The sequence below is a fragment of the Cannabis sativa genome, chromosome 4 (genome assembly GCF_029168945.1).
Source record: "Cannabis sativa cultivar Pink pepper isolate KNU-18-1 chromosome 4, ASM2916894v1, whole genome shotgun sequence".
Lineage (NCBI taxonomy): Eukaryota > Viridiplantae > Streptophyta > Magnoliopsida > Rosales > Cannabaceae > Cannabis > Cannabis sativa.
In genome coordinates this window covers 49,745,466-49,817,554 of record NC_083604.1, presented here as the reverse complement: position 1 = coordinate 49,817,554, position 72,089 = coordinate 49,745,466, and the positions used below count along the sequence as shown (strand labels likewise).

The following is a 72,089-nucleotide window of genomic DNA, read 5'->3' as shown; positions in this document are numbered from 1 at the left end:
TATTTGCTGCTACCTTAGAACAATTTACATATAGGCGGCAGCTTTCATTTGAAGGGGAGACAATTATATTTTAAGGCCTATCCCCGGGCCATTTGTATGTATATGACCTGCCCTTTGGGCCAGGATATTTTTTATGCGATCTTTATTCGTCACACTTATATATTTTAACCTGTCCTTTGGCTCGTGGTTTTTATACTTATGCTTTTTATTTTTGTGCATACTTTTTGACCCTCGCCCTTCGGGGTCGATATTTTACTTAGTTTGTTTTTTTTTTGTCCGTGCGTATACCCTAGTACCCCCCCGAGTGGCATAGAAACTTTGTTTTTAAGGCACTCAGCTTTATTTAATATAGAGGAGGTATATATTTGGACTCGTACATAAACCCTTTGAACAAAATCTAAGTTTAATTCGCCATCGGTAATATTTTCTCGAGGTGATCGGCGTTCGGTGCTCTCGGGACGCGTGGTTCCGTCCATTCTTTTTAGTTTGTAAGTGCCGAACCGATTTCGTCCTCGATCTCATATGGTCCTTCCCAATTTGGTCCAAGTACTCCCACTCCGGTTCTTGGGTGGCCGGGAAAACCCTTCTTAGACCATATCCCCAATAGCGAATTTTCTCGTTTTTAACCTTGGAGTTAAAATACTTGGTCACCTTCTTTTGATAAGCACCATCCGTATTTCGAGACTCATCCCGGAAGTTCTTCGACTTGATCCAAAGCCTCTTGGAGCAAAGGCTCGATTGGTGGCCGATCATAAGTCGTTCTCCCGTGGGATGGGAATAATGTTTCCACCGAGACCATTGCTTCACAACCGTACGCCATCGAGAACGGCGAATGACCTCGTGGTTCCTGGGGTCGTCCGTAGGCCCACAATACTCCTTGGCAATTCTTCAGCGCTATTTTTACAGCCGTAGCCTTCTTTTTCAAGGTGACCTTTAGGATTTTATCGATCGTCTTCCGCCCGGCCGTTTGTTCGAGGCCGGCTACCGCGAGAAGCTTTTACCACTCCGTGTTGTCAAGGTCAAAAGTCGCAAATTCCTCGCAATCGAATTGCTTTCCATTGTCCGAGACTATTTTGTGAGGCAAGCCGTATCGACACACTATGTTTTTCGATAACAAAGTCCAATGCCTTCTCGGGCAGCTATTGTCTTCATAGGCTCGGCCTCCGTCCACTTGGTGAAGTAGTCCACTGCTACTATCGCATACTTTACCCCTCCTTTTCCCGTAGGCAGAGACCCGATGAGATCTATTCCCCGTACCGCGAAGTGGCCGTGGGCCGGTCATCAAAGTGATCTCATTTTGGAGGAGCTCTCGCATGTTCGCGTACCTTCTGGCACGAGTCACACTTTTGGACATAGTCTATACAATCTTTTTTCATTGTTGGCCGAAGTACCCTTGCCTCAATATTTTCTTTCGAGTAGGCCGGGTCCTCCCGTATGATCTCCACGAACCCTTCATGGACCTCCATCATGATTTGTCTAGCTTCAGTGGTCCGATACACACCTTAAATAAGGCATGCCGAGTCCTCTCCGTAGAGAATTTGGTCCATCATTACATAACGATGAGCTTGATATCGAATCTTTCGAGACAAGGCTCCCTCTTGGGCAACTCACTCCGTGGTTATGTACTTTATGATGGGGACCATCCAACCGGGTTCTTGCCCAACCGTTAGTGTGGTCTCTTTTATTTTCGATGCTTGGCTCGCCAAGCGTTCCACTAGTACTACCCCCAAGCTTCTTCGATTTCACCGTCCGAGGCTAACTTAGCCGACAAATTCGCATGAGCATTCTTCTCTCGGGGATTCTTTCTACTTTGTAGTCCGTGAACTCGTGGAGCAGCTTCTCGACTATTGCTACATACGCGCCATCCGTTCGACGCGAGTTCGTATTCTCCGAAACTTGGTTTACGACCACTCGAGAATCACCGTAGACTTCCACTCTCTCTGGCTCCTACAAATTTTTAGCCAATTTTAGCCCCCGCTATCGTGGCCTCATATTCGCTTCATTATTCGAAGCCGTGAAGTTGAATCGGAAAGTGCCGCCCGGAGCCGCAATCCGCAGAGTGATATCATAGCCACTCCGCTCCCGAACCGTTCTCATTAGAAGCTCCGTCTACAAATACTCTCCAAGTGGGGATTGGTGGTTCGGCAGTATTGGCCGTTGCCTCGCTTCATTGCATTCGTGATGAAGTCTCGCCAAGGCTTGGCCTTTTATGGAAATCCAGTGGCACGTAATGTAAGTCGAACTCGACTCGGGCTCCATCGCCCACTCGAGGAGTCTTCCGATGCTTCAGTGCTTCGAGGACTTGCCGAGCGATGATTGGTCAAGATTCCCGATCGTGATGGGCTTGGAAGTATGGTCTCAACTTCCCTTGATGCCATCAGAGGCGTAATACTAATTTTTCAATGACCGGTACCTTGTCTCAGCCCCTACCATGCGCTTACTAACATAGTACACGGTGCTGAAGTTGAATTTTTTCTTCCTCCCGACTCGCGCGCCGATCGCATGCTCGGAGACTCGCCAAGTAAAGGAACAAGTCTTCTCCAAGGACGGTTTTGATAGGATAGGAGGTTTGGCCATGTGGTCTTTTAACCTTTTGAATGCCTCCTCGCATTCATCCGACCATTCGAACTTTTGGCATTTCTTCGCATGTTGAAGGAGGGTATGCACTTGTCCGTGGATCGTGAGATAAAGCGCTGCGCTACCTTTCCGGTCAAGCTCGCACGTCCTTATGTTTCTTGGGGGATGGCATGTCCGTGAGAGCTTGATTTTCTCCGGTTCGCTTCGATCCCCCTTTCGTCGACTATGAAGCCCAGAATTTTCCCGACTGACCCCGAAGGTGCATTTTTTCGATTGAGCTTCATGCCGTATCTCCGACGACTTCGAAACATTCTTCTAAGTCGCTTGCATGGCTGTTGCATGCTTTGGATTTGACGAGCATGTCGTCTACATATACCTCCATGTTTCGTCCCGCAGGCTTTTAAACATCCGGCTAACCATTCTTTCGATAGGTTGTTCCGCGTTTTTCATCCGAAAGGCATGACTAGGTAACAAGATACCCCTTATCTGGCCCCGAAGCTAGTGCACTCCTCGGTCCGCCGTATGCATTTTTATTTGGTTGTACCCAAGATAGGCATCCATGAAAGACAGCTAGCCTAAATCCGACGTGGCGTCTACCATCCGGTCGATCCCGGCAATGGAAAGCGCTCCTTTGGGCGGTGCTTTGTTTAGATCCGTGAAATCTATACAAACCCGCCAAGTCCCGTCTCGGCTTGGGGTACTGTGACCGATTGGCCAGCCATTCCGATAATACACATCGCGGATCATGCCATTGGACAAGAGTTTGTCCACCTCTTTCTCTAAGGCTCCCGCCTTTCACCGAGTCGAGCGGGCGTCTCTTTGCCGTATGTGGGCATGTCCGGCCATGACATTCGAGTACATGGGTGATGACATGAGGGCTGATGCCGGCCATAGCCTCTTGGCGCCATGCAAAGATGTCGATGGCGCCCTTCGCATGTTTTTATTATTTTATCTTTTTCCTCCGGATCCAGGCTCTTCCCTATCCGGAGTACTTTGGTGGAGTCGTCGTCGCACACTGGTATTTCTTCGACGTCCTCCATTGGTTCCACGACCCTCTCGGACCCTATGCGAGGATCCAACTCATCCTCTTCAGCCTTTTCTATCTCAGGGGGCCCCCGGACCATGAGTACTGGTAAGCGGGTGGCAACATTGTAACATTGCCTGGCCTCTCCCTGATTTCCCCTCACCGTTCCGACTCCGGCTTCCTGGGTAGGGAATTTTAGGCATGTGCTCTGATTGAAGTAATCGCACCAAAGTCGACGAGGGCCGGTCGGGCTTAGGATCGCGTTGTAGGCCGTTGGCCGCCACCACCGCGAAGGTGCAATACTTAAATGTGCTCTCGGGGGTATCCGGACACAGGGTAACTGGGAGCCTGACTTTTCCCATCGGGATTAGCATCGTCCCGTTAAACCCTGTGAGCTGTGATCCACTAGGCGAGAGGTCCCGGTCGGTCAACCCTATCGCGGTGAATGCTTCTTTGAAGAGCAAGTTCACGGAACTCCCATTGTCAATCAGGACCCTAGCCACTACTTTATTTGCGATGGGGGTCTCTATGACCAGCTGGTCGTGGTGAGGAAAACGCACCGTCTTGGCGTCTTCTTCCGTGAACGTTATGGGCTGGTCCATTAGCCGAGGCCTTTGAGCCGGGAGTTGAGTAACCTCCCACACCTCACTGTGTCTTGCGCCTAAGATATCTTTTTCGCTCCTCGCGAGTGTTTCCTCCGATATGGGACCTCCGAGATCATGGCTACCCGTCCATTAGGCCGGCGCGTAGTCCCGGGATATGCGTCGGGTGTCACTCGGCGGAGCACCGCGGAGGCAATACTCCCCGTCGTACCCCCCGGCGTTCCCGTGAGGCATACCCCCGCCACCGCCCCGGATTAAGGTGGGGCAACCTATTTTTGATCCACTCATAGGTGGCCCAAACGGATCAAATTTTCAATCTCGTCTTTGAGATTTTTACACTCATTGGTGCTATGACAAATGTCGTTGTGGTACTCGCATCTTTTACTCGATCTCTCCGGAGCTATCTTTGTACAACGGTCGGGCCTCCGTAGTGCGTATTTTGCCTAGTGGCAAAATATACACATTCCCGAGAGTCCGTGAGCTCATCGTGTACCGAGTATATCGGGGTGTGTACCCCTTCTTTTGGCGCTTCTCTCCCGTTCGTGCCGCCCTTGGAGGACCTTTTGCTCCTCGACCCCCGGGTAGGCCCGTTGCAAGCTAGGGCCGGGCAGCCTCGTGAAGGAGTTCGTCCATTCACCTCGACGGTTGCCGTAATGGGAAGATGCCGTGCCAAAGCTTGACCCCGTCGTATCCGGGAGTAGCGAGAACCGTATGCCACTTACCTGCTGGAGTTACTGCCGGACAAGCACCCGAAGGCGACACTCCCGGCATGTATCCCGCTATCCCAAAGGATAAGTAGCCTCCGTAAGCCACGATCTCGGGCTTCTTCGAGGTTAATATATTTTTGGACTCGCTCTCGGAAGTCCCGAAGGCTGCCAGCGCCGCCTTCGCCGCAACTCGTTCCTGCAGGAGTCCCAAAGGCGGGATTCCTCGCTCGGAGAAGCGCAAGCCGTTGTCCGTCGTCGACCTTCTTGGTCTTCGAGGCTTCCTCTCGAACCTCTTGATGTAATTCTTCAAGGTCTCGGCGTGCGCTGCTTGATGTTGGTCAAGGCACTAACCTCCAAGTTGACCTTCCCGGCAGCCGACAAATTGTCTCCGAAGTTGGTTTGAGTTTGTTCCAAAGAACTCCACCGATCCCGGTTCCAGCTTTCGAACCATTCCTCCGCCGATCCGCTCGCAGGAGGGGGAAGCACAAACATTTGGCGTCATTGCCGACCCGCATGATCGTCATGACACGGCTGAACCGTGACAAGTGATCACCGGGCTCCGAGTTCCCAAAGATATGCCGCCATTTCGGCATCTTGTTTTTAGGAGCTCCGCCTCCAGATATGTTTGGCACAAGGCTCCCGATCCTCACCGTCCGAGTCGAGTCGTCTCCCCTTCCGCCTCCCGGAGACTCGAGCAATATCTTTTCGAAGTATGGCAAGTTCCGCCATAATCCCTTCGTTTACGCACCCGAGGAGACCACGGCTCCGTATCTTTTTCGTCAAGGTGATCCCGTGAGGTCACCTTGATTCCCATTGATTTGATTTCTCGCATCAATGGGAGGACATCTCTCGTCCTCTTCTTCCTCTACCCCCCGGTTCCCGGTGCACGCAAACTCTTTTCTGGCCCCTCGGTCCCGAGGGCCAAGACTCCCTCTTCGGGGCTTGCCCCTCTCGCGTAACCTTTCCCTTGTGTGGAAATCCGAGCGACCCTTCGCGATCCCGCACCTTTTTCTTTCGCCCAGTGGGTAGAAGTAGGGTTTTTTGTTTGGTTTTCCTCGCCAGGTGCCTTATAGGCTAGGTTCCTTAGGTCTTTGCCGCCGGGAGTTAGGCGAAGACGTCGCCGGCTCCCCGTCGAGCCCGCCGCCATCGCTTCGGGATGCACGTGAATACCACCGCCTCCATGGCTTTCTCGCATGGCTAGCATCACTTCCCGCATTTTTTGATTTTGCACTTTCGAGCTTCGATCTCGCCATGATCGATAGCTTTTTGTCTAAGGAGCACCAACTCTCCGAGTAGCTTCCCTCCGTCATAGGCATACTCGTCGAGGTGTTCCTCGTAGTTCTCGTCTCTGAACTATCTCTTCTTCTTCTTCCTCGACTCCTCTCGCCGCCTTCGAGGCTACATCTTCCTCATTGGGATCTTCGAGCGTCTTCGCAGGGCGAGGATGACGTGTAGCTCTTGTCTCCACCATTGTTGTGAAGTCAAATGCTCGTTATGTAGCAGCCTTCCTCTCGCCTCTCAATGAAAGCACCAAAATGTCGACCGAGATTTTCGCAACTATTAAAATATGATTGTAATGAAGAGTCAGTTAAAGTGAGATGAAGATTTTTTACGTGGTCAGGCGTTAATGAGCCTTAGTCCACGAGCCTCTCGTTATTAATGGATGTATTTAATACGTATTCTACACTTCGAGAGAATGTCTTTCTCTTAAATACAGAGAATGTTCCCGTATATTTTCTCTTCGCTTCTTTTTGCAAACCAAGATTCTCTACCCCATTAAATGAGTTTTCGAGGGGGTATTTATAGTGTTTTGGTGGGGTAATCCCGAGAATTGTTCTTACACATGTATCTCGTAAGTATCCATAAAGTCAGCATTTCCAATGAATATACCATGGGTGATGCATGGTCAAATCCCTAGTGTGCCGTAGGCTTTTATGAAGAATGTCCTTTTTGTCTTAGGATTGACGTGACTCTTCGCAGAGTAGCCGTCGCTAGACTTAAATGATCATTACCGTAGCGCCGCCGTTCTGGGGTTCGTGCCGTCGTATCTTTATTGCGTGTCATAGTCTCAACACGCTTCCTCCCATGCAGCATTAAATGCGACTTGATTGCTCGGGAGAGACTTGACATATCCCGGAGAGCCTTCACGCTATACTAGCTTCCTGGAGTACCTTGTACTCCGGGTGCCTCTTCCGGGACCCATGCTAACAGCGCTTCCTTGTGGCGCACAAAGACTTAGTAAATGTTTACAAGTTATCTGATCCACGTGTCCCCTCTCGACTGGTCCACGTATTTTGGGCGAATTCTGGAGCAACACACACATATTAAAAAATTAAGAAAATAATATTAAAATATATTTAGTTCAATCAATAATTATCTCTACAAGAATTAGGTAAAAAAATATGTAAGATAACTCAGACTTACCTCATTTGTTGAAGGTTTAATTTTATAATTTTTTCTCAATAATTTAAAGATTAAACTCATTTAGTGCTCTTTAAAAGAATGTTACATTAGCTCTCTAGTGCCGATGTAAGAGAGGAAGCAGTCATAATTTGTTGGGCCATTTGGAATGCCCGTAATGCGTTCACATGGAAAGGCAAGAGCACTTCAGCTTCGGATGTAATTTTGTCTGCTAGAGTCAACCTTAATCAATGGAAGAATGCTTAATTGAAAAAGAAGGGTCCTTTATTTTTGGCTTCGGGTGAAAGTGAAGGAAGTGAGCATCGGTCTAAACCGGTTACTGATAAGATTAAGGTCAACGTAGACGAAGCTATCTTTGAGGTAGAAGGTTGGTATGTGACTGGTTTGGTGGCTCGGAATTGTCATGGCCACCTTCTTGAAGCTCGTTCTTGTAGTAAACCGGGCTATTTAGAGGCTGCAGTGGTGGAGGCGATTGGCATCAAGGAGGCTCTTAGCTGGATCAAAGACAAGCAGTGGCATGATGTACAGCTGGAAACCGATTGTCTTGTGGCTGTTCAAGCTGTACATTCTTCGGTTCTTCTGCGTTCTCCCTTTGGCGTGGCGATTCAAGAGTGCAAAGAGTTGCTTGATTCTTTAAAATCTGTTCAGATTCATTTTGTTAAAGGTTCTGCTAACAAGGCTGCCCATTATATGGCTCGCAGTTCTTGTTTTCACTCAGTTCGTATGTTCACCGAGAGTACTGCTCCGGATGATCTTTTAAACATTGTAATGGTTGATTCAGTTTGCTAATAAAATATCACCATTTTATCTCAAAAAAAAAAAAAAAAAAGAAAAAAAAAGAAAGAAAGAATGTTACATTAGATATGCTTTTATTTATGCATTATCTGTTTTGTTTTTTTTTTCTCTCAGTCCCAATCTCTATTTTAACCAAGGGTTTTAAAGAATGTTACAATTGGTGATGCTTTTCTCCATGAAATGAAAAATCGGATCAGAGGTAAAGAGATAACCAAAAAAATAAAAATAAAAAATAAAAAATAAAAGACGAAGTGCAATACGCTTGTATGAGAGTAGTCGTTGACCCTGCTCCGTTCCAGAGGTGGTTAAAGGCATTGAGAATGCTTGGGATGAACCTCTGATGTTACGGACAAAGCTTTTCTGCTAGCTGGAAAGGTTCGGACTTAATTAGTTTTGTGCTCTCTATTTCTACTGAAATAAGTTGTAAGAATTTCATTAATCTTGTGTTGTGTATTAACATTACTAATCAAAGTTGAGCTTTCAAAGTCGTACTATGAGGAATTTTGATGTTTTTCTCAACTTTAGAGGTGAAGATACTGCGAGTAATAATAACCATTTCCACTTCACTAGCCATCTTTACACAGCTTTAGATCAAAAGAAGATCAAGCCTAGTCTTTCCATAGATCACCAAAAAAGATTCGAGGGAATTATAGATGATGTATCAGCTACAGTGATTGATGCAATCCAAAACGCAAAAGTTTCGATAATCATTTTCTCAAAAAACTATGCTTCTTCCTCCTGGTGCTTAAATGAGCTTGTGCATATAATGAAATGTCACAAAGAATTAAATCAGATTGTTCTGCCCATTTTTTATGAAGTGGATCCATCTCATATACGAAAACAAGGAGGAGACTTTACAGAGGCGTTTCGAAAATACGAGCAAGAGTTCAACGACAGACTGGATATGGTGGCCAAATGGAGAACTGCTTTGACAATGGCGGCTAATCTATCTGGGTGGAGTTCTCAAGGAACCAGGTTTTCAATATTCTAAGGAAGTTTTTTTTTTTTTTCATTCTGCAATGCTTAAATTATAGTTGACATTTTTCATTTTTATCATCAATTTGAAATATACAAATTTATTTTCAATCTTAAAACTTTGACAGAAGCCACGAAAATAAATAAATATATAAATAAAATAATGAAACTTTCAATTGGCGATTCATTTAGTTTCTGGTGAATGTATACTTTTAAATATATTCGTAGTAAATAATTGATTTTTTTTTTATTTTCTGTTCTGTTATGCTATTTATTTGACTTGTGGTTGTAACCCAGAGGGGTTTTTGGAAGTTTATATGTTCCATTATGAATGCAATCTATCTATTTTAGTAAAAAAACAGCACCAATTTAGAAGAAATAATGAAAATGTTCTTACAAATTTCCTACATTCTAATTTGTATGTTAATTTTATTTTTGTGACTGTCTCCTTCATGTGCTGTAGGCATGAGGCCAAACTAATAAAGCAAATTGTGGAAGATGTTATAAGTAAATTGGGACGTTTATCGTCGAGCAATGGTTTCAAGTGGTTAATAGGAATTGAAAAACACATTGAGGAAATCATGCTGCTGTTAAATGACACAAAAGGCTCATCAAATGTTGGTATATTGGGCATTTGGGGAATTGGTGGCATTGGAAAAACAACTCTTGCGGATGCAGTATTCAATCGTTTCTTTCACCAATTCGAAAGTTATTACTTTCTCAAAAATGTTAGGGAAGCATCCCAAAGATACGGATTAGAGAAACTAAGAAGAGTGCTTATTTCAAAACTATTGAGAGAAGAAGAAGAAAGCCTGGATTTAGGAGCACCATCTCTACCGGACTACATTATAGATAGACTTCGTTCTACCAAGGTCCTCATTGTTCTTGATGATCTAAGTAATTCAAAGCAACTGGAATACTTAATTGGTGATCATTGTAGTGAGAATGACAGGTTCGGTAGTGGGAGTAGAATCATAGTAACAACTAGAGATGCAAAAGTTTTGAGAGCTATTGAAGCTAATGAAACCTACGAGCTTAAGCATTTAGAAGATGACGAAGCTCTCAGGCTTTTCAATTTGGTAACTTTTAGAGGAAATGGTCCTCCGAAAGATTATATAGAGCTATCAAAAAAGGCTGTGAGATATGCTGGAAACATACCATTAGCTATTAAGGTCTTAGGCTCTCATCTTCGCACACTTCGTTCTCCTACCAAAAGGGAATGGGAGATGACATTGAATCAGTTTAAAGAAGTTCCCCTAGATGACATTCAACATGTGTTAAGAACAAGTTTTGATGGTCTAGATAGAATAGAACAAGATATCTTTCTTGATATTGCATGCTTTTTCAAGGGGAAATGTAGAGATTTTGTGGAGGATATACTAAACAAATGTGGTTTCTATGCAAGTATAGGAATAGATAATCTTATAGATAGATGTCTTGTAACTGTTGATTGTTTCAATGAAGAGCTTTGTATGCATGATTTGGTGCAAGAAATGGGTTGGAGAATTGTTCGCCAACAGTCACAAGATCAACTTGGAAAGCGGAGTAGGTTATGGATTCCTCAAGATAGCTATAATGTCCTGAAAAGTAATGAAGTAAGTGCTACTGAGTGAGATGTTTACATTTTCTTTCTATGCTCATGTTATATCCATGCTTTTAATTTCAATGGCAGGGAACTGCAAATATTCAAGGAATCTTTCTTGACTCATCTAAAGTGTATGAAGAGGCAGACTTGGCACCTACAGTTTTCAAAGAGATGAGTGACCTGAGATTACTCAAAATTTTCAACTCTTATGACATCAAGAAACGCAAAGTTCATCTTCCTCATGGTCTTGAATATTTTCCTCATTCACTTAGATATCTCAAGTGGGACAAATATCCTTTACAATCTCTACCATCAACTTTTAAGCTTCAGAATCTTGTTGAACTCGATATGCCTTATAGTAAGCTGAAGCAACTTTGCAACGATGTTCAGGTATGAATGTGCAATTAAATATATTAATTGCAAAAGGCATGTACTAATATGCTCTTACTGTTTTATTAACCTGTTGTTACAGTATCTTGGAAACTTGAAAAGTATTGATCTTAGTTGCTCCGAGCAACTAACTCAATTTCCAGATCTCTCTGGTGCACCGAATCTTGAGAGAATAAACCTTGAATCCTGTACAAGTTTGATCCACGTTCCTTCGCAGAGTTTGCGGAACCTTAACAAGCTTACGGATCTCAATCTGAGCTACTGTGAAAATCTCTGTAGTCTTCCAGACACAATTGATGCAAAAACACTCAGAACTCTTAATCTTGAAGGTTGCTGTAAAATTAAAAGTTTTCCGGAGATAATTGGAAATCTTGTGTCTTTAGGCTTAGGCTCTCTTGAAGTGAATGAATTACCCTCATCAATTTGTTATCTCAAAAATCTTTCTTCTTTGATTATCAAAGATTGTAATCACCTTAGAAATCTTCCAACCAGTTTTCATGAGCTTGAATCCTTGGAATATTTCGAGCTTCGTCACTGCTCATCTTTTGATAAGTTTCCAAATCTTCCAAGAAACATAAAAATACTAGACTTTTGCGGGACAATGATTGAAGATGTTCCTGCCTCTTCAATTAACTGTCTTCCTGATCTCCAAAGTATCAATCTTTCTGACAATAAAAGGTTAGAGTATCTCCCAACGAACATTTTCCAATTGAAGTGTCTTAGCAATCTTTATCTTTGTAATTGCTCAAGTTTGAAGAACATCCCAGAAATCATGTGGCCTGTGGAAAGCTTAACAGAACTTTACTTAAGGGGAACTGGGATTGAAAAGTTACCATCATCTATTGGAAATTTGATTAGTCTTGTGACATTGGACCTGGATTCATGTGACAATTTCAAGTCCATTCCGGACAACATTTTTCAATTGTGTTCTCTTAATCAACTCATTCTCACTAATTGTCCAAAACTTGAAAGTTTGCCTCACTCTATCAGTTCCCTCTCTTTGACTTCACTAGACCTTAGTGAGTCTAACATAATAGAAATCCCTTCAAGCATCAAACAGCTTTCTACATTGGATTCTCTTCACATAAAAAATTGTCAGAATCTTCAATATTTACCAGAGCTTCCCTTGGCTTTGGAATTTCTTGATGCAAGAGGATGCACATCACTGGAAATGGTGTCAAATTCACTAATGAAACTCACAGGAGGCCATTGGAGTGACTATCATATAAGTGACCAAACTACAGAATGTTTGTTATTTTTGGAGTGTCTAAAATTGGATCAGAATGCACATGAGAATATTGTAGCCGAATTCCAGCTTAGAGTTTTACGCATGGCTATAGGATTCGAACCTCAGGAAGAAGTTGAGGTATGTCTTTTTTGTTATCCACTTTAAAAGTAATATTGCCTATATTTATTCTCTTAAACTTGGAAAAAAAATGCATAATACTTTTCTCTGTTTTTGCACACTAGGATTGGGACTCTGCAGTTAACATGTGTTGTCCAGGAAGTGAAATTCCAAACTGGTTCAACTATCAATTCGAGGGGCCTTCATTTAGTATGAGGCTTTCTCTAGAATGTGATACGTCTGACTTCGTGGGCTTTGTAGTATGTGCTGTTGTTGCGGAGGACTCTTATCCTGACATAAAAAATATGGACTTTCTTTGTGAACTCCGTTTGAAAACCAGTGATGACGAAAACCAAAAATTTCTTTGGAACTTCAATGAATTTGAGTCTGGATTTGAGGCAGTACCAAGTTTCAGTTCGGATCACCTTTTCATGTGGTATCAGCATAAGGATTACAATCATTGTCTTAATGCCATGGAGGCATCATTTGACTTCTATTTTGGGAAGTTTGATTATTGGGAACAAGATCATGTAAAGTCCTGCAAGGGCAATGTGAAAAGGTGTGGTGTCCACTTGTTATATCGCCAAGATGCTGAGAAATTTGGTTTCATCAATCATCAACATGTAGTTGAGCCTAAGCCAAGTAGATGTAGAACTATTGACTCTGTCACTGAAGCAACTAATCCTAAAAGAACTAAGTTTTCCAAAACTATTGATTGATTGGCATAACATTTCTCTAATTTGGAAAACATGGTTGTTTAAAATTTTGTAATATTCTAAAGCTACAGTAACCTAGATTCATCGCAGATATTAGTGAGTCAGAAAAATACAGAGTTAATATCAGTCATAGAATTAGTTAATGTTGCTAAGAGAAAACACTTTAGTTACCACGAAGGTAACTTCTTATCTCTTGCCAGTCTAGACAAGGTTTGACTCTATTCTTTGGAAACATACAACTCAGTTCCATAAAGTTCAAATCTACTTTATTCTCCTTTTGTTCTATGTGTTCTTACTGAACTAATGGTGAAAATTGCATAAAAGAATCTTGTGCAAATTATTGCAAGTTCAATTGAATTGGCTTCTATCATAGTTAATTATGGACCAGTGCTTCAATATTGAATGTGAATTGCATCGTTTATCAAGAATTATTTGCCTTTTGTGTAATTATCATGAGGGAACTTGTCATAGTTGATAGACATGACTTTCAGCATCAGTGAAAGATTGGATCAGTAGTTAATAGCTAACTTGGCAAGTGTGTCGCCTTGAATTGCTAAGTGTATTCAGAGTTCTTTTGCCGGTTGTAACATGATAAAGTATCTGGGTGCACTATGACTAGAAACTATTAAGAAATTTCTGGTTCCAAACGAAAAAGTGCAGGAATATCCATGGTTTTAGGGTGAGAAGCAGAGTGTGGAGTAATTTTGGAAGGAGTTTGTTAAAGAACTTGAAAATGATTGGGTTAGAGCTCCTTTGGTTGAAGCCTTTAATTGCATAACTTTATTGTTGTTTATGGAGTCAACCCTGTTAGACTTTTATTTGGGCTTACATTAAATTTTATTGGTTTTATTAAAACTTGGGTTGATTGGATAGTTATTTGCTGTGTTAGCCCATGTTGTTGGTGATTAATTGTTAATGGGCTTAGCATCTGTATGTAAAGTCTGTGTTAGGAAGCAGGTTTGCTTTTCTAGTTGATCACTTTGATGAAAGCGTGCCCACCAACTAGGGTTTTGTAGCTAAGTCCCCTCCCTAACTCTATAAATACATATTGTCTCATCACAATTGTATACCTTTTGATAATCAGATAAAATAAAACTGCTTCTGATTTAGAGATCTAGGGAGGAAGACTTAGTTGATAGTATTGCACTATCAAATTGGAGTAACTGCTGTGGATCAAACAGAGATAATTGCTATGGATCAATCAAGTACACATACCTAATTATTATATCTTATTATTGCGTTCTATGTTATATACAAATAGATCTTGGGTTTATTATTAATTTTCCAACATGTGGTATCAGATTGCCTATTGTATATGATTTAGAACCTATAATTAGTATAATTAATTTGCATATGTTAATTATCCATAATTACATATGAATTTCGTTATTATTTTATGTGCAATTTTTTGTTTATAAATCTTAAAACTTTAGGGGTTTTATTGATCGTTAAATTCTCTTTCAATTGATATATTATATGCATGAAATCATTGTGTATATTAAGAGAATTTTAATTTTAAAGTTTTAGGGTTTATATGATTATAATGTGAAATTATAATTGTGTATTTTGATTTTATTGTTTTTAATCTAAAATTGATTATAGATATCTCATTATTAATTGTTTATGAATGTTTTTAAATGATTAATTTTGTATTTTGATTAAGATTGATATTCCAAATCAATTTTTTTTATGTTCTTTATTTTTGGATAGCTTTTCTTTAGATTTATTGTTTTTTAGCAATTAATACTCGAAATTAGTAGTGTAAATGAATTAGAAATTCCAATCCCATCGAAACCCATTGATTTCCCGATGTTGTCCGTCGATTTTTTGGCCGGAAAACACCTACAGACCCGTACTGGACAACCGGGTCGCGTGACCCGTTTCACAGGACCCGCTGGAGGAAGGAGAAGGAGTCCAGCCAGCAACGCCCACTCGCGCAGGCGGCGCGTGGGGGCGCGTGAGGGCTCCTGGGATGTCGTTTTTCGACGTTTTTTTTTTCAGCGTTATTAAAATTCAATTTCTGATTTTTCTATGATTTTTAATTAATTTTTTGACTCCGTTTAATAATTATTATTATTTTAATGATAATTATGTAGTTAAAAAATTATTAAAAATATTTTTTAATGATTTTTCGAAATTTGTCAATCATAGAAAATTTTTTGAGTTTCTTCTCGTTCCATAAAACATAGTCACTCTCTTAATTAATTTATTTTGACTATGTAGTCTCCACCAATTTTCTTATATTCAAATCTTTTGATTATTTGTTGTTCTAAAGTTATAAAACTTGGTTGTTTGATACAAAAATAATGTGTTAATGGTGGACACTTTATTTTTGATTATCAATATAATAAAAGCAATTATATATCTCTTTTCAAAATTTGGTTGAAAATTATTAATTTTCAATGATTGTTTTATCACCAAATTTCACATGTTGAAGAAAATATTATTTTTTTGGTTGACTATATGTGTAATTACTTGCCCAAAGGTAGTATTTACATATATTAGTTCACATTCCATGAAGTGAGTTAATATTAAATGTATATATTTTAATTATTTGCCCAAAGGTAATAATTTAAATATATAAATTTATTATTATTTTTTGCTTGAATTAATACATATTTTTAAGAAATTTATTTGCCCAAAGGTAATAAAATTCTTAAATGATATGTATTTTTTCTTTGTTGTTAACTTCATGAAGGTAAATCATGTGTGTGTTATATTCTCACCCCAAAGGGGAGTTTATAATGACCAGTTGATTCTACAATATTTTCTAATACATTGCTCATATTGCTTATTCAAGTTTTAATTTTTTGGATTTTTCGGTCTCCTTTTTGCGAACAACAATAACGTTTTTATCTGAATTTTGAATGCTTCCAACTACAAGACATGGAAACGAGATGTGGAATTTACTTTAGGCATAATGGATTTGGACTTGTGCCTACGAGAAGAAAAACTCATTGATCTTACCGACTCCGCATACAACTGCCGAGAGAACTCACCATGCACAATGGGAAAAGTCAAGTCGACTTAGTCTTCTTACTATGAAAAGATCCATTCCTGAACATCTATTGAGTGGTTTGCCAGACACTACAAATGCCAAAGAGTTTTTCAATGCTGTAGAAAAATTATACGACATCAAGGAAAACGTCGAAGCCGGACATCTTATGGATGAAATGACAACCATTAAGTATGATGAATTAAAAGGAGTGCGAGATTTTATTCCCGAAATTGGTGAATGTTCATCTAAGTTGAAAGATCATAATATTCCTCTTCCTGACTCTTTCATTATTCATCGAGCTCTTCATGCTCTTCCCCGCCTCTTTCAAATTTTATCAAGACAAACCTTACAACACTTACAATCAAACATGGACTATCAGCGACCTAATTTCTCAGTGTGTAGCTGAAGAAAGCAAGCTTAAAAGGGAGAAGAATGAATCTGCTAACTATGTTTCTCACCTCAAGCCCAACAAAAGAAAAGGAAAATTCAAGAATAAAAATGATGGTGCTACTAAACAGAATGGTAATGGTAAGGAGCATAAGAATAAACAGAAGAATAACAACGGAAAGTCCAAATACTCTAATGTGAAGTGTTACTTTTGTGAAAAATTGGGGCATCGGAGAACGGACTGTCACAAATTTAAGACTTGGTTAGAAAAGAAGCAAGCACAATCAGGTAATCCATTGGCATGTGTTTGTTTTGAATCTAATCTAGTTGATGTTCCTATTGATTCTTGGTGGTTAGACAGTGGTGCTACTGTTCATGTTTCTACTTCCTTACAGGGGCTAATGGATCTCAGAAAGCCAAGTGAGAGGGAGTCAATGCTTACAGTGGAAACTTATATTGGAGTTGACGTTATTTATGTTGGCACATTAATTCTTGAATTACAGTTTAGTGTTCAGATTGTTTTGAACAAGATTTCTTATTGATTCCTACTTTTAAAGTAATTCAGTTTCGCTTCCGCTTTTAGTTAAACAATGATTTTCTTTTCGTTTAGCCAATTATAGTGTTGACATTATGTTTGACTCCGAATAATTGGAAACTGTTTTTACTCTGATATTCTTTTTAAATTATCATTGACTTCCTTAGCTTCCTTTTTCAATGTTGTGAATATTGTGGGTAAGAAATCTTATATTAAGATAACATCCTTATTGTTATGGCACAAAAGATTGGGTCATATTTCTAGAGAAAGGGTTGATCGGTTAATTAAATCTGAAATACTTCCTCCTCTTGATGTTTCTGGTTGGGATACTTGTGTTGATTGTACTTGTGAAAAATTGACTAAAACAAGAAAGAAGACTGCAAACCGCAGTCAATCTTTATTGGAAATTATCCACACAAGACATCGTTGTCCTTATTCCACCACGTTGTGCAGAAATAAGTATTTTATCACTTTTATCGATGATTTTTCTCGTTATGGATTCACCTATTTAATTAAAGAAAAATCTGACGCCCTTGATAAACTCAAAATTTTTCGAAATGAGGTTGAGAAACAATTAGGAAGAGTCATCAAAGTTGTTCATTCTGATCGTGGAGGAGAATATTATAGTCGTTATACAGAATCTGGACAACACATGGGGCTTTTTGCAGAGTACTTACAAGAAAATGGTATAGTTGCTCAATACACTATGCCTGGTTCACCAGAGCAAAATGGCGTTGCTGAAAGGAGAAATCGCACTCTCATGGATATGGTTAGAAGTATGATGAGTAGAACAAATCTTCCAGAGTTTTTATGGGGTGAAGCACTTATGACTGCAACTTATATTTTAAATCGTGTTCCCGCAAACTGCTCCCAAACCCCTTTTGAGTTGTGGACCGGGCTGAAGCCTAGTCTAAATCATCTTCGTGTATGGGGTTGTCCAAATTCGAAGTAAAGATTTATGATCCTAATTTGAAAAAGTTAGATCCGAGAACAAATCGCCGTTATTTCATCGTTATCCAATGCGCTCAAAAGGCTATCGCTTTTATCGTCCCACTCGTGGTACGCGAATTGTTGAATCTCAGACTGCTAAATTTCTGGAATTTGATGTTGCTGAAAAAATTCCTTCAACATCTCTTGAAATGGGGGAGTCCTCTAAAGGAATTTGTATTCCTATGTCATTTTCAAGAGATGATAATAGTAGTCTCAATCATACTCCAAACTTGGTAATGCTCCCATCGTCGATGAATATATTGCTCCCGATATCGAAGATGATGAAGGTCCTATTATTCGATGAAGGGCTTATTAATGATGAAGCTCCTATTGTTAATGAGAATCCCGTTATTGAAGAAATTCCAGCTTGTGGAAGATGTTATTCAAAACAATGATCAACAAAGAGAAGTTATTCCAAGTACCTCCTCTAAGAAGATCTCGTAGACAAAAGAAGTCAACAAAGTGTCATGATAATTTTGTTTATCTTAGAGAAGGAGAATATGATATTGATCATTTTGTGGATCCCGTCACTTTTAGTGAAGCACTTAATAGTCCACAATCTTCAAAATGGTTAGCATTTCTACTGATGATGAGATCGACTCCATGAAGAAAAATGGTGTATGGGAGCTAGTTTTATTACCTGATGGTTTTAAACCAATAGGTTGTAAGTGGATTTTAAAGGCTAAAAGGGATAAAAAGGGACAGATTGAAAGGTTTAAAGCGCGTTTAGTGGCCAAAGGCTTTACTCAAAGAGAAGGTATTGATTACACCGAAACTTTCTCACTCGTTTCCACTAAAGATTCATTCGTAATTATTATGGCCTTAGTTGCGCATTTTGATTTAGAGTTGCATCAAATGGATGTTAAAACCGCTTTTTCCGAATGGAGAATTGAATGAGGAAGTCTATATGTCTCAACCTCGAAGGCTACAAGGAGAATGGAAAAGAACACTTGGTCTGCAAGTTGAAACGATCCATTTATGGTCTCAAACAGCATCTCGCCGTGGTACTTGAAGTTTGACAAGGTTGTGACATCGTTTGGTTTCGTAGAGAACAAGTTTGATCGTTGTATTTATATGAAGATCGTTGGGAGTCGTTATATTTTTCTTGTTTTATGTGTAGATGACATTTTACTCAAGTTAGTGATTTGTCACTACTAAACGAGACCAAAAATTTTCTCGTCTTCCAATTTTGATATGAAAGATCTTAGAGAGGCATCCTATGTTTTGGGGATTGAGATCCATCGTGACAGAATCGAAAAGTTCTTGGGCTTATCTCAAGAAGCTTACATTAATCGTGTGCTCAAAATGTTCAACATGGATTTGTGTAAAGCCGGTTCGTTCCTATTCCGAAAGGGGACAAGTTCACTAAGCAAAGAATGTCCTAAGAACGACTTGGAAAGAGGAGCAATGAAGAACATCCCCTTATGCAAGTGTAGTAGGGAGTTTGATGTATGCTCGTGTTTGCACTCGACCGACATAGCTTTCGTAGTCAATGTTCTTGGGAGATATTTATCTGATCCTGGCCTTGATCATTGGGTTGCAGCCAAGAAAGTTTTGAGATATTTGCAAAGAACGAAGAGTTTTATGCTTGTGTATAAGCATGTTGACAATCTTCGAGTTGTTGGTTATTTAGATTCAGATTTTGGTGGTTATGTAGATGATTTAAAGTCAACTTCTGGCTATATTTTCACTTTTGTTGGTGCTGCTATTTCTTGAAAAAGTGTTAAATAGACTTTAATCGTACCATCTACTATATATGTTGAATTTGTCGTATGTTATGGTGCATCTTTGCAAGCTCTATGGTTAAAGAATTTTTGTTTTTAGAGATACGACTAGTTGATTCTATTTCCACACCTATGCTAATCTATTGTGATAATGATGCTGCTGTTTTCTTTTCAAAGAATAACAAGATTAGTAGTGCTTCTAAACATATGGAAATAAAGTATCTCACTGTCAGAGATTTGGTCAAGAAAGGAGACATTGTTATTGAAAATTGCAAGACCGAGTCGATGTTAGCTGATCCTCTAACCAAAGGGTTAAGTGTCGTGCTGTTTAATAAACATGTTGTTAATATGGGCATTTTAGAATCTTTTGATCTTTTGGGTTAGTGGGAGTTTTGTTTTCTGTTTGTTTTTAGAAATTATTATTTATAATTTTCTGAATAAAGTTATGAACTACATTTTATGTTTCAATATTTTTTATTATTGAATGGATATGTTTTCAATTATGTTTTGTTATATTCTCGAGAATGATTGAATTGAAAGCATGTGGTTCATATTGTTGTGATCATTGTCTTTTAAATTTATTTGCTTATTGACAATGATATGTTGTTGGCTTAATTATTTAAGCAAGTTTAGTGACACTTACTTATTTTAAGTGGTGTATGTTTAATTTCACTGGCTTATTTATTAAGCATCATGGTATCAGTGAAATTGAGGACTGATAAGGATATTATGTTATTTTATATTGATCACATGTTGAACATAATTCCTTACCACACTACTAGACTTATTGACCATGTCGATTTAATACTTTGGTATTTGTGATTATGAATGTCTTTTGTTGAGTTAAAAACAATATGATTGTCATAGTTCATTATCAAAGGTTAAATTGGACCAGTATGTTGAGATGCTATCAGAGAACTATCATTTTTTAAAGTGGCCACAAATGTTTTCTTGTTGTTCAACCCATGAGTCGTTTTCAAACAAAATTATTTTGATATATAATATATATGTATTAAAATCAATGTAGCCCAAGTGGGAGAATGTTAGACTTTTATTTGGGCTTACATTAAATTTTATTGGTTTTATTAAAACTTGGGTTGATTGGATAGTTCTTTGCTGTGTTAGCCCATGTCATAGGATCAATTGTTAATGGGCTTAGCATCCGTGTGTAAAGTCTCAGCGTGTTACAAGCCAATGTTTCTACTGATCAGTTTTGATGAGCAGCTCAAATTTCAACTAGGTATTTGTAGTTAAGTCCCCTCCCTAACTCTATAAATACATATCATTCTCATCACAATTGTATACCTTTTAATAATCGATAAAAATAAAACTCGCTTCGATTTAGAGATCTGCTAGAACACTTAGTTGATGATTGCACTATCAAATTGGAGTAACTGCTGTGGATCAAACAGAGATAATTGCTATGGATCAATCAGGTACACATACCTAATTATTATATCTTATTATTGCGTTCTATGTTATATACAAATAGATCTTGGGTTTATTATTAATTTTCCAACAAACCCAAATCATGGGTCTCCACACTCTGCTTTAGAGGGAAAGACTCAATATACTTCCCACCTAAGCATAACGGCACACACATCATACTACCGACCTAAGTGACAACTTATAATTTATTAATAAGGGCAAACTTGGATTGATATTAGCAAGCATATATCGATCGTGCATGATTCCAAAAAGTGTTGACTTTGGCTGTTTGGCATATAAAGAAAGTGAACACGTTTTTTAGAGCTGAAATTCCATTCAAAATAACAAGGAAACCAGGAAACGCGTGAAGATAAGAGTTTCATTATCATTTTTTGTTTGTTTATAATCGAAGAAGAAATACTGTATTTCATAGTGGTCACTAGTGATCAAGGAAGGGTATTTGAGAGATTCGAGAATCATATGGCGTTGGGAGCTTCTTCTTCTGGAAATTTTTCGAAGAAATATGATGTATTCCTCAGCTTTAGAGGTGAAGATACCCGTACGAAATTCACAAGCCATCTTTATACTGGTTTAGAACGAAAGAAAATCAAGACTTACATCGACGAGAAAAGTCTTGAGAGAGGGCATGAAATATCACCTGCGCTTCTTGACGCAATCGAAAACTCTAAGATTTCATTAATCGTTTTCTCGGAGAACTATGCTTCTTCTTCGTGGTGCCTGAGTGAACTTGTGCATATTCTAAAATGTCAAAGCGAAATCAATCAGATTGTTGTGCCTATTTTTTACGACGTAGATCCATTACATATTCGAAATCAGGATGGAAGCTATGGAGATGCATTTGTGAACCATGAACAACGATTCGCAGACAAACTGGATATGGTGGCAAAATGGAGACATGCTCTGACAACGGCAGCTAATCTACAAGGCTGGAATTCCCAACACATCAGGTTTTTTTCTTTTTTTAAAGAAATACCCTTTTTCTTTTAGAATTATTCACATACATTTTTAATAATCTGCTGCTGGTTTAAGTACTTTTAGGTCTTATTTCTTATTATTTGACACAGATAAGTGAAGAGAAACTAATAATTAATGTTATTATTGATTTATATGTATGTATAAATGAGTTTTATGTGGTACTTATTCTGAACTAAATCAACAGTTAAGAACAGCATACGTATATTTAAGTGAGAAGCACAAAATTATTGGTGTTTCACCCCTGTTCATATATGTTAACTGACTAAATAAATAAAAGTGAGAACCACATATTGTCATATCCTTACACCACTTTAATTGTTAAAATGGTATGATGTTCTTGCCATCCCTCACATTTGCGGAAATATCTCTACTGGTTTTTGTTTAATCAGAAGTGAGCAGCACCTTAAGATCAGAATCACCTATACAAAGTACAAACTAACACACAAATAAAAGTCACACTTTTATATGTCTATTCATTGCAAATCTAACTACATTCTTGACAAGACTAACTATGGATACTGTCATTACTTCATGTGCAGCCCGGAGCCAAAATTGATAGACGAAATTGTTAAAGATGTCTTAAAGAAACTGGGACGTGTATCCTCAAACAACACTTTCAAGAGTTTAGTTGGAATTGAAAAACACATTGAAGAAATCAAGTTGTTGATGAGTCATAATTACTCGTCAAATATTGGTGTAGTTGGCATTTGGGGAATTGGCGGCATAGGAAAAACAACTCTTGCTGATGCAGTGTTCAGTCTTTACTTCCACCAATTCGAACGTTGTTACTTTCTCAAAAATGTTAGGGAAGCATCTGAAAAGTATGGATTAGAGAAATTAAGAGAAGAGCTTATTACAAAACTATTAAAAGAAGAAGAAAGCTTAGATTTGGGAGCACCATCTATACCAGACTATATTAGAGACAGACTTCGTTCTACAAAGGTACTGATTGTTCTTGATGATGTAAGTAACTCAAAGCAGTTCGAGTACTTAATTGGTGATCGTTTTAGTGAGGATGAGCGATTTGACATTGGGAGTCGAATCATAGTAACAACTAGAGATAAAAATGTGCTAAAAACTATTGAAGCTGATGAAACTTATGAAGTTAAGCAGCTAGATGAGGATGAAGCTCTCAGGCTTTTTAATTTGACAGCATTCAAAGGGAATTCTCCGAGGGATGATGATTATGTAGAGCTGTCGAAAAAGGCAGTGAGATATGCTGGACACAATCCGTTGATTATCAAAATTTTGGGCTCTCACCTTCGTTACCTTCGGTCTCCAACCAAAGAAAACTGGCAAATGCAATTGGAGAAGTTCCAACAAGTTCCTCTTGAGGATATTCAAGATGTCTTAAGAACAAACTACGATGGGCTGGATAGGAAAGAGCAAGATATTTTTCTTGATTTCGCACGCTTTTTCAATGCCAAGTACAGAGATTTTTGACAACATCTTTCAACCAGTAAAACCTCCTCTTCCCAGTCTCATTAACAGATTGAGAATCATGATTGATAGTGTCCTGGAAAACAGGAAAGAAGATGAGACACATCAGCTCGGTGGACAGCTGACTGAAGAAAAAGTGATACCACTGGTTTCCAGACCGAACCAAAGAACACTGCTTTTGGTTCCATTTCTTTGACTGTAATCTACCATCAAAAGGCTTAGACATGGCCAGAAAATAATTACTTGGTCATTGCAGTTTCAGATAATTGCTCCATCTCCCTCACAACATTTAACTTGAATTGCATTTGTGGTTGCAGGAAGGGGAGGTAAGGACAATTCAAGTTAGTTGTTTGTTGTCCTTTGTTCCTTGGACCATACAGAATTGAGACAGGAGATTCATACCGTAGCAACAAGATCAATAAGTTTAGGAGCCCATTTTGTTGGTCTATCATTAAACTGGATACTCCACGATTCTAAATCCGATTCCAATTTGGTTAAGGGTGTAATTGAGACAGCTGCGCGAGTAATATAGACACGGTGTTGGTGTAATCCGATTCCCTGTTTGCTGTTCGGGAAGCTGGCATAAACTCCAAGTCTTGTTTATTTCAAACTATTGGCTCTTTGTTCCAAGTAAAATGACCAACACACTCCGTTGCTAATATTACAGTATAAAATAGTCAATGAGACACACGGACACTATAATTGCAAATATCAAATGTGTGATATTATTTTATTCATGCCATTTTCAACAAAGACAGTTAACCAAGAAGGATGGTATCTGTACATGTCAATATTTTATATCACTTTGTAACGACAGGACTAATAAGCATCAGCAGCTAAAATGTCTTGTCGAACAACTCATGACCACATATATTAGAAAACAAAACTGTTTTACAATATCTATCTCCAGGACATTCATTCCCATATAAAAATAATTGAACAAGGCAAGGGACAGAGATTGCAAGTAGGGCTTTCGTTTCACTTCACCCTCAACTAGGAGTACTCGGGCCTTTTTCTCGATAGGTTGCCTCTAAACATTCCTTAGCCCTATGAACCTTTGACTGAATGTAAAAACTTCCATTTGTGGCATTCCTCTCAAATAGGGCATCGTATTTCTGAATAGGTAGAAAAAAGATACACAATTAAGTAAAGGTTTTTAAACATGAGCAAAAACCGATAGAAAAGCAGACATATTCTAATTGAATTGTACTCACCTTCATAACTTCCTCCCAAGCAGTTTCCTCAGTGACGCCAAGAATCTGCCTAGCTTCTTGCTCTGTCATGGCCTTGCTTCCTCTGCGAATGGTATTTTGCAATGTTTCTTGAGCAACACCAGATTTTGAGGCATCTAGAAACATATATAGAATAAATGTAAAGAACATACATAAACAAGTATATTAATAATAGGAATTAGCATGTTGTGGCAGTAATAACGCAACATACCAACACAGATTGCTACGAGTTATGAGCTCTAAAAGTCTTAAAAGACAGCAAACAAAAGCACACTTGCATGATGAAATTATTAACAGTCGACGAACCAAAAGGCAAAACTTGTACAAAGAAACTCATTCACAAAATCTCTTTGGTATCACTCAAATCAATCAGAAATAAGAGCAGTAGCAAAATGCAACCTAAACTAAGCCAATAATGCATACAGATTAATCATGAAAACAACAGTTCAATCAATAAATTACTACAAATGTCCAAGAACAACAGCAACCGGCTTCATATAATTGGCATGCCACCAAGGATTACTTTAGCATACATACAAATTCAATGAAAGGTTCTAACCTGCAAATGTTAGCAATATTGGGATAGGGCACCATAGCACATTTGAAAGTCCGTGGACTATAAATGCACATACTAAAGTTGCTTTTATAATCAGGTTATAGGCTGAGATGGAATTTAGAGATAACGGAAGCAGAAAACAATTAAATTTCATTTTAGCTATAAATCAATGTGTTATGTGAAACTTCTTTATGCAGTCTACGGCAGCTAAAGGGTTGACTTATTACATTTGATGTTCCCTCTCTATTTGGTGCAGCTTCACTAGAAACTGCCATCGAGGAATGATTAGCACTGGCCTCCCAGGATTTGTCATTCTGTTTTAGACTTATTGGAGCCATTTGAAATATGAAGAAGAATCTTCATATATAGTGCTGTATATGATGAGTGAGAAGACCTTTCAAGAATATAACATTATGCTTTAATGCATTAAACATATTATATTTAAGCTGTGTTTTAAGAATTGTGAAGATTACATTTTCAACGGTCATCCTCTAATGAAGTATCAGAATTTTCCTCTTATTTAAGTATCCTTTTATTAGTTTAGCTCTCTATTTTAGGAATTATCAAAAGATCACATTTGTATTTTACAGCCTCCAGTTATTGGCCAGAAGTGAAGATTAAGTTTTCAAATAAGAGTTTATAGTAGGCAAAAATGTTTCATGTGAAATTTTTTTACACAAACGAGAACCAACACGGGCTTTTGATTACACAAGTGTAATATCAGGTATACTGTGGAAGATACTAAACCTGATGAAAATTAGTACCTTTTCTATTTAGACTTTAAGAAAAAATTCTATGCTCTACCCCTAACCCTACACTTCTTGGATAAGGACAATTGCTTATACAAAAGTCTACAAAAGAGACTGATCCATGTCTTAAAAGCCTCTACCGATAACACTATCCCAAACAGAATAATTAAAAACTATGCATATTACATCACTTCCACTCTAGCATGCAAAAGGTAAATCACAAAGCAAAAGCTATCAACGCCCTGAGGTTACAAATTTGATGCACAAGTCATGTGTGAAATATGATAAGAAAAGAGAAAACCCTTATCGGGTTAACAAATAAATCTCAATAAACAAAACATAAGCTACATTCTACTGTAAATGTTATGCAGAACATGCAATTCTAAGGACTGCCCTAGTGTTTACAATAATGAAGAAACTTACTTGCAAGTGCTTGACGATAGGCTTGAACAAAAGCCCTAGCTAGTATCCCAGAACCCATCACGATCAAATTTGCAAGAATCTTTGCAGCCTACGAAAGTCGATTCATAAATTGTGTTAAACAAAGCAATCAGTTCAGCTCAACCGAATGTAAATTAGAAAGTTGTAACTCTATTTTCCAAATAATAAGACAACAAACCCAACTCTAATTCCTAATCCCTTTCCAACGTACAAACACACAAAAACAAAATGAAAAAGTTTCCTTTTCTTTTTCCTACAAAATTTATATCATGAAGTTCCAAAATTCATAACCAATAAGTAAAACATTTAAACCCCACAAGTAAAAACACCAGAACTAGTTGAAACAAAATACCATAGAGAAAAACCTTTCCTATATTAAACACACAAACATGGAGATTTCGAGAAGAGGAGAGGAGAACCGAAGACGTACCATAGCTGAAACTGACGGCGAAACAATCTGATGCCCCAAACTGCAAGAAAACCCTCTTTCCAAAGCAAAATGAATTAGGGCTTTTGTTTAAATTTGTTCCCACAGTTTTTTTTTTTTAATTGTCTGAAGGATTTTGGAATTTGATAATTTGGTTTCTTATATTTTGTGTGAAGAGGAGAGACTGTTTTGTGGCTTTATTGGAGGACAAGTAATAACTCACCAGCTCGTCCTATGTTTCTCTCTTTAGAAGAAAGAGAGAATGACCGAAAGAACCTTCAAGAAAACAAAACCTACTTATAACCTGAAATTACATAAATAACCCTCACTTTAAGAAAATATAGAAATGAGAGTCAGGCCTAGAAATGGAAGAAAAGTACACGAGTTCAAATTGCATCGAAGAACCAAAAACACTCTAAAGAGTTGGATTTGACTCGGTTATAGCAACATACTTACGCCATTGTTCTGCTCTACTCTGCTCTGGCTGCTAATGCGCTTATAGTTATTGAGGTCAGTGTTTCTCATCTGTATGATATATGTATGTCTCATGTGTTTGTGTATGTATTTTTCGTATTTGTTCGTGTGTTTTCAACTCTATAGCAAAATCTACATTTGGATTTGTCTTCTTTTGTTCCGTTGTTGGTTAATTTTGTTTGCGTGTGATTAAAGGTTTAATTTGCGTTTTTCCTTTTCTGATTCGGAATTGAATACTAATTAATGAAAGAAACAAGACTAAGCTGGTCATTTTTAAGCATGATTTTTCATTAATATGGATCTTGAAATGGGTGTCAAAATCTTTTCTATTAGATATTGAGGTAATTGGTTGTAGGTAATCACAATGGGAAACAGAGAAGGGAAGCAAATGCTGGGTTTTGAGCTGTGATTTTGATTTGTTTTAGAATTTATGGCCAATAATGCAAAACATATATAATCAAAGGAACTCGGGATTATGGATCATTTCACCTTACAAGATTGCCTGGTTATTTGAAGAGATTAATTATTGAATTTAATTAAGTTTGTTACTAGTCTCGCCAATTCTAAACCAATGTCCAGGCACAACAGTAATTCAGACAAATAGGAAAGATAAGCCATGCATGCCTAGCAGACATTCATATTCCTAAACTATCTTTTCAAATCTCATTTTAATCAGATTATTAGCCAAATTTAGGTGTTATAAATAAAATAGTGCAGCCGTATCCTTTAACATGTTTGCTGCTTTATCTTCTAAATCAATACATTTTGTTTATATCTGCTACTTCAGGGTAAGTATTCTTGCCCTAGTTGTTTTGTGTTTCTTTTTGAGATGTTTTTTGGGTATTGGAAATACATAATTTTTCTTTTTTCTTCTTAAAAAAGGTTCTTAAATTGCACAGAAGATTTAGATAGGGTTCCAACAGGAAAAATGACTTTGGTAGTTTTCTTTGATACGCTGTAATACTCTGTTTAGGTGGGGTTCTAGCTTTTGGTGATGACTAAATTGGAGGAATTAGTGGTTTTCATATAGACCCCGCTGCTAAAATACTGCATTGGTTTTATCATTTATGCCATTACATCTTTCATCTGTGTGTTTAAGTGGTGTTTATACTAATTCCGTGCTTCAATTATTGCATATTGGTCTCGTCCATAAACTTTCAGTTTTAATGTTGGTTTTAGTTAATACTGATGCTAGATTCTTAGTTCTGCGTTTTTCTTTCTATTGCAGATTGTGTTTGTTATCACCATCACCGTGGGGTAAAAACAATGGCGTATGAGCTAAATGAGCAAAAGAGTAAGTATATAATTTTAATAAGTATCCTGTTTTGCACCTGTTTTGCAGCTTTTAGATCTCCTTTTTTGCTTCCTTTGTAGGAAAATAAAATAAAAAACGATCCCGCTTTGCAACCCTTAATTTTGAGTTGTTTGTCAATCAAAACTTCGTTCCTTAATGGTTTGACCTATATCCTTAGTTACAGAGTTCATGGCTGAAATTATTTTAAGGCTCCAACTTATAGTAGGGACCCAGGTTTTGAAATCACTAATAGAAACATATTTGATGGTTGACTTGCAATCAAATGTTAATGTTGGCCTACAAATCATGGTTGTCAAATAGAATCGTGCATATGGGATTTATAGGCACCCCTGAAAGTAAAAGTGATAATTTAAACATGGTATCATAATGAAATATGCTCAACGAAATATTTCTTTGGGGCCTGTTTGAAGTTTTCACAAGAACTGCCTTGCATGGTAAGACTACAACTGCAATATGGTTTCATCAATGAGATGCTTTGCCAGAAGAATTTTCGTAGAGCCGGCTGTTATTTCCACAGGCAAATGCTTACAGGTGAGGCAAGACCAGTTAGCCCCAGAAACCCATTTTGTGAATCATGTTAGTACTGTTGAGCTAAACTCTCACTTGAAGCAACTAGTGAAAACAGGCTTCCTAAATGATGCCAGGTTACTGTTCAATAAAATGCCCCAAAGAGATGAGATTTCATGGGCCAATATGATTTCTGGCTATGTGAATACCTTTCAAGCACCTGAGGCATTGAGTTTATTTTCAACTATGTTTGTGAAGTCTGAACTGCAACTTGACCCTTTTGTGCTTAGTCTTGCTCTAAAGGCTTGTGGGCTCAGTATGAACATTTGTTATGGTGAACTATTACATGGGTGCTCAATAAAATCAGGTTTGATCAACTCAGTTTTTGTTGGTAGTAGCCTTCTTGACATGTACACCAAAATTGGCAAGATTGATAAAGGTTGTAGAGTCTTTGAACAAATGCCAGTTAGAAACATAGTATCATGGACTGCCATTATAACTGGGCTCGTTCATGCTGGTTATCATGCAGAGGGTCTTATTTACTTCTCTGAAATGTGGAGGTCAAAGGTGGAATGTGATGCTTATGCATATGCTATTGCATTAAAGGCTTGTGCTGATTCGAGTTCACTAAATCATGGGAAGGCAATTCACACACAAGCATTGAAGAAAGGGTTGAATGAAAGCTCCTTTGTAGCCAACTCTCTTTCTACTATGTACAATAAATGTGGTAAATTAGACTATGGCTTGCATTTGTTTGCAACAATGAAGACACGTGATGTGGTTTCTTGGACAACAATTATCACCACATATGTTCAGATGGGTCAAGAGAAGAATGCAATTGAAGCCTTCAGAAGGATGAAGGACTCTAGTGTGAGTCCTAATGAGTATACTTTTGCTGCCATCATCTCTGGGTGTGCCAATCTAGCCAGAGTTGACTATGGTGAACAGTTACATTCTCATGTAATATGTTTAGGGTTGGTGGATTATTTGTCAGTAACAAACTCTATTGTCACAATGTACTTGAAATGTGGGCGTTTGACTTCAGCTTCAATAATGTTTGAAGGAATGAGCCGAAAAGATGTAATTTCTTGGAGCACAATAATTGCTGGGTATTGTCAAGGAGGTTATGGAGAAGAAGCTTTTGAGTATTTGTCATGGATGAGAAAGGATGGACCGAAGCCTAATGAATTTGCCTTTGCTAGCTTGTTAAGTGTTTGTGGAAGCATGGCAATGCTCGACCAAGGGAAGCAACTGCATGCTCATGTCGTGTCTGTTGGGTTAGAGCATAAACCAATAATACAAAGTTCTTTAATCAATATGTATTGTAAATGTGGTAGTGTAAAAGAAGCTTCAGAATTATTTGATGTGATGGGACAAGATGATATAGTGTCATGGACAGCCATGATTAATGGATATGCAGAACATGGATACAGCCAAGAAGCCATTCATTTGTTTGACAAGATACAAATGGTGGGTTTGAGACCTGACTCTGTGACCTTTGTTGGTATTCTTGCTGCTTGTAGCCATGCTGGATTTGTTGATCTGGGTTTCCGCTACTTTGAATCAATGCGTAATGAATACCATATCACTCCCTCCAAAGAGCACTATGGTTGTGTCATTGATCTCCTTTGTCGAGCTGGACGATTAAGCGATTCAGAGAGAATGATAAGATGTATGCCGTTTCAGCTGGATGATGTTGTATGGTCAACTCTGCTCAGAGCTTGCAGGGTTCATGGTGATCTGGACTGTGGAAAACGTGCTGCAGAGGAGATTCTCAAACTAAATCCAAATTGTGCAGCAACTCACATCACCTTGGCAAATATATATGCTGCCAAAGGGAAATGGAGGGAAGCAGCAGCAATAAGAATGAGTTTGAAATCAAAGGGTGTGGTTAAAGAGCCAGGATGGTCTTGGGTAAAAATTAAAGATCAGATTTCTGCATTTGTTTCCGGTGACCGGTCTCATCCACAATGCGAAGAGATAAATAGTGTGTTGAAGCTATTGGTTTCAGAACGGGATACTGTAACTGATGAATTGGTTTCTCTGTTGATTCATATTGAAGATTAATAATCCCCCTTTATAAATTAAGGAGACCTGATGCAGTTATTTATTTGGGAGCTTTAGATCACAGACATTTATCAAGGGGGGAGGAGCTTGTCATGGTAATCAAACCATGGTGTTGAGAATAGAGATCACCATTGATGGTTTCTTACAACTGGTCAAATAAATTTTGCTTTGAATATTATAGTCTTCACTGAATGAGAATGACAATTGTTTGCCATTCCTTCATTATAATTTAAAAAATACTGTCATGAACAATAATGACATCTGGAGCAGTTGGAAAAAGAGGAGAATTTACAATAAAATCATTCCTGAAAATTTGGCAGAGCACTTACAATTTTATGTCAATCTATAAAGAGTTCATACTCATCCCTGCACCAGTTCTGATACATGTAGAAAACAATTGTGAGCAAAATGACAAATATTTAGCTTGCAGCAGGAAGTATTACACGACCAATGCCAGATAACAGAGAAAATTGAATAATATCACCAACCTATAATGCACCGGGAGGAGGGTTGATCCTTCTTTCTTTTCTGAAAAATATATCCGGGGATCACTTTAAAGCAAATTTGTCATTTCTTTTTGCAAAATTCATGGAAATTTTCATTCTCTGTCAACTTTGTTGCATCTTGATTAGGTTTTCTTTTTTCCTTTCTTTTATAAATATATTTATATATATTTATATTTATATATTTGGCTTATAATTGACTTACAAAATAATTGCAGAGGTTGGCTTGGGCCTTATTGGATTTGGCATATTTTTCTCCTTACTTGGTGTAATACTATTCTTTGATAGAGGTTTGCTTGCCTTGGGAAATGTATGGCTTTTCTTTAGCTCAATATATGGTATTATTTATCTTTTTGGAAATGATTCATAATCCATTACTTTTAATACTGGTTTCAGATCTTTTGGTTGACTGGAGTAGCCCTTTTACTTGGTTGGGGCGCTACATGGAGGCTTTTTACCAACCCAGCAAATTACAAGGTATAAAAAACAACACTTGGTATGAACTCCTTACTGTGCTACTCAGTGTAATGAGTAATTATAATACGTTTTTATTATATTATGTAAAGAGGTCTTAATGTGATCCTCACCTTCTGCATTTTACGTGCTGGATGGAATGGAGTCCACGGTGACTACTATTTTCATCGAAATCCTGTACTTTTTATCTTTATGTTGGAAGGTGCAGTCGACTTGTTACCTTTGAATATCATTTTGTCTCGTGTTCTAAATATAACTTTGGATTACTTTTGGATATCAGTATAACTTGATAGGATACTGTGTGAAATAGCTGCCAATTTGAATTACTATAATTATACGTATGCTTTGAAAATATATGTATTTGCAATAAAGATTAATCTTACATTGGTTTCTATTTGCTTCTTCAGGGTTCTATATCTTTTCTTCTCGGGCTATTTTTTATTTTCGTTCGATGACCCATAGTTGGTATAATATGTGAAATATATGGTTGTTTTGTTCTCTTTGGGTCAGTTTCTGCGCTTAATCTTTAACTTAAAGTTGAATAATTTTGTAATGATCCTATTCCTTACTGAAGTTTGTCTAATCTATGGCTGTAGTGGTTTTTGGCCATCTGTGAAGGTGTTCTTGTGTCAAATTCCAATTGTGGGATGGATCATAAGCTATCTATTCTGGTGAGTTAACTTTTGCTGCTTCACTTTCAATATGCTGGAAATTGATACCTTGCTTTTAATATGCATATAGTGCTTTTATTCCCTTCTACCTCTTCTGTCATATGAGTGTGATTCCAATTTTGCCCCTTTCTCTGCCAATTTGTTCGTTTAAACTTTAATGTTTGAGGTACAAAAGGAAGGTAAACTTAAGAAGTCTCCTAGCTAAAAATCTTTTAACCATAGTTATTCATAATTCTGATTCAATAATATATTTGCCTTTGCAAACTTCCTAAACTCCTCATGCTTCTGTCTTTCACTTTCTATTTCTTTCCTCTCGTCTGCCATTGAAGACCTTACATTATCTTACTCTAATATTTCTCCTGCTATTAAAGAGTTCATGTTTACCCTTTTGAAGACCTGTCCCTCATGTTCTATATCCCACTTTTTTTCCCTTTGGGTTCGCTGTATCCTATTAAAGAAGTTTCTCCCTACAAGGTCATTGAAGAGATCTGTGTTTACTCATCATCCTCTCTCTCTCTCTCTCTCTATATATATATATATATACTTTGTATGTATATAGATACATACGATAAATACCTGAAATGTAAATCCCATAACAAGCTGAGGTCTTAATTAAAAAATTTGACGTAATGAAAGATTTTATACGAATTATGAACTGCTACTAAATACATGTTTTCATTTTATTCGTGCAAATTAAATTAAATGGAGTATTCCATGAACACTCCTAAATTAGACACAGAAATTTGAACTTTTGCTGTCATAAATCAACATTGCTATGAATTTACCGTGACTTGACAGAAACAATTGGTGACATGCAGATTCTTGATTGTCTAAAATGACATTCCGATTGATCATCTGTCAGACTGTCAGGTACATGATATATGCGATTATGAAATGCTTGATTTCTTCTCTAATCTTTAGTTTCGTACACACTACCTCAAATAAAGATTGTAAAAAATAGGAGTATCATAATCAGATATGCATAATAGAGCAAGTAGGAGTACTAGTACACACACACATAGGCCAGACTGATGGAAAGAGAGGAGTTTTACCATTTTCTTCATCAGTTTTTGTCGAAATATTAGTGATTTTTAGAATTTTCCCTAGTTCCTATAGGAGATTTTCTACAAAACATCCTTTCCTGATTTTGTTAGAATATCTTTTTTAGTGGCTGTAAATAGTTTTCATTAGCTGTCTTTTGTATATTGTATTCTATAAAGCCTACTGTAATCTATGATATTTTTCAAGAAAAGGAATTCATTTTTTTCATCAAACTTTCAGTTTTCATCTTGCAATGCTCAGGAGGAAAAAGATGGTTTAGGCGTTAACAAATCCACCGATAACTTAAAAATTAAGTGTTGATCTTCATTGTGGAACATAGTTTGATATGAGTTTCGATTGTATTATTTATCAGGATTCTAGTGTAAATTTCTGTAGCTATTGTCTTTACACATGCTGATGGTTTTAGAACTCATGTAGGTTTGCTTTGTAAAAGTTTTGTTGATGTGCAATTAACACAACTAATACTTATTTTGTTTCGGGTTAAAAGTAATCCACTTATTTAAAAACCACTTCATTGAATTAAATAGCACTTGAATTAACTTGGAAGAAAAAAATAAAAGAAAAATGACAATCGTCCCTCGTCCCTAGGTCAAAAGAGTTTGTTTGTTTTTTTTTTTTTTGAGAAAATAGTATCCTTTGTTTTAAGTATTAGTAAATCCATTATTTTTATTTAATTTTCTATTCAAGTTCTCTATACCTAAATAGAGCTTTTCTTATGCTTTAATATATATACATTTTTTTTTGAACAATTAGCATGTTTACCCCTTCAACTTTCGACACTATTTAATTTTGTCCTCTAAAATATACGGTTTGTTAAAAGTTCTCTTTAAAATATAACAGTTACATAATTATGCCACTTCTGTTAGGTTGTGTTATCTTTACCGTTAAGAATTAACATTTTTACTCCTTAAACTTTGACTAATATGAAATTTTGCCCCATTTTATTAAAAAATAATTTTAAAAATTATAATATTATATTTTTAAGCAATTATAATATTCTATTAATTTTAAAAAAAATAATAAAAATTATTAAAAAAACTTCACAAAAATATTAAATTAATTAAAAATATTTATTTTACTTTAAAAAATTTAAATTAATCCTAAAAAATAATTTTAAACATTATTTTATTTATAAACACATATCTTAAAAAAATTAAGCTAAAATTATTGAGAATTTATTAAATAATTTAAATAAATTAAGATTTTTTTAAAGAAAAAATCAAACTTATTTATATTTATAAACTCATATCTTAACAAACAAAGAAAAATAATTAAAAATTCAATAAAAATATATAATTATTTTAAGAAAAAAGTTATAAATAAAATAAAAAAAAAATATTATGTTTACTTAAACAAATTTACATTTTTTGAGAAAAATAAAATATACTCAAGTTTATTCCCGTAAAATTTAGTTTTTGTAAAAGTTAAATTTTAATATTTTTTTAAATATCTAAATGAATTTTTTAATAAAAAAATAAACAATTTTTTAAGTCGCTTAATTAGCTTTAAAATTTTAATTTATTTTTTAATTTTCTTAATCATTTAAAATAATTTTTTCTTAAGATCTACATTAATTTTTTGAGATTTACTAAAAAAAATGTTGAACATTTCTTATTTTTATTTTGAGGAGGTAGGATTTGATAGTTGTCAAAGTTTAAGGGGCAAAGTTGCTAATTTACAAAGACATGTCAACGTTTAAACGGAATAATATGACGGAATCTAACACAAGGACTAAATTTCTGTATATGTAAAAATTCAAGGGGGATTTTTCACAAACGTATATTTTAAGGACTAAAATCAATATTGTCGAAAGTTCAGGGATTAAAATTACTAATTTTTTTTTTTGAGAAATTTACTGTACAAATACTCATTTTCTTTGTTCATGCACTACAAGAAAACTAACTTTTAATGGTGGTTCTTAACCCCCGTTAAAAGTCTATAGATGGCATTTGAAAAACGTCATGTTCACGAGTGTCGACAAAAGTTTCAACTTTAAACGACGATTTTAAAATGTCGTAAATAATAATTTTTAATGGTGGTTCTCATAATGTTCTATTGTCGGTTAACAATTGTCATTAAAAATAATTATAGACGACACTTCTACTTATCATGATAGTTAAAAGCCACCTACTTTAGTTATTTTAGATGGCGATTTATGTTTAACCACTGTAAAGCCCGCTTAGTTAATTTGGAAATTAGCAGTTGTTTATGTTTAATTATGAAATTATTTATAGCTATTTAAATAATTTATTACTGTTATTTATGGAATTCAGAAATGCATGATTATGTCATCAGTAGTTTTTAGATTTCGCATTTCCGGTGTCCGGTATTTTGGAACTCGGCGTTTGGCTCAGTAGAAATCACAACTTAGTATGTTGGTAATTTGGGGACGGGTTTAGACATTGGGAATGTCGGGAATGGCCGGGAATTTAGAATTTCCCAAAAATACCCCTTTAGTATGATTTATGTGATTTTATGGTGGAGGGGCAAAATGGTCTTTTTGCCCCATTAGTATTTTGTCTTATGGGGATTAAATGGATTAAATGTTTATTTTTAAATAGTTATTTTATGTGTGTTAGTGGCTGAAATAAATTAGTTAAATGGCTTTATTCTTTTAATTTCTTTCATTTTTCAACACTTAGTAAAAAGTTAGAAATTTCAAAAGAAAACTCTCTCTCTTTTCCTCTCATTTTCGGCTGGTGCATGGGATTCAAAGGGCTGGATTTTGTTCAATCTTTCAAGTGAATTTTCATCCTAAATCTAAGCATTTTTCCAAGCTAGGTTAGCTCTCTTGATTTCTCCTTGAAATTATGAAAAAAATGATGAATATTGAGTGAAATGCATGATGTTTTTGGTGATTGTTACTGCTGATTATTATTGTTGTTGTTCTTTGTTTAAATGTTGAAATAAATAGGTTTAATGAGATTGTATAGCATGCTTGAGTTCCTTGTTCTTGTAGGTTAGATTTTTATGTGAAAAGTTATGAATTTTGGAAAGAAATGGTTCATTTTGTTTCTGTGAATTGCTGGGTGTTCTTGTATGTTTTCAGAAGCTTATTCATGCTTATTTGAGTAGAATTAAATAGGTTTGGATGCATGTTAGTGGATTTAACCAAGTTTGAGTTTTGGAACTCAAAGCTTGGTCTTTAATGGTGATTTTTGTATATGTGTTTTCTGGGTGGTTTTGATGCCTTGGATTTGTTCTAGGGATAGTTTAGAACAGGTCTGGAAAGTTTGGGACCAATTGGAGTTGAATTGGTCGAGTTATGAGAATTTTAGTTGGCTGCCTGCGAGGAACCGGAATTCCGGTTGTGCATCCGGAATTCTGGATGAGGGTTCAGAAATTCCCAGAACCGATTCGGTTGGGCAACCGGTCTGCCGGTTGGGGAATTTTTCCGAACCCTAGTTTTCCTCGTTTTTAGGTTTTTAGGGGTATTGCCATGCGTTTTATCGATAGGGAAACTTTTAGTTCCAAGTTTTAGTCCCCGGGAAGTGATTTAGCGTGTCACTTATAGCGTTGTGATTTTTATAGTTTAGGAGCCAGTAATCCGCCGCTCAGCTTCAGTTCCAGTCAGGTTGACCGGCACACCTGAAATCGGAATCCGGGTAAGATTAGTATAACGGTATGCATATGTAGATTACATGTTTAGCGTGCATGTAGGAAGCCCGCTAGATTACATTAGTTATGTATTTAGGCTTCGAACCATCCAACCCCTGTCACGTCGGTACAGTGGAGTATGACCAGCACGGAGTATGACCGGTTCGACCGATCAGCCGACACTTGGTTGGTGGTTCGGTCTATTGACCTATCCCGTCGGTACAGTGGAGTATGACCAGCGGCGGAGTATGACCGGTTCGACCGATCAGGAGGATACTTGTCAATAGTACCGTCCCCTGAACGTTCAAAACTCAGTACCATGTTGGACATGGCAGTAGTGGCTCAGTACCATGTTGGACATGGCAGTAGCGGGACTCAGTATCGTGTTGGACACGGCAGTTAATATTATGTATGATATTATTATGCTTTTCTTACTGAGTCTGTCGACTCACAGTTTATGTTCATGTGTAGGTAAAGGCAAGGTCAGAAGGCGATGGACCGTGAGCGAGCTTATGAGATTGTACATGCTCGGGGCGGTTAGGCACTGGAGCGTACGATCCTCGGGACGACAAGGCCGAGATTTTTGTAAGCTTCGTTAGACGACTTTTATTTTGATGTAATAGTTAAACAGTTAAACTTTTTGTAAATATTTTTATAATCGGGATCCCGAGTCTTTTGTAATATGTTTTACAAGTTTAATCAAGAAGCAAAATTTTAATTAATCACGTTTTTCCATAAACCTCGTTGATTAGCAACGAGCTGCACAGTACGTTTAAAAATCACGTAATACGCCTAAAGTAGTTAGGGTGTTACAATTTGGTATCAGAGCCGCCAGGTTGTCTTCCGAAGATCGTCACGACATGTACAATCATCATCAGCAGTTAGCTCGGTTCACGGTTCAGTAAGCCTTTATTGCTTTAGTAGTTTATTTTATTCGGTTATAAAAAAAAAAAAAAAAAGCCTGTTAGGAAGCATGTTAGTAGCCTGATAGTAGAATAGGCGCATGTTTCATTTCTAATTTCTAAATTAAGCGGCATTAGTAAGCTCGCCTTGAATACGACCTGATATGCCAACTCTGGGTTTTGCAGGCGGTTCTAACTAGATGGACGCCAAGCGCACTACCAAGAGTCAGGGCAACTCCGTAGGGTCGAATCAGGGACAGGGAGCTCAGTTTCCCCCACCTGCTAGGGGCCGAGGCAGAGGTCCCCGAGGCAGGGCTCGTGGCCGGGGTGATGAAAACCCGCCACAGCCGCCGAGCTCCCCGGCCGATCGGGGAGCCCGGGTGGGAGTTGCGGTTTGCGGAGATGCAAGCCCGGGATCGAAGAACAAGACCTCGAGATCCGTAGGTTGAGACGGCGGGGTGCTCCCGCGGTTCCAATGCCTATAGTTCCGGTGGCACACCTTCGCCGCCTGTGCCGAGATAGTGGTGGCGGCCCATAGATTGGAACCTCTGTATGAGCGGTTCCGGAAGCAAGCACCTCCGGTATTCCTGGGAGGTCCGGACGTGATGAAAGCCGAACAGTGGCTGACGGTGATTACCAGAATCCTGAATTTCATGGGTGTCACCGGTAACGACAGAGTGGTGTGCGCCACGTTTCAGTTCCAGGAGGACGCCCTGGTATGGTGGGACATGGTGTCTCAGATCCATGATGTCACCACCATGACCTGGGAAAGGTTTCAGGAACTCTTTAATGCAAAGTACTACAATGAGGCGGTTAGAAGCGCCAAGAGGAAAGAGTTCGTTCACCTGACCCAGCGGGAGAACATGAGCGTCACTGAGTATACTACTCAGTTTGATCGGTTGGCGAGGTTAGCCTCGGGAATTGTGCCGACCGACTTCAGCAAAAAGGAGAAGTATCTGGACGGGTTGAATCCCAAGATCAGGCATGACCTGATGATCACCACCGACGACAGCACCACCTACGCTCAGATGGTGGAGAAGGCACTGCGAGCTGAGGGCGCAGTGGGGTGTATGTCAGAATCGGCCCGGTACTCGGTGAGTGGCGGAGCTCCTACCCCTCCCGCATCGAGGCTATAGCGGGGAGTAGTGGTTCGGCCATTGATCGGAGGAAGAGGGCACCCACGCTTCCGGCGGCTCGAGTCGAACAAGAGGTTCGGGGAACCGCAAACGAGAGGAGTCGTCCTGGTGGTACTGAGACCCGATTCTCCTACCCCGAGTGCCCTAGCTGCAAGAGGCACCATCGGGGTGAGTGCAAAGGTCAGGGGTGCTTCCATTGTGGCATGCCCGGACACTTCAAGAGGGAATGTCCCCAGCTCCGACTCGAGGCACCGAGAGCTCCGGCGATACCCACTCCGGCCGGGGTGTTCGCTATCACGCAGCCGATGCGGATGCCAGCCCATCAGTTGTTACAGGTCAGCTTTTTATTAACAACTCGCTTTATTCGTCTTTGTTTGATTCCTGGGCTACACATTCTTATGTGGCGGCCGCAGTCTTTAGTAAATTGGGTAGACCCTTTGATAGATATGAATCGTGGTTTGGAACCCCGTTACACAGCGGAGAATTGGTTATCTCCAATAGGTGGATTAGGTCTATGCCGATCAAGATAGATGGTAGAGAGTTAAGCGCTGATCTGATAGAGATGAGCTTAGTCGAATTTGATATTATTTTAGGAATGGATTTCCTATCTAAATATTCGGCGAGCATTGACTGTAAGAGGAAGATGGTGGTCTTCCAACCGGAAAGTGAAGAACCATTTGTATTTGTGGGTTCGGTTCAGGGATCTCGAATCCCGGTGATCTCGGCTATGTCAGCGAGAGAATTATTGCACGGCGGGTGCTTAGGGTTTCTGGCCGTGGTGGTGGACACCACTCGGCCAGACACCGTTCGGCCAGAGGACATCAGAGTGGTTCGGGAATTTTTGGACGTTTTTCCCGAAGAACTTCCGTGGTTACCACCTCGGCGGGAGATTGACTTCGTGATTGACTTGGCACCGGGGTGGATCCGGTTTCCAAAGCCCCGTATAGGATGGCTCCAGCTGAACTTAAGGAATTAAAGATTCAGCTCCAAGGGTTGCTTGACATAGGGTTCATTCGGCCCAGTGTGTCACCTTGGGGAGCCCCGGTTTTGTTCGTCAAGAAGAAGGATGGATCTATAAGGATGTGCATCGACTACAGAGAGTTGAACAAGTTGACAGTGAAGAATAAATATCCATTACCTAGGATCGATGACTTGTTCGATCAGCTTCAGGGGAAGACGGTCTTTTCTAAGATTGATCTCCATTCGGGTTATCATCAGTTGAGAATCCGAGAGGAGGACATTCCGAAGACGGCTTTCCGCACTAGGTATGGACATTACGAGTTCCTGGTTATGTCATTCGGACTAACCAATGCTCCTGCTGCATTCATGGACCTGATGAATAGAGTATTCAAGGATTTCCTCGATATTTGTGTGATTGTGTTTATCGACGACATCCTTGTGTACTCTCAATCAGAAGAGGAGCATGAGTTACATCTTCAGATGGTACTGCAACGACTTCGAGAAAATAAGCTCTACGCCAAGTTCAAGAAATGTGAGTTCTGGTTGTCTCAGGTGTCCTTCCTAGGGCACATTGTGAGTAAAGATGGGATTAAGGTGGATCCCGGGAAGATTGAATCCGTCAGGGATTGGCCGAGACCGAAGACAAGGACGAGAGATCGAAGCTTCTTGGGATTAGCTGGGTACTACCGTAGGTTCGTGGAGGGGTTCTCCAAAATTTCAATGCCCCTAACCGAGCTTACAAAGAAGAATCAGCGATTTATCTGGTCAGATAAATGCGAAGCTAGTTTTCAGGAGCTGAAGCAGAGATTGATTACTGCACCGGTACTAGCTTTGCCTTCGGACAAGGAAAAGTTCGTAGTCTACTGTGACGCATCCAAACAGTGTTTGGGGTGTGTATTGATGCAAGCCGATCGGGTCATCGATTATGCCTCCCGTCAGTTAAAGGATTATGAACAGCGATACCCGACTCATGATTTAGAATTAGCCGCAGTGGTTTTTGCACTGAAGATTTGGCGACATTACCTGTATGGAGAGAAGTGTGAGATCTATACCGACCATAAGAGTCTCAAGTATTTCTTTACTCAGAAAGATTTGAACATGAGACAAAGGCGTTGGTTGGAATTAGTGAAGGACTACGATTGCGAGATCCTCTATCATCCCGGAAAAGCCAATGTAGTGGCCGATGCCCCGAGCGTAAAGTGGTCCCGGCAAGTAGCTAGCATGGTTCGTATCTCACCCCAGCTAGCTGAGGATATGGTTAGATCCAGCATTGAGTTTGTGGTAGGTCAGCTTCACAACTTGACGCTGCAATCTGATCTATTAGAAAGAATAAAAGTCGCTCAGATGACAGATCCGGAGTTAGTGAAAATTCGAGATGAGGTATTGGCTGGTCAAGCCAAAGACTTTTCAGTGTCAGACAGTGGGATGCTTTTGTATAAAGCCAGGGTTTGTGTTCCGCACAGTGTGGAACTTAGAAATGAGATCTTTGAGGAGGCTCATTCTACTCCATATTCTCTGCATCCCGGCACCACCAAGATGTACCAAGATTTGAAACCGTACTTCTGGTGGAGCGGTATGAAGAAGAATTTGGTAGAATTCGTATCGAGATGCCTCACTTGTCAGCAGATCAAGGCTGAACATCGAGACCGGCGGGGTTGTTGCAGCCTCTAACCCTACCGTAATGGAAATGGGAGGATATTACGATGGATTTTGTGGTCGGATTACCTAGGACCACGGGTATGTATGATTCCATGCGGGTAGTGGTGGACCGATTTACGAAATCTGCTCATTTTCTCGCGGTCGAACAACATTTACAAAGTGGATCGGTTGGCGAGTTATATGTCGGGGAGATAGTGAGACTTCACGGGTACCGAAGTCTATAGTTTCGGACGGGGATCCGAAATTCACCTCCAAATTTTGGCAAAGTTTGCAACGGGCAATGGGTACGAAGCCGAAATTCAAGGTACGGCATTTCATCCTCGGACGGATGGTCAGTCCGAAAGGACAATTCAGATATTGGAGGATATGTTGAGAGCCTGTGTTATGGACTTTGAGGGTTCATGGAGTAAATATCTACCGTTGATAGAATTCTCTTACAACAACAGTTATTAGAGTACGATAGGGATGGCTCCCTATGAACTGTTGTACGGTAGGAAATGTAGATCCCCTATCCACTGGGATGAGACGGGGGAGAGGAAATACCTAGGTCCAGAGTCAGTTCAGCGGACCAATGAGGCGATAGAGAAGATAAAAGCTAGAATGCTTGCCTCACGGAAGCGGACGGAAGAGTTACGCGGTCATCCGAAACGCAGAGATGTTGAATTCCAAGTAGGGGAACATGTATTTTTACGGGTATCTCCGATGAAGGGGATTAAACGTTTCGGGAAAAGAGGCAAGTTATGCCACTAGATTTTACAGACCTTTCGAGATTCTCGAGAAGATAGGTCAAGTGGCATATCGGTTAGCATTGCCTCCACCTTATCGGCGGTGCACAACGTATTCCATGTCTCAATGTTGAGAAAATACGTTTCGTACCCCTCTCATATACTCGATTATGAGAGTCTTCAAATTTCAAATGCGTACATGTCATATGAGGAACAACCAGTGCAGATCCTGGATAGAAAGGATAAAGTCCTTCGGAATAAGACCATAGCATTGGTCAAGGTTCTCTGGAGAAACAACAAGGTGGAGGAAGCCACCTGGGAGCTAGAGTCAGATATGAGAGCTCAATATCCAGAGTTATTCAGGTTAGATTTCGGGGACGAAATCCTTTTAAGGGGGGAATAGTTGTAAAGCCCGCTTAGTTAATTTGGAAATTAGCAGTTGTTTATGTTTAATTATGAAATTATTTATAGCTATTTAAATAATATATTACTGTTATTTATGGAATTCAGAAATGCATGATTATGTCATCAGTAGTTTTTAGATTTCGCATTTCCGGTGTCCGGTATTTTGGAAATCGGCGTTTGGCTCAGTAGAAATCACAACTTAGTATGTTGGTAATTTGGGGACGGGTTTAGACATTGGGAATGTCGGGAATGGCCGGGAATTTAGAATTTCCCAAAAATACCCCTTTAGTATGATTTATGTGATTTTATGGTGGAGGGGCAAAATGGTCTTTTTGCCCCATTAGTATTTTGTCTTATGGGGATTAAATGGATTAAATGTTTATTTTTAAATAGTTATTTTATGTGTGTTAGTGGCTGAAATAAATTAGTTAAATGGCTTTATTCTTTTAATTTCTTTCATTTTTCAACACTTAGTAAAAAGTTAGAAATTTCAAAAGAAAACTCTCTCTCTTTTCCTCTCATTTTCGGCTGGTGCATGGGATTCAAAGGGCTGGATTTTGTTCAATCTTTCAAGTGAATTTTCATCCTAAATCTAAGCATTTTTCCAAGCTAGGTTAGCTCTCTTGATTTCTCCTTGAAATTATGAAAAAAATGATGAATATTGAGTGAAATGCATGATGTTTTTGGTGATTGTTACTGCTGATTATTATTGTTGTTGTTCTTTGTTTAAATGTTGAAATAAATAGGTTTAATGAGATTGTATAGCATGCTTGAGTTCCTTGTTCTTGTAGGTTAGATTTTTATGTGAAAAGTTATGAATTTTGGAAAGAAATGGTTCATTTTGTTTCTGTGAATTGCTGGGTGTTCTGGTATGTTTTCAGAAGCTTATTCATGCTTATTTGAGTAGAATTAAATAGGTTTGGATGCATGTTAGTGGATTTAACCAAGTTTGAGTTTTGGAACTCAAAGCTTGGTCTTTAATGGTGATTTTTGTATATGTGTTTTCTGGGTGGTTTTGATGCCTTGGATTTGTTCTAGGGATAGTTTAGAGCAGTGTCCGGAAAGTTTGGGACCAATTGGAGTTGAATTGGTCGAGTTATGAGAATTTTAGTTGGCTGCTCTGCGAGGAACCGAATTCGGTTGTGCATCCGGAATTGGATGAGGGTTCGAAATTCCCGAACCGGAATTCGGTTGGGCAACCGGTCTGCTGGGTTGGGGAATTTTTCCGAACCCTAGTTTTCCTCGTTTTTAGGTTTTTAGGGGTATTGCCATGCGTTTTATCGATAGGGAAACTTTTAGTTCCAAGTTTTAGTCCCCGGGAAGTGATTTAGCGTGTCACTTATAGCGTTGTGATTTTTATGGTTTAGGAGCCGATGTCCGCGCTCGGCTTCGGTTCAGTCGGGTTGACCGCACACTGAAATCGGAATCGAGGTAAGATTAGTATAACAGTATGCATATGTAGATTACATGTTTAGCGTGCATGTAGGAAGCCTGCTAGATTACATTAGTTATGTATTTAGGCTTCGAACCATCCAACCCTGTCACGTCGGTACGCCGGAGTATGACCGACGGCGGAGTATGACCGGTTCGACCGATCAGGCTGACACTTGGTTGGTGGTTCAGTGCTATTGACCTATCCCGTCGGTACAGGCTGGAGTATGACCAGCAGCCGGAGTATGACCGGTTCGACCGATTAGGAGGATACTTGTCAATAGTACCGTCCCCTGAACGTTCAAAACTCAGTACCATGTTGGACATGGCAGTAGTGGCTCAGTACCATGTTGGACATGGCAGTAGCGGGACTCAGTATCGTGTTGGACACGACAGTTAGTATTATGTATGATATTATTATGCTTTTCTTACTGAGTCTGTCGACTCACAGTTTATGTTCATGTGTAGGTAAAGGCAAGGTCATGGCGATGGACCGTGAGCGAGCTTATGAGATTGTACATGTCGGGGCGGTTAGGCCTGGAGCGTACGATCCTCGGGACAGCAAGGCTGAGATTTTTGTAACTGTCGTTAGACGACTTTTATTTTGATGTAATAGTTAAACAGTTAAACTTTTTGTAAATATTTTTATAATCGGGATCCCGAGTCTTTTGTAATATGTTTTACAAGTTTAATCAAGAAGCAAAATTTTAATTAATCACGTTTTTCCATAAACCTCGTTGATTAGCAACGAGTTGCACAGTACGTTTAAAAATCACGTAATACGCCTAAAGTAGTTAGGGTGTTACAACCACCGTTCAAAGTAAGAAATATTGATGGTTTTGTGTGAACCACCATAAATGTACATTCATTTTTAAAAAATAATTAAATTGCATTTTTAAAATATTTAATGAAACATGCATATTGTGTAATTCATAAATACATGAAAATATATATAAATATATATATACAGTAAATAATTAAAAAAAATACATAAACCAAATTGTATTAATACTATCTGTCTTACAATTACATTAAAGTGTTAATTTGTAAAAAAGAATAAAAACACAAATTTAATCATCAATATGTCCTATACCAAATGATATATACATACATCTTATACCAAATGATGTATACATACATTCTATTGTTGGGTTTTACGCCCTAAATAAAACTCATTTCAATATAATCAGATTTACTTATTAATATAGATCAGAAATAACATTTAATGTTGCATGGTTCACATGATTTATTTCATGATTATATGAACATAATGTATGAATTCTATTTAAGTCCAGAACATATCAATTTGTTAATGATTATAGTGTTGTCAACACAGTGGAATATAATCTTAATTATATGTTTGAAAGCTCATTCCCTGGTTTGTCAAAACACTGGATTTAGACTGACATGGTATAATCAGCGATAGGTATTCTTACACCTTGGATAAGTGTTATGTCCTTTCCAGGACACTGGCAAAGTTTACCAGCATCGGATGTATGGAGTGTACATCGGAAGGGACCGATACTGAACTTTGATTAGATATATTAGAATTTACCGTAATATCTATTCAATTCAATATCACATGTTGATCCTAGATCAAATGATCTTAATCCTGATATGATTAGGTTCAATCTCAAGAGTGTTATTTGTGTTCTTTGATTTGTTAGTTAAGCCTACTTTTGTGTCAGGGTGATACGTATATTTTGGGAACACGGTAGTGCAATTGAGTGGGAGCGCTAACATAAATATGGAATCTATAGCTTCTATCTGGCGAATAGAAAGTAAAGGATGATTTCCTTCGAGCTTAACCAAACAAAAATAAATGGTGGAGATCTCATTTCACTTAGCTGAAATATCATTTATACAGGGTTAAGTGTTTTAAGGATAAAATACATTGTAGGGTGTTACGGTAATTTAATCCCTTTACAGTGTAAATCATCTATATAGAGGATCATTGATCACATTAGGGTTATAACAATGGATAACTAATCACGTGTCTATATCGTGGAACATATAGAGCGTTCTATATACTGAGAGTGCAATTCTAAGTTCTATGCGTGGATTCAACGAAGAATTAATAAGTCAGTGAGTTTAAGATATAAATTCTTGATCTGCTTATTGGAAGCTCGGATATATAGACCCATGGTCCCCATACTAGTTGAGACCATACTGCTTGTAAGACTCAGTTAATTGATTTTGATTAATCAATTATAATTCTAAAGTTAGACTATGTCTAGTTTATGAATTTTCACTAAGCAAGGGCGAAATTGTAAAGAAAAGAGAATTCTAGGTTTATTTATTAATTAAGAGACTTTATATGTCTAATTAATAAATATATTAAATGACAATATTATTTAATAATTAATTTTTAGCTATTAAATAATTAAAATTGTCATTTAAATGGTTGAATTGGAAAATTGGCGTTTTTGACAAAATGAGATGCAGAAATGATAAAACAGCAAAATTGCATAAGTGAGGCCCATTATCCAAGGCCCATGGCCGGCCACACTTATAGCGTTTTATCATTTATTTTTTCATTATTTTAATGCCAAATAATTCTAACTTAAACCTAGGTGGTTAGCTATAAATAGATAGTGATGGCTCTCATTCACAATTAATTCTGTCAGATGAAAACTGAGCCTCCTATTCTTTTCTCTATAGGCCGAACCACTTCCCTCTTCTTTTCTTCTCTAAATTTCGAAATCCTTGAGTGAATGAGTGAGTGCCCACACACATCAAGTGGTATCTCAATCATAGTGTGTAAGACTATGTAAAATTAACCAACAAGAAGGAGATTCAGCATCAAAGGAAGGAGAGAAAGAGATCCAAGTTCATATCTTGGTGATGCTCTGCTACAGAAAGGAATCAAGGGCTAGAGATCTGAACGGAAGGAGTCATTATATTCCGCTGCACCCAATGTAAGGTTTACTAAACTTTATATGTGTTTATTTCATTGTTTTAGAATTCATATTAGGGTGTTAATAAAACATACTTGTTAGTAAATCTAGATCTTGGTAAAATATATCCAACAACTGGTATCAGAGCCATGATAATGATTTACTTTCATGAAATATGAATTAAAACGATGTTATGTGTTGATTTGGATGGTTTCATGTGGTTTATGTGCTTATTTGATGATAGTTTAGAAATCGCAATATATGTTACTGAAATATTTTTTATTTCGATCTGGAATTATTTTTACTGGAAAGTAGACGAAAAATTAATAAATTTAGGCTTTTACAGAACCGAATTTGTATTTTTTATGAATTAGTTATGATTTTTCGAATTTGAACGAAAATATCACGATTTGAATGCACACACGTGCGTGCGGACGCTCGGACAACACCCTGTCTGAAGGGCAGCTCGCGCCCAAGTCCCAAGGTCAAATGAGGCTGCTTGCAGCCTCTTTCCTAGGCCAATCCCTTGCATCTGCGCGCGCAGGGGTATGCAATGCATACCCCTGTGCCTCAAACTTGTTTTCGTCATAACTTTTGATTCAAAAATCGTTTTTCATTGAAACAAAAGCCAAATTTTGGTAGAATTTTGTGTAGAATCTAAATTTTCAATTAAAAATCTAATTGTCAGAATAAAATTAATTTTTATTAATTTTTCAATTAATTAAAATTAGTTTATGATATTAGTAGGCTTTGAATTTTGAAAATTTGATTTCTCACAAAGGAGCCTTATGGTTATTTTTGAAATTTTAGATTATTTTATTTATTTTAATTATAAGATCAGATATTATTTTATTAAATTTTAAATTATCTTAATTTGATATTAAAATATTATCTTTTAAAAATAATCTTGTTCAAAATTTTAAAATTTCCTAACCATATCATATCTTTTTTCAAATTTGTTATTTTCAAAATATATTTTATTAATTAAAATTATAAGTTTCGGAATATGTTAGGTTTAAAATTTTATCTTATTAGATTTTTTTTATTATTAAAATTATATTTTGGCAAAAATAACATGAAGATTTGAAAAATTGGTTAGTTTAATTTGAATAGATATTTTAGGGTTTCAAACCATAAATTTTCAAACTTATTATTTTATTATTTTTTTTAAAATATTCTAACCATTAAAATATCTTATTTTTCAATTAGTTTATTTATGAAATATTTAAATTTATTAAATTATAAGACTCAGAATATAATAAAATATCTAAATTTAAAATTCAATATGTTATATTATATTATCTTATTAGAAATTTTAAATAAATTTAAATTTTGAATAAACTTGATATTTGAAAAATTGGTTAGATATTTTTTATTTTTTGTTAGAATTTAAGAAATTTAGGAGTTTGTTGAATTTTGAATTTTTTCAAATATTCTCTAACAACCTAAATTTGAATTCTAGTTAAGATATTTATTTTAAAATTTAATTTTATTTTAAATTTTAAAATTGAGATATTTTAGCTTACTTTCCAGATATTCCAGATGAGTTATTGTTTGTATTGTTTGATTATATTATTATGTATTCAATTTTTTTTTACAAACCTATTATTTATTTGATCACAATTGCTATGATTAACTTGTTGACAGATCCAATGATCTGATTTTAATCATAGTCCAATTGTCAATAGATCTTATAAAATTGTAACAGGTAAATTTTGCAATTTCTTTCATCTGTGTAAACCTAATAACATGATAGGGCCCATCCAAATCATTTGACCTGTGTGAGCCTATATGTTTGCTATTGGGCTTAGATGCATATAGAAAGCCCATTTAAGTTTTACTAAGTAAATGGACTAGGTTGCTAAAATAAATTTTGACATAAGTAAATTTGTTAAGGCCCAATTAGATTTGGGCTTATTCAATGAATAACAATTGTTTATTTAAAGGTTAAATTCCTCTCTTTTGGGCCTTGTGTGAGAGTTGGGGGCCAATAGAAGTGGGTACGACATACTGAACCCAGGTCCCCTTCACATGAACTACCCCAATTGTGAAGGCCCATTTGCCTTATTTAAATAATTGTATTAAGTTAATTATATTAGTCTAACCTAATTAAAATTGAATTAGCAACATAATTAACTTTTAAAATATATGAAATTTATTTTTTCATTTAATATTTTAAAGTTAATTTTATAAAAACACTTAGTAAATGAAATTATTCTAGATAGTTATTTCTAGAACTAGTTATTTTTTCTAATATTTAATTAGGAAAATATCATAGATTGTGAAATTAATTGTTTAATAATTAATTTTGGTACAATCTAATTTAAGTATATTTTTCCTAGTATTAAACTAGAATTAATAATTAAGTCTTCTCTATACTTAATTATTTATTTCTTGAATTTAATACATTTAATTAAATTGAAAATTTAAATATTTAAGTTGATTTTAATCATGATACTTAAATATTATTATTTTCATGTTATTTAATTAAAATTGAAAATTATTTTAAGTTTGAAATCTTATTTCATATAACTTAAATTTGAATAATTTTCAAAATATATTTTATTTTATTTTATTAATCTTTTTCCACAATTTCGAAATTGCATTTCTTAAATGCATTAATTTCGAATTTTATTTGAAAAATAGATTAAAGTTGTAAATTATTTATTTTAATTTTGGACCAACTTAAATCAATAATTTTTTCATTTAATGATTAATTAAAATAAATGAAGTAAAATAGATTTAATTAGAAAATGAATTATTTAGTCAATGAAAATCTAGATAGAAATTATCTGTTTTTGCTTGAAGTATTTTTCTAGTGTATTTAATTAAATAAAAAATTAATATTTAAGTTGATTTTCATCATCATACTTAAATATTTGAAATTTTTCTTATATGTTTAATTAAATAGGAAAATTATATTTTTTTTTGTAAATTAATTTTATTAATTAATTTTGGGCCAACATTAAATTATAATAATTTTTCCAGGATTTATTTTTATTTTATTTTAACAAGCAATTTCAAAAATTGTATTATTAAATACTTCAATTTTTCGAAATGCAATATATATTTATAGAAAATTAAATTTGAGTTGTAAATTAATTTAAATTAATTTTGTAACAACTTAAATTGAATATTTTTCTAAATATTTATTGGAAATTATTACTAAGATGAAAATAATTCATTTTATTTTCATATCCATCTAAGTATAATTTATCAATATTAAATTAAAATTTATATTTAGAATTTTTCATTCTAAATTGGAAATTTTATTTAAATAAATATATATTTAAAATAAATTGATTAAAATAAATATTAGAAGAAAATACATTTTTTTAAAAAAATAATGAGCTTTAGTATTATTAGGATATTCGATCTCCATTGTTGGTCTTACAATAATTAAATGTTTTCAATATAACCTCGAGACGCTAAACTTCATCCCCCATATGGATGGTTATTCGTTGAACGCATTTAACACCGTAAGATCTCATTTGATAAGTGTTTTGTAAGTTTTCGTCTCTATTAGACTCTCCCATACGGTGACTACTTAGAGATAAACTTATAAAACATGAAACAATGGTGGAAGCTCATAAAATGAGAATAACCTTGACTCTCGCCTACCGGGACAACGTTGGATTCTTATTTTGATCGAATAGAAGGTTGCTAGAATGGTTTGCATTTTAGATGAGCTGACAACTCTATTCAATGAATGATACTTTGACTCTCGCCTACCGGGACACTGTATGAGTTTGTTGGAGACCTTGGAAATTATTCAGGATTGTATGTTTTAGTATTTTCACTTGTCATTCCTACTTGATATATGTTTAATAATTTCTGAATTGTGTATGAATTTATATTGAACCATGTTATTTTATGTTATTAAATTGTAGTTTAATTTCGAATCTTCATTGTTGGTCTAACTTGGTTTGTTTATCTAATGAGATAAATCCCTAATGGATTTTCACCATTAGACATACATAATAGTGTTAGATCTCGAAAGATAAATATTGTATATGCAACATCTAGCTGTTCATCAATTGATGACACCTTAGACTAGTATTTTTACAATATGAAACAAGAAGATTGTATAAATAAGATTACTTTGACTCTCGCTATTCAAAGCATCGTTAGATTCTTATTTATAAACGAAATTATCCTAATTCCTCTTAGCTTATTCATTTTGAATTAGCTTAATAACCTATCATTGGATGAATGGTCTATAAATCGTTTCATGTCATTCTATTTTCTCTTAAGAAATTTAATGACGCATATGATTATAATCCCGAAATTCTATTCTAAAATGATATAAGTCCTCAATCTTAGAAATCTCCTACTTGTATGGGCAAATCTGACTTAGAGTTTAAATTAGTAGTGGTGGTCCAAGAAAGAATTACTCATTATATTTGGTATAAATTTAAGTCTTTGACTTTAATTTTAGATTCCAAACAGAAATTTTCTTATATTTCTAATTCCAGGATACAATACAGTTACACTTTCACAAGTGTTTTATAACCATTTTCTATCAATGGATTCAAACTGTATGGAATATGAGTTGAGTATTCTGTGACCAGGATCCACTTGCACTATTCTAAGAACTCTTCGATGTAACTAAACCTAAGTCATCAAAGACACAACCACATTTTTTATTAATCTATGGCATTTGTATCTTGTTCATAGTGGTTTTGACAAGATCAATCTCTACAAAGAGTTAATATGCCTATATCCACTGAAAGTAATTCATCTCATTCGCAGATGGATGTACATTCAGGGGTGGATATGAGTTTTTCGTTGTATTCTTAAAACGATCACTCTAGATTATACCTTATGCAAAGAGATTTGAAATGTTTGAAAATTTTCATTAATTTCTAGCAATGGTGGAAAACCATTAAGGTAAGTGGTTAAAGATCTTGCGAACTGATAGGGGTGGAGAAATAGTTAGTAGATATGCAGTTCAAAGATCATTAAATTGATTTTTGAATTATATCCAAACTTACATCCTCAGAAATTTTGATTTGCATATTGATGATTAGTTACTAGTCGTTGCCTAAGTCCTTCTATGGTAATACAATTTCAGAATGATGCAATGGTTGTATACGTAAAGTAAATCATTACTAGATTCATGGATGACCTAATCAAAATCTTAAGAAAAGCTAGAACTGTTAACCATGGTTTGTATGTTTGTTAGCTATTCTAAGTGATTAGGGGTGGATCATCCCATAGTCAATAGATAAGAAAGTGTTTGTTTAAACAAATACTACTTTTCTAAGAAAATGACTAAGTCTGAAAATAAAGGAGATATTTTTCTTGATTCCAAAAGTGTTCTATCATCTTATTTGACATATGATGATCCTACTGCCTCTGTTGTCTTGTCACAACCGAAGAGGTTAATACCAATTAGTTTTCTTAGACATAATTCACGGTACCTTGTCGTAGTGGGAGAGTTTCTAGGAACTCACCTTCTTATGATTTGGAAGACACTAGTGATTAAAATTCATTGTGAGTTTAAATAAGTAATGGATTGTCAAGATAAGAAACTAAGAAGAAAAGCCAATAGAACTATGGTTTAATCCATTCACATGGAATAACCTAAAGTTTTCTATTACAAGGACATAAAAGGAAATTTTCGTTAATAAGTCTATTCAATGGACTTAACAAGATTTCTTGTTCTTAGTATTATAGGTTTGAGTTAATCTAAACCTATGGCTTATGGTATACCTGGTAATTACTTACTCTAATGCAAGCAACTTACTTTAGTAAGATGCTGAAGCAATTTCTTTCTAATGGCAATCTATAGAAGCTTCTCGACTTCTAGGCATAGATTTTATTTATCTAAGGAAAAGTCTCAACTATTCCAGAAAAGATAAAGCCATGAAAGAATTTCTTAAATCAACAGTGAGAGGTCTTAGATATGCTTTTGTATGCCTTAGACCAGACCTGCTGTTGAGTGGGAGTAATGAGTAGGTATCAGATTAATCCAGGAGAGGAACATTGGAAGACAATCAAGTAAATCTTAAGATTAAGAAGATGAACTATATGTTAGTCAATAAGAGTGTGTTTAAAACTCTTAGACTACACCACATCAGATTTCAAGACTTGCCTTTGTGTTAGAAAGTCTGTTGATAAGATGGTGATTACTCTGGGGGTGGAATAGTGATTTTGGAGAAGTGTAAAAACCTATCTGAAGTCTCTAGGTCTACCAGAAAGGGACTGAATGTTAAAGTTGCAGGAAAGGTACTTATTCAGTCTAAGGAAAGTTCTATACATTTATGGCACCATTCCAAATTGCCTTAACTGTTGGGAATTATTTTACCAGGATCTTAGATCTACTCACAAGTATGTTTATTAACATCCTAAATATGAACTTTCTAAAACGATAAAATAAACACATATAAAGTTAAGAAAACCTTACATTGATGCAGCGGAATTAATGTCTCCTTCCACTCAGATCTCTAACCCTTGATTCCTTTCTGTAGCAGAGTATAATCAAGATCTGAGCCCGAATCTCCTTCTTCTTCAAGCTTTGATCCTTCACAGTCTTCCAATCTATGATTGAGTTACTGCTTGCTGTGTGTGGGCACTTACTCTTTCACTAGGGTCACGAAAAAGATGAAGGGAAAAGAGAGAGAGAGATTTCGGCCAAGGTAGAGAGTGAGGAAGGCTCAGTTTTTCTGAAGAGAGAAATTTCTGTCAGAAAGCTAATGAAAGCATGTGATTTGACTGAGCCATCACTTTCTATTTATAGGCAACTACTAGGTCCAGGTTTAGAATTATTTGGCATTAAAATAATGAAAATATTAATTTGAAAAAGCTAATTAAGTGGCCGGCCTAGGTGTTGTAATGGGCCTCACTTAATTTTGCAATTTTATCAAATTTTATCTCTATTTTCTCAAAAACGCCAATTTTCTAATTCTAACCTTTTAAATGTCAAAACTAATTATTTAATAACTAAAATAGATTATTAAATAATATTGTCATTTAATTTAATTATTAATTAGACATATAAAGTCCATTAATAAATAAATAAACCTAGAAAACTCTTTTCCTTACAATTTCACCCCTGCTTAGTGAAAATCCATAAAATTAGACATAGTCTAACTTTAGAATTATAATTGATCAATCACGAATCAATTAGTGAGTCTTACAAGCAGAATGTTCTCAACTAGAATGGGGACCATGGATCTATATGCTGAGCTTCCAATAAGTGAACCAAATTTACCAAGTAAATTCCTACTTATTAATTCTTCGTTGAGTCCACTCTTAGAACTTAGAATTGCACTCTCAGACTTATATAGAGCATATTGTATGTTTCACGATACCAATATACTATCTCATTTAACCATTGTTATAATCTTATTGTGATTTAAAGATCCTTTATATAGATGATTTACATCGAGATGGGATTTCTTTACCGTTCTCACCCCTCAATGTATTTTGCCCCTTAAAACACTTAGCTACCTGTAAATGGTGTTTAGTGATCTAATAATTAGTCAGTTCAACAAGAGCTCATCCATTTACTTCTATTTGCTAAGCTCGAAGGGAATCATCACTTAGCTTCTATACACCAGTAGAAGCTATAGATTCCATATTTATGTTCAGCACTCCCACTCAATCATACTATCATGTTCTCGAAATATACATATCACCCTGACCCAAAAGTAGGCTTAACTAATAAATCTAAGAACATGAATAACACTCCTGAGTTGAGCCCAAGCATATCAGGATTTAGATTCTTTTAATCTTAAGATCAACTACTGATATTGACTTGGAAAGATATGTATAACGGTAAGTTTGTAATATCTTAACTTAGTTGCAATATCGGTCCAGTCCAATGTATACTCCATACATTCGAAACTAGTATACTTTACTAATGTCCTGGAAAGAACATAACACTTACTCCAAGTGTAAGTACACATCATCGCTGATTATCACATTAGTGTAAATCCAATAACACTGATGAAACAGGGACCAAAACTTTTGATTCATATGATCACAATCACATTCTACTGTGTTGACGATACTGTAATTGTGAATAAACATATGATCTGGATTTAACTGATTTTGTGTGTATGAATGTAATAAACATATTAAACATGTTAAACCATTAGCATGTAAAATTCATGCAAACATCAATCACTTCAAATTTCTTATATTGATAACTAATCAGATTGTAAAGAGTTTTATTTAGGGAATAAAACCCAACAAACTCCCACTTGCACTAATATAAAACAAACTGCGCAAATAGGTCAATCTGATGTCTTGATCTTCAGATCAAGTGTAGTATATTTGAATCCACCCAAACTTCTGGAAACTAGTTCATAAATACACTTATGAAACATCCTTTACTATATGCTTTACTCATCAAGGGATACTGAAATCTTTACTGTTTTAAATGTACATCTGAATTAACAGAAGACATATCTCTCATATTTTAAAATATGTAATTGAGATAATACAGTGTAGACTATTCTTCAGTGATATAACTTTCTGGTATTTTCGAATAGACCAAGTTATAGTTCTTCTCTGGTAGAGCTTGAATTATTATACAATAATTCCTCCACCCCCAAAGTAAGCACCATCTTATAGAATTTCGAAATTAGATGGTGAGATACAAAGACAACTGATACACAGTTCCTTAATATCTGACATATAGATCACTTACCTAAATCCTTCTTGAATATCTTCTAATGTTCCCTATTTGATTACATCTCAGATAGCTCCCACTCAATTGCAGATGTCTGGTTAAATAATACTTTTAACCTCTGATTGTTTGGAGAGTTACCTAGTTGTGACTTTTGTGTTAGTCTGAAACTTTAAGTTAAGACTAAGTCATCAACATAAACGGCTAGTATTTGAAGTGAAAAATACATGCCAGAGATAAAGTAATCAAAATTAAGATACCATCAAATTTTATGAGGATTAAGAATTCTTGGTTCAAGTCATTCGAATGGACTGAACTAGAGTTCTTTATCTTATTCTCATAATTCTGATAAGCTATACCTATCCATGTGAATGGTTAGATTTGCTTTTCAGTATTGTTCTTAAGTACCTATCACAATTATCAACCTAATGAAGATGGGTATAGAACTTTAAAATTCTCCCACTCAATTAAGGTAGTGTGAAACTTTAACAAAGAACTTTCAAAGGTATCAAACTTTTACTTATTACAGTAAAATCGAAATGGAACATACAATCAAGATCAAGAATTTATATTGACAATAGCTGACTCATTATATTACTTCTATGTTTAAACAAGATATGTGTTACATAGGGAATTGTGGAATATACTCCACCCCTAAGAATATACATATAGGGTACTATGGATAATCTCCACCCCTAAGTATATAGAGATTATGATCCACCCCTAAAGGTTGTAAAGATCATGATTCTCTTAGTGTGATAGAGTTTATGTGGAGTTGAATACTATCCAAAGTTCATTAGATATAAAAGATCGTTGAACTGCATAGTTTTCTTAACTTTTCTCCACCCCTATCAGATCATAAGATCCTTTTATTAAACAAATTCTTAATAATTGTATGAGAATTAACAATTATTGATAAACATAGAAATAATTTCTAATGTTTATATAATATAACTCTATGAAGAGTTGTAAATATTATAGAATTTGCATCAATAATAAAATCACTTACACATACAAACATACAAATATAATGTGGTAATAATTGATGAAGATAAATTAAATGAAGCTCAATCTCATAAATTGCAATAGGGAATTTCGAAAATAAAACTTTATTAATATTAAAAAAAATATTGCAACAATATGAGAGAAACAGGGATAAATATCCCTAACTAAAATTTGAAATCCAAATTGTCTTTAAACTAAAACAATTAATTCAAAAATAAATTGAAGAGCTTCATCTTCATCTGGACGATTTCACCCTTGGTCCAGCTTGCTGATCCAACTCAATTGAGTTCAAGTAGCTGGGCCTATGAGAAGAAGAATACAAATAAACAAAGTTAGTCCAGAATCATAAATCCAATTGGATAATAATTCACTAAAACTCTTAAAGTTTATAAAAGGAAATACCTTGTTTCTTTGCAAGAAGTTTAGGACACTGGGGTTTCCAATGACCTTTTTCATTGCAGTGGAAACACTTTCCTTTAAGTGTAGCATCACTAGAAGGAGCAGCCTTTTTCATGGCTTTTGTTCGCTTCTTGGTGTTCTTCCACTTCTTCGATTTGGGCTTTGAAGCAGAGGCAACATTTGCTTCAGGTCTCATCGTCCCATTACCATTACCAGGATTATGAGGTTTACTCCCTTTCTTCTTGGGTCCTCCAATCAAATTTTCATAAGTTTGAAGGTCATTGACTAATTCATGAAAGTCAATTTCCTTCTTATTCATGACATAATTTGATGTGTATGGTAGAAATGCTGGAGTCAGGCTATTCAAGATGAGACTAACTTGAGTAGCACTGTCCATTTCAGCACCATGATCCTGGGCTTCTTGGAAATAACTGGACATGAGGAGAACATGATCACGCACGTTTTGATGAGGTTCCATCCGTGCATTGATGTACTTCTTAGTCGCGTCAAAGCGTGACTGAAGTGATGCCTTACCGAATAGCTCATTTAACTTCGTCATAACTTCAGCAGCCTTCTCAGTTTTAGAAAACCGAGTTTTGAGGGTGTCAACCATGCTAGAAAGCATAAAGTATAGAGCTTTGTCATTTGCCTTCTGCCAACGCTCATACTTTTCTTTCACAGCTTTGGATGCATTGTCCCCAGGCACTTCAGGTGACGGCTCAGTTAAAACAAACAAGGCACTTTCTCCTATGAGAGCAATATTAATGTTCTCATTCCATTTATTAAAGTTAGATCCATTCAGCTTATTTTCAGTCAACAATGATAACATGTGATTCATTTTGGTAAACAGGATACTACAAAATAATGGAAATCAACAAATAGAAATTAAATAATGGTTTAGCACACAAAATCAATTCAGAAATTATAAGCACATAGCAAGTAGGAATGATATGAGAAAATACTTAAAAAATTCAATCCTAAATAATTTCCAAGGTTTTCAACAAACTGATATCAGTGTCCCGTTTAGGCGAGAGTCAAAGCTACCATCCATTGAATAGAGTTGTCAGCTCATCTAAAATGTTAAACATTCTAGCAACCTTTTATTCGATCAAGATCAGAATCCAGCGTTGTCCCGTTTAGGCGAGAGTCAAGGCTATTCTATCTCATGAGCTTCTACCATTGTTTCGCAATTTGCAAGTCAAATATGGTCGCCACCATTAGGGTGATCTATACCATATAAAACACTTACAAACCACTTATCATGCGAGATTAAACGGTGCGAAATTGCTAATGAACGTTCCTCCATTAGGGAGGATTACTCACTAAAACAAACGCGGTGTAAAACCCACAATGGAGATCGAATATCTTAATAATAATAAAGCTCATTGTTTAAAATGTATTTTCTTTATTATTCTAATAAATAAATCTCATTAAATTCTATTTAACAATTAAAATTCAAAAATAAGAATTTAATATAATATTTATAAAATTATACTTAGATGGTGATTGAAATAAAATTAATTATTTCCATCTTAGTAATAATCTTAAATATAAATATTAAGGAAATTAATTTAAGTTGAATTAAATAAATAATTAGCAACTTAAAAATTTCCTTTGAGAATATATTTATTGGGTTCGAAAATTTAAAGTATATAAAAATACAATTTTCGAAAATAATAAAAAATAGAAAAGAAATACTTCAAGCAAAAATATCACCTATCTAGATTATCTTTTGACTAGTTAATTCAATTTCTAATAATATATATATATTTTAAATTCATTTATTTTAAATTAATCAATTAAATGAAAAATCATTGATTGTGCCCAAGAATTAATAAATAATTAATAATTAATTTACAACTCAATCTATTTTAAAAAAAAAAATTCGAAAATATTGCATAATTAAAATGCAAATTTTGAAATTGATTAATAAAATAAAGAAAAATATATATTGAAAATTATTTAAATTTAAGTTGAAAAATTAAATTTCAACCTAAAAATAATTTTCTATTTAATTAAGTGTCATGAAAAATCAATAAATATTTAAGTATCATGATGAAAATCAACTTAGATATTTAGATTTTTCAACTTAATTAAATGTATTAAATTCAAGAAATAATAATTAAGTGTAGAGAAGGCTTAATTATTAATTTCTATTTAATACTAGGAAAAATATACTTAATAAAATTGTACCAAAATTAATTATTTAAATAATTAATTTCACAAAAGTATAATATTTTCCTATTTAAATATTAGAAATAATAAGTAGTCTAGAAATTACTATCTAGAAAATATCTTATTTGACTAGGTATCTTTTCAAAATTTGAAAAATATCTAATTTAAGTTATATAGAAAAAATCTAAAACTTAAATAATTTCAAATCTAGATTTAATTAAATATCACAAATTAAGTTGTAACCACTTAATTTGAAGATATCTTTTGAAGTTAATATTTGAAAAGATATTAACCAAAAAATATCTAAGATATTCCATTTCAAGTTAATATTTGAAAAGATATTAACTTAAAAAAAATATCTTAAGAATCTTTAATAACTAATGCCTAAGATTCCTCAACTTGATTTAAAATTTAAATCAAATATTCAAATTTAAGTTAGTTAAGAAAAATCAGTTGATACAACTAATTTATAACTTAAATAGGAATATTTAATTAAATAAGCTCCAGAAAGAATCTTAGTTAGTTAAAATTCTATATTTAATTAAATACGAGAAAAATACAAATAGTTTGTCTAGAAATAATATCTAAACTAAAAGTGTTTTTCTTAAAATTAACTTTAAAATATTAAAATGAAAAATAAATTTCCATATATTTTAAAAGTTAATTATGTTGCTAATTCAATTTTATTAGGTCAAACTAATATAATTAACCTAGTACAGTTATTCAAATCAGGCAAATGGGCCTTCACAATTGGGGTAGTTCATGTGAGGGGGTGCTGGGTTCAGTATGTCGTACCCACTTCTATGGCTCCCAACTCTCACACAAGGCCCAAAAGAGAGGAATTTAACCTTAAAATAAATAACTGTTATTAATTGAATAGGTCCAATAACTAAATGGACCTAAATAAAATCTATCATGGTGTGACATTTTATTTAGCAACAACCTATATGCATCTATATAATAAAATAAATATATAGGCTCACACAGGCACACTTTGGATGGATCCTATCATGTTGCTAGGTCATACACAGATGAAAGAAGATTGTAAAATTTACCTGTTACAAATTATTAACTTGACCAAGGGAGCCATCAGATCATTAGATCTGGCAAAAAGTAACCATGGCTATTTGCAATCAAGTAATAATAGGTTTTTAAAAACTTACACACAAGCTAAAAACACATACTCCTGCAACAAGGTTAGTTGGATAGTTGGAAGTAGGATTTATTTAATTTTAAATAAATAATTTCGAAAAATAAATAATTAAATAATAATTTTTTTTAATTAATTTCGAAAAATAAAATTTTAAAAAAATTTAATTAATTTCGAAAATAAAATAAAAAATAAATTTAAATTTTGAAATTATTTAAAAATTAAATATTTAAAATTAAACCTACTATTTTGAAAAATTAGGTTTCAACCAACCTAAATATCATTTCAAAAATTTACTAACTACTTTTAAATATTAAATGTTATTTTAAAAATAAAAAATTAGAAAAGATAAAAGAAATATCTTTTCAGATTTTAAATTTAATTTGAATAAATAAAATAACAAAATTTAAAAGTTAGTAAAATATCTTATTTAAATATCTTATTACATGATTATAAATATCTTATTTAAATTTAAAGAAGGTCAAAATATCTAAAAAGATTTGATTTTTTAAAAAAAAACCTTAAAAGATAAGATATTATTAAAATATCTTAAAAGATAAGATATTTTTAAAATATATTAAAAGATATTATAAATATCTTCAAAGATATTATAAATATCTTATAAAATCTGACCTTAAATTTAAAAAAAATATAATCAAATTTAAAAATAAGATAGATTTTTAAGCAAAAAGATAAATACTAATTCTATTCAAATTCAAATTAACTAATATCTTGAATTAAATTAAAAAAAAAATTAAATTAATTTAAAATGATAATTAGAATTGAATTAGGAATAGTAATAGTATATATACAAAACCATACAAAAAATTGGAAGTTAATTCCATGAAAAAGTATGAAAAATTGAAGAAAAAAGAAAAAATTCGAAACTGTACGGACAGTTCTGCGATCGCAGGAAAATATCAGCACAACCCCGATTTTATCAAATCTTCAAAAAATCATAACTAATTCAAATAAAATTCAAATTGAGTTCTGTAAAAGGCTAACTTGCTTAATTTTTTTCCATACTATCCAATAAAAATAATTCCAGAAACGAAATCACAATTATTTTTCACGAAAATTTCACAAACATCAATCAATCATCAAATAACACTCAATACAACATGACACCATCCAAAGAACATACAAACAATCGTTTTAAAGTCCAAATTACATGTAAGTAAATCAATTACCATGGCTCTGAGGCCAGTTGTTGGGAATTATTTTACCAGGATCTTAGATCTACTCACAAGTATGTTTATTAACATCCTAAATATGAACTTTCTAAAACGATAAAATAAACACATATAAAGTTAAGAAAACCTTACATTGATGCAGCGGAATTAATGTCTCCTTCCACTCAGATCTCTAACCCTTGATTCCTTTCTCAGAGCGAGTATAATCAAGATCTGAGCCCGAATCTCCTTCTTCTTCAAGATTTGATCCTTCACAGTCTTCCAATCTATGATTGAGTTACTGCTTGCTGTGTGTGGGCACTTACTCTTTCACTAGGGTCACGAAAAGGATGAAGCGAAAAGAGAGAGAGAGATTTCGGCCAAGGTAGAGAGTGAGGAAGGCTCAGTTTTTCTGAAGAGAGAAATTTCTGTCAGAAAGCTAATGAAAGCATGTGATTTGACTGAGCCATCACTTTCTATTTATAGGCAACTACTAGGTCTAGGTTTAGAATTATTTGGCATTAAAATAATGAAAATATTAATTTGAAAAAGCTAATTAAGTGGCCGGCCTAGGTGTTGTAATGGGCCTCACTTAATTTTGCAATTTTATCAAATTTTATCTCTATTTTCTCAAAAACGCCAATTTTCCAATTCTAACCTTTTAAATGCCAAAACTAATTATTTAATAACTAAAATAGATTATTAAATAATATTGTCATTTAATTTAATTATTAATTAGACATATAAAGTCCATTAATAAATAAATAAACCTAGAAAACTCTTTTCCTTACAATTTCACCCCTGCTTAGTGAAAATCCATAAAATTAGACATAGTCTAACTTTAGAATTATAATTGATCAATCACAAATCAATTAGTGAGTCTTACAAGCAGAATGTTCTCAACTAGAATGGGGACCATGGATCTATATGCTGAGCTTCCAATAAGTGAACCAAATTTACCAAGTAAATTCCTACTTATTAATTCTTCGTTGAGTCCACTCTTAGAACTTAGAATTGCACTCTCAGACTTATATAGAGCATATTGTATGTTTCACGATACCAATATACTATCTCATTTAACCATTGTTATAATCTTATTGTGATTTAAAGATCCTCTATATAGATGATTTACATCGAGATGGGATTTCTTTACCGTTCTCACCCCTCAATGTATTTTGCCCCTTAAAACACTTAGCTACCTGTAAATGGTGTTTAGTGATCTAATAATTAGTCAGTTCAACAAGAGCTCATCCATTTACTTCTATTTGCTAAGCTCGAAGGGAATCATCACTTAACTTCTATACACCAGTAGAAGCTATAGATTCCATATTTATGTTCAGCACTCCCACTCAATCATACTATCATGTTCTCGAAATATACATATCACCCTGACCCAAAAGTAGGCTTAACTAATAAATCTAAGAACATGAATAGCACTCCTGAGTTGAGCCCAAGCATATCAGGATTTAGATTCTTTTAATCTTAAGATCAACTACTGATATTGACTTGGAAAGATATGTATAACGGTAAGTTTGTAATATCTTAACTTAGTTGCAATATCGGTCCAGTCCAATGTATACTCCATACATTCGAAACTAGTATACTTTACTAATGTCCTGGAAAGAACATAACACTTACTCCAAGTGTAAGTACACATCATCGCTGATTATCACATTAGTGTAAATCCAATAACACTGATGAAACAGGGACCAAAACTTTTGATTCATATGATCACAATCACATTCCACTGTGTTGACGATACTGTAATTGTGAATAAACATATGATCTGGATTTAACTGATTTTGTGTGTATGAATGTAATAAACATATTAAACATGTTAAACCATTAGCATGTAAAATTCATGCAAACATCAATCACTTCAAATTTCTTATATTGATAACTAATCAGATTGTAAAGAGTTTTATTTAGGGCATAAAATCCAACATTAACTACTAGTGTTACTTCCTGAATAACCAAGAAGTAGTTGCCAAAGGTATAGAATCCAGTATCCCAAAAGAGTAGACATATAGAGAGGAATTTCACATTATCAATGATTTTGTGATTAAGGAAGAGTAATGGTGGAGAAAAGGTTGTGTTTAATTCAACCTTTCAGATCCTATTACGAGGAGTTTGCTACTACTAGACTTGATTTGTATATCAAGGTGTTGAGATTATTTGAAATGCACATTTTGTTTTATATTAGTGCAAGTGGGAGTTTGTTGGGTTTTACGCCCTAAATAAAACTCATTTCAATATAATCAGATTTACTTATTAATATAGATCAGAAATAACATTTAATGTTGCATGGTTCACATGAATTTATTTCATGATTATATGAAAATAATGTATGAATTCTATTTAAGTCCAGAACATATCAATTTGTTAATGATTATAGTTTTGTCAACACAGTGGAATATAATCTTAATTATATGTTTGAAAGTTTATTCCCTGATTTGTCAGAACACTGGATTTAGACTGACATGGTATAATCAGCGATAGGTATTCTTACACCTTGGATAAGTGTTATGTCCTTTCCAGGACACTGGCAAAGTTTACCAGCATCGGATGTATGGAGTATACATCGGAAGGGACCGATATTGAACTTTGATTAGATATATTAGAATTTACCGTAATATCTATTCAATTCAATATCACCTGTTGATCCTAGATCAAATGATCTTAATCCTGATATGATTAGGTTCAATCTCAAGAGTGTTATTCGTGTTCTTTGATTTGTTAGTTAAGTCTACTTTTGGGTCAGGGTGATACGTACATTTTGGGAACACGGTAGTGCAATTGAGTGAGAGCGCTAACATAAATATAGAATCTATAGCTTCTATCTGGCGAATAGAAAGTAAAGGATGATTTCCTTCGAGCTTAACCAAACAAAAATAAATGGTGGAGATCTCATTTCACTTAGCTGAAATATCATTTATACAGGGTTAAGTGTTTTAAGGATAAAATACATTGTAGGGTGCTACGGTAATTTAATCCCTTTACAGTGTAAATCATCTATATAGAGGATCATTGATCACATTAGGGTTATAACAATGGATAACTAATCATGTGTCTATATCGTGGAACATATAGAGCGTTCTATATACTGGGAGTGCAATTCTAAGTTCTATGCGTGGATTCAACGAAGAATTAATAAGTCAGTGAGTTTAAGATATAAATTCTTGATCTGCTTATTGGAAGCTCGGATATATAGACCCATGGTCCCCATACTAGTTGAGACCATACTGCTTGTAAGACTCAGTTAATTAATTTTGATTAATCAATTATAATTCTAAAGTTAGACTCTGTCTAGTTTATGAATTTTCACTAAGCAAGGACGAAATTGTAAAGAAAAGAGAATTCTAGGTTTATTTATTAATTAAGAGACTTTATATGTCTAATTAATAAATATATTAAATGATAATATTATTTAATAATTAATTTTTAGTTATTAAATAATTAGAATTGTCATTTAAATGGTTGAATTGGAAAATTGGCGTTTTTGACAAAATGAGATGCAGAAATGATAAAACAGCAAAATTGCATAAGTGAGACCCATTATCCAAGGCCCATGGCCAGCCACACTTATAGCGTTTTATCATTTATTTTTTTATTATTTTAATGCCAAATAATTCTAACTTAAACCTAGGTGGTTACCTATAAATAGATAGTGATGGCTCTCATTCACAATTAATTCTGTCAGATGAAAACTGAGCCTCCTATTCTTTTCTCTATAGGCCGAACCACTTCCCTCTTCTTTTCTTCTCTAAATGTCGAAATTCTTGAGTGAATGAGTGAGTGCCCACACACATCAAGTGGTATCTCAATCATAGTGTGTAAGACTATGGAAAATTAACCAACAAGAAAGAGATTCAACATCAAAGGAAGGAGAGAAAGAGATCCAGGTTCAGATCTTGGTGATGCTCTGCTACAGAAAGGAATCAAGGGCTAGAGATCTGAACGGAAGGAGTCATTATATTCGCTGCACCCAATGTAAGGTTTACTAAACTTTATATGTGTTTATTTCATTGTTTTAGAATTCATATTAGGGTGTTAATGAAACATACTTGTTAGTAAATCTAGATCCTTGTAAAATATATCCAACACGTATACCATATGATCTATAAGAGTTTCAGTCTATTCTTTCTATATATGATATACCAGGTAATGTATTTATCCTATGCCATATGATCCATAATATGATCCATATGTGCTTCAGTCCTTCTTCACGTAACTCGTTGATTGCATCCACTGTGTACTCAATTTTTCCTTTAAACTATATATATAAAAAAATAATTAGATGACACAATATATATATATATTAAGAAATATATAAGATAACTTACATTATTTTCAAGAAGTTCATTTCGGTCATTTGCCATTGTCATGAGTTCTTTCATATAAAGCATCACGCAGTATCCACAGTCCACACTTCCAGGTTGTTTGGGACACTAAAATTTTGAATAGTAAGTTATAAAGTTAAGATATACATTTTTTTTTTGTTTAAGAATTTAAATGTAATTTTGAAGAAAAAAATATAAATGAAACCATATACTTAAGCTCTAAACAATACAACAAGAATTTATACATATATAATCTCAATTACAAAAAATTCTTAAAAATTTTCTCTTAAAAATACGTAACCCACTACAAGTAAAAATATTATAGCATAATCAAACATCTTTACATCATATATAGATTCTATAATCAACAAACTTTAACAATTCCTATTTGTTACTCAATTGCAAACATCCAAAACATATCTCATTTTATGTATAAATTAATTTTTTAATTTAATAGACTTCCATAAATGAAAAGTTGATAGAGTACCTGAACTGTTATCCATTTGGGGCCATTTTTATTTCCTCTTCGACCCTTTGATGCATTGTATATTGCAAATGCACTAAAATAAAAAATTTAAAATACCCATAGGTTAAACAATAATAATAGAGAATAACTAATTAATAAAAAATTAATCTATGATATACTTTCGAACACATGTCATTGCATCATCTCCAATCTTTTGCCCGCTAGGATTGAGGGAGAACACAATTTCTTGCCATGGGTTGATAAGAATCAACATCCAATGTCGTCTGTAATGAAAAATACAAAAATTAATAAATATATATGCATTGTCATATAATTTATGTTAAGTTTGTTAGATTCAGTTGTTGAGTTGGTTAGAATCAGTTTTTGGTTAGTTAATAGTTAGTTGTAGGATCAAGTTAGTTATGACAGCTGTAACTAAACACCAGCTACTATAAGTAGCTTAATTGTATCTGTTTTCTTTGCTGATCAATTCAATAACAGATTCAGTCTCTTTTCCTTCTATTCTCTCTGTTTCTTTCTGCTATGGATTTGTGAAATGGTATCAGAGCCACCATTGTTGGTTCGGCTTCATCTTCATCTTTCTTCTTGCTTCTTTGATTTCTTATTTCTTCTTCAATGGCACGTGGTGGAGGAGCTCAAACTCGAACCAATCGTGATGCTGCTAATGCATCAAATGACTCGAACAGGTACTCTGTTCTTGGAGAGAACTCAAGATCCAGCACTGCCAATGATTTGTCGAATCCATTTTTTCTTTCGAATGGTGATAATCCAGCTACAGTTCTTGTACCAAAGATCTTAACAGGGAGTGAAAATTACAGTACCTGGAGAAGATCTATGATGATTGCTCTTGTTGCTAGAAACAAAATGAAGTTTGTTAATGGGAAGATTCCACAACCAGATGAGGATCATGAGGATTTTGATGCTTGGTGTCGATGTAACAGCACTGTAATCTCTTGGATACTTCATGCGATTTCTGCTGAAATTGCTGACAGCATTATGTATCTTGATAATGCAGCTGAGATTTGGTCTGAGTTACATGAAAGATTTAATGAAAAGAATGCTCCAAGAATTTACGATGCAAAGAAGACTATGCAGAATCTTGTGCAGGGTTCGAGCAGTGTTACTAGCTATTTCTTGTGTTTTTCTTGGCTATCCACCAGGAATGAAAGCTTATAAGCTCCTGGATTTGAACACAAACCAGATTTTCTACTCAAGAGATGTTCAGTTCTATGAACACATTTTCCCTTTTATTAAAACTGAACATTTACCTGCTGCATATGATCAGTTTTTCTCTGAAATGCCTACTCATACTCAGTTGTTTTTTCCTTGTTCTGAACCTAATTGTGCATCTGATACTACACATGCACAGAATTTTCATCAACCTGTTGTGCATCCTGAACAGGTTTTTAATTCTGATACACACAGTGAGCAGGTTATTAATTCCAACCTGCATAATGATCAGGTTTTTCCTACTCCTTCAACTGATTCCTCACAGGTTCCAATTCCTCCTGTTGTCACTCGAACAGGAAGACAAACACATAAACCCTCATATCTCAATGAATACCATTGTTATCTTGCTACTAATGCTTTTGCTTCTTCTTTTCAAAGCAAGTCTAACACACCTTATCCATTATCTGCTGTGTTGTCTTATCACAGGTTGTCCCCTGCCTTTCGAGCAACTGTTATGGCCATTTCGAGTCACTTTGAACCTGAATTTTTTAGTCAAGCACATGGCATACCCGAATGGGATAATGCCATGGACACTGAGATAGATGCTCTTGAAAGGAATGACACTTGGATTGTGGTTTCATTACCTGAGGGACAACATGTCATTGGTTGCAAATGGGTGTACAAAATTAAACTCAATGCTGATGGGAGTGTTGAGAGATTGAAAGCTCGGTTGGTTGCCAAGGGGTACAACCAACAGGAGGGGATTGATTACACTGACACTTTTGCTCCTGTTACTAAACTTGTGACTGTTAAATGTGTCATTGCTCTTGCTGCAATTAAGGGCTGGCACTTACATCAGTTGGATGTAAACAATGCATTCTTGCATGGTGATCTCAAGGAGGATGTTTATATGACTCTTCCTCAAGGTTATAAACCTAAGGGGGAGCTTCCTCACAATCCTGTATGCAAGCTAAAGAAGTCACTTTATGGTTTAAAGCAGGCCTCAAGGCAATGGTTTGCAAAATTCTCCACTGCCTTGTTTGATGAGGGATTTAATCACTCGGCTACAGACCATTCATTGTTCATTAAACACTTTGGTAGCCATTTCATATTCTTGTTGGTCTATGTTGATGATGTAATACTTGTTAGCAATGACCTTCAAGAATTGGAAGCTCTAAAAATCAGATTAAATGCCCGATTCAAATTGAAAGATTTGGGAAATCTTAAGTACTTCTTGGGGCTCGAGATAGCTAGATCACACAAACGCATATTTGTGTCACAAAGACCATATGCTTTACAGCTTCTTGAAGACTTAGGACACCTTGGATGCAAGCCTATGAACACACCTATGGAAGCCAATCTCAAGCTTGGACAGAATGAAAAAGAAAAGTTGGCAGACCCTACTCTATACAGAAGGATAGTTGGAAAATTGCAATATCTGACCATTACAAGGCCGGATATCTCATACTCAGTTAATAAACTGAGTCAATTCCTTGCTGTGCCAAGACTTAGCCACATGAATGCTGCTTTTCGAGTCCTGCAGTATGTGAAAGCCACACCAGGTCAGGGAATTTATTTCCCTGCTGATACTAAAGTCCAATTGAAGGCTTATACTGATTCAGACTGGGCTGCTTGTCCAGACACAAGGAGATCGACAACAGGTTTCTGTATTTTCTTAGGAGACTCTGTTATTTCATGGAGAAGCAAGAAGCAGCATACGGTTTCAAGATCCTCAGCAGAAGCTGAGTACAGAGCAATGGCGAATACCACATGTGAGATAGTTTGGCTGCTGTCAATCTTAAAGGAGTTGAAAGTCGATCATAAAGGGCCAGCATTGCTGTTTTGTGATAACAAATCAGCACAACATATTGCAGCAAACCCCGTTTTCCATGAGAGAACGAAGCACATAGAGATAGATTGTCACTTGGTAAGAGACAAGGTTCAAGCTGGAGTTATCAAGACTGTTCATGTGGCTTCCAAAGAACAACTAGCTGATATACTAACCAAACCTTTGTTTCCTAATCAATTCAATTACATTAAAAGCAAGATGGGATTGAAGAACATTTATTGTCCATCTTGAGGGGGAGTGTTAAGTTTGTTAGATTCAGTTGTTGAGTTGGTTAGAATCAGTTTTTGGTTAGTTAATAGTTAGTTGTAGGATCAAGTTAGTTATGACAGCTGTAACTAAACACCAGCTACTATAAGTAGCTTAATTGTATCTGTTTTCTTTGCTGATCAATTCAATAACAGATTCAGTCTCTTTTCCTTCTATTCTCTCTGTTTCTTTCTGCTATGGATTTGTGAAAATTTATATGAAAAAATAAGATCATAAATACCCTTGGTGGTATGGTAGAGTCAACAAACCTCCTATTAATGTATTCTGTAGACGCAAGGAAAGATATCTAGTTCGGGCATCAATCGTGTTATGCCCAATGAATGCAAGGAGAGAAGGGTCAGCAAAACACCACAAATGCTCAGTGCATTCTATACTGATACAAGCATATAGTTTTCTAGGTAAAATATAGAGATCACATTAGTCAAAAATTATTCACTAAGTTAAAGAAAGTAAAAATAAATTGAAGAAAAAAAAAACGAACAAATTAAATATACCTTGTAACGCCCTGTCCAACAGGGACGCCACGTGTGTGCAATTTAATAAAATTCTTATATAGATACTATATTATACCAAAAGTGTGGGTAATTAAAATTTTTTGTAATTAAAATCAAACATGTAAAAACTTCTTTATAGCAGAAGATAAGTAATGAGAACTATGGGGACCCCCTGTTTTCAAAATATTACAAACTAGTTTATTAGTACTTTTAAAATATAAACATTGTAATCCCAAAATACTATCAAAACGAAACATCCTGTTCACTGGGCGGAAACACTGCGGCTGATATATACATTGCTGCTACGACCCAGAACTCATGGCTGCTCAACCTTTGCTTTCCCCTTACCTGCACCATAAAACACCCGTGAGTCACAGAGACTCAACAAGAAAAGTGAACAAAACAATAACTGAAAAATGATTATCAATTTAATCTCATGTCATCATGTTTACACATAATATCATAAACACACAATCTTGGTACTTTATAAAATACCCCTTTACCACTCGTTGACCACGAGCTGTATATGTCACTATCGTTGCCCGATGAAGAAAACGATAAGTAAGAAACCTAACCGCGATTTCAAGAGTAATTACTTGTAACGGTATTAACTGTTTCCAACCCTAGGTCATAACCTAGGCTCAACAAATATTTAATCAAAGTCTTGATAATAATCAAGGCCATAACCTTTCAACCATTAATATTTAACCACATACGGTGCTTACCACTTTCCTTACCTTAGTTCTGAACTCAAGCGTACGGGCCAACTCAAGTGGAAAACAAGCTAGGCGATCCTGGTCCTATGTCACGACAACCAAAACTCAATAAAAACCTTAATCAAATTTCTGATAATCAACTCTGATTCTCACAATCGAACACACCCTACTTTCCCCCAGATCAAACTAGCTTAACCATCTCTAAAACACCCTGAATTCCACTCCGAAAGACACCCTGAATAAGATCGGACTTGAGGAGAAAAACACAAAATCGCCCTTTCCTGGGAAAAACGGTCGGCCGTTTTTCTGGGTGCCTGAAAAACGGCCTGCCTTTTTTTCCTGGCAGCCATAGTGATTTCTGGTTTTTCACCCCAAAAACCAATCAAACCTCCACCAAACCTG

At 35.5% G+C, this 72,089-nt stretch overlaps 5 protein-coding genes across 6 annotated transcripts; 4 read left to right on the top strand and 1 right to left on the bottom strand.

Moving 5' to 3' along the window:
• Positions 1–8,260: 8,260 nt before the first annotated feature.
• Positions 8,261–13,494, top strand: LOC115713029 (disease resistance protein RPV1). 2 transcript variants are annotated; one of them, XM_030641502.2, is made up of 6 exons: positions 8,262–8,501; positions 8,945–9,101; positions 9,565–10,696; positions 10,774–11,076; positions 11,159–12,442; positions 12,547–13,494. In XM_030641502.2, exons 2-6 carry the CDS (start codon positions 9,031–9,033, stop codon positions 13,138–13,140), a joined length of 3,384 nt encoding a protein of 1,127 aa, XP_030497362.2. In that variant the 5' UTR covers positions 8,262–8,501; positions 8,945–9,030; the 3' UTR covers positions 13,141–13,494. The 2 variants fall into 2 exon arrangements, with proteins under 2 accessions (XP_030497361.2, XP_030497362.2); XM_030641501.2 differs by having other exon boundaries at positions 8,261–9,101.
• Positions 13,495–21,306: 7,812 nt separating this feature from the next.
• On the top strand, positions 21,307–24,344 carry LOC115713031 (disease resistance protein RPV1). The gene is made up of 2 exons (XM_030641503.2): positions 21,307–22,167; positions 22,735–24,344. Exons 1-2 carry the CDS (start codon positions 21,680–21,682, stop codon positions 23,636–23,638), a joined length of 1,392 nt encoding a protein of 463 aa, XP_030497363.2. The 5' UTR covers positions 21,307–21,679; the 3' UTR covers positions 23,639–24,344.
• On the bottom strand, positions 24,338–27,184 carry LOC115713032 (mitochondrial import inner membrane translocase subunit PAM16 like 2). Its single transcript, XM_030641504.2, has 4 exons — positions 27,044–27,184; positions 26,596–26,683; positions 24,850–24,983; positions 24,338–24,750 (listed from the first exon to the last, which is right to left on the bottom strand). The coding sequence occupies exons 1-4, from the start codon at positions 27,044–27,046 to the stop codon at positions 24,625–24,627; spliced, it is 351 nt and encodes a 116-aa protein (XP_030497364.1). The 5' UTR covers positions 27,047–27,184; the 3' UTR covers positions 24,338–24,624.
• Positions 27,185–27,417: 233 nt separating this feature from the next.
• LOC115713305 (vesicle transport protein GOT1) lies at positions 27,418–34,345 on the top strand. Its single transcript, XM_061114163.1, is given in 8 exon segments — positions 27,418–27,550; positions 28,743–28,808; positions 32,125–32,216; positions 32,303–32,383; positions 32,788–32,885; positions 32,977–33,051; positions 33,870–33,921; positions 34,333–34,345. Coding segments are annotated over 6 exon segments (375 nt in total). The 5' UTR covers positions 27,418–27,550; positions 28,743–28,780; the 3' UTR covers positions 33,871–33,921; positions 34,333–34,345.
• Positions 28,743–31,577, top strand: LOC115713307 (putative pentatricopeptide repeat-containing protein At3g47840). The gene is made up of 2 exons (XM_061114162.1): positions 28,743–28,808; positions 28,889–31,577. Exon 2 carries the CDS (start codon positions 29,283–29,285, stop codon positions 31,401–31,403), a length of 2,121 nt encoding a protein of 706 aa, XP_060970145.1. The 5' UTR covers positions 28,743–28,808; positions 28,889–29,282; the 3' UTR covers positions 31,404–31,577.
• Positions 34,346–72,089: the final 37,744 nt, after the last annotated feature.

Excerpts from the sequence above, each read along its gene's own strand:
- LOC115713307 (XM_061114162.1), top strand. The coding sequence starts at position 29,283 with ATGGTTTCATCAATGAGATGCTTTGCCAGAAGAATTTTCGTAGAGCCG.
- LOC115713031 (XM_030641503.2), top strand. The coding sequence starts at position 21,680 with ATGGCGTTGGGAGCTTCTTCTTCTGGAAATTTTTCGAAGAAATATGAT. Across the intron at positions 22,168-22,734 it reads TGGAATTCCCAACACATCAG|CCCGGAGCCAAAATTGATAG; the intron begins GTTTTTTTCTTT and ends CTTCATGTGCAG.
- LOC115713029 (XM_030641501.2), top strand. The coding sequence starts at position 8,620 with ATGAGGAATTTTGATGTTTTTCTCAACTTTAGAGGTGAAGATACTGCG. Across the intron at positions 9,102-9,564 it reads TGGAGTTCTCAAGGAACCAG|GCATGAGGCCAAACTAATAA; the intron begins GTTTTCAATATT and ends CATGTGCTGTAG. Across the intron at positions 12,443-12,546 it reads AACCTCAGGAAGAAGTTGAG|GATTGGGACTCTGCAGTTAA; the intron begins GTATGTCTTTTT and ends TTTGCACACTAG.
- LOC115713032 (XM_030641504.2), bottom strand. Across the intron at positions 24,984-26,595 it reads CTATCGTCAAGCACTTGCAA|ATGCCTCAAAATCTGGTGTT; the intron begins GTAAGTTTCTTC and ends ATATGTTTCTAG. Across the intron at positions 24,751-24,849 it reads CTTGGGAGGAAGTTATGAAG|AAATACGATGCCCTATTTGA; the intron begins GTGAGTACAATT and ends CTACCTATTCAG.